Source organism: Phoenix dactylifera, unplaced genomic scaffold, assembly GCF_009389715.1.
Source record: "Phoenix dactylifera cultivar Barhee BC4 unplaced genomic scaffold, palm_55x_up_171113_PBpolish2nd_filt_p 000829F, whole genome shotgun sequence".
In the NCBI taxonomy this organism is placed as follows: domain Eukaryota; kingdom Viridiplantae; phylum Streptophyta; class Magnoliopsida; order Arecales; family Arecaceae; genus Phoenix; species Phoenix dactylifera.
The window spans coordinates 20,376-92,464 of record NW_024068196.1 but is presented as its reverse complement, the minus strand read 5'-3'; the positions used below and the strand labels follow the sequence as shown (position 1 = coordinate 92,464).

General features: G+C 39.2%; 1 protein-coding gene across 1 annotated transcript; it reads right to left on the bottom strand.

Annotated features, from left to right (window-relative positions):
- Positions 1–34,701: 34,701 nt before the first annotated feature.
- On the bottom strand, positions 34,702–38,405 carry LOC120107335. The gene is made up of 4 exons (XM_039120573.1): positions 37,784–38,405; positions 37,240–37,662; positions 35,926–37,141; positions 34,702–35,131 (listed from the first exon to the last, which is right to left on the bottom strand). The coding sequence occupies exons 1-4, from the start codon at positions 38,403–38,405 to the stop codon at positions 34,702–34,704; spliced, it is 2,691 nt and encodes an 896-aa protein (XP_038976501.1).
- Positions 38,406–72,089: the final 33,684 nt, after the last annotated feature.

The window sequence follows — 72,089 nt, the reverse complement described above, 5'->3', positions numbered from 1 at the left end:
GAGTAGGCACTCCAATGAATCCTACTAGTAAGCTAGACAAAGATGAAAAAGGGAAGAGTATTGATATTAAGCTTTATAGAGGACTAATTGGATCCTTGCTCTACCTTACTACTAGTAGACCAGACATCGTATTTAGTGTAGGAATATGTGCTAGATACCAATCAGATCCTAAGGAGTCACATTTAAGTGCTGTTAAAAGAATCCTTAGATATTTAAGAGGAACTACAAATATTGGATTATGGTACTCTAGAGACTCTTGTCTAGATTTGCTTGCATACTCAGATGCTGATTTTGCTGGATGCAAATTAGATAGGAAAAGCACAAGTGGCACATGTCAATTCTTAGGAAACAACTTAGTATCATGGTTTAGCAAAAAGCAGAATTCAGTGGCACTGCCAACAGCTGAAGCTGAATATATAGCTGCCGGTAGTTGTTGTGCTCAAGTACTATGGCTTAAGCAACAACTAGAGGACTATGGAGTTAAGCTAGATAATATTCCTATTAAGTGTGATAATACTAGTGCCATCAATCTTACTAAAAATTCGGTTCAGCACTCTAAAGCCAAACACATAGAAATACGATATCATTTTATTAGGGATCATGTGCAAAATGGAAACATATGTATTGAGCATATATGCACTGAAAAACAATTAGCCGACATATTCACAAAACCATTGAGTGAAGATAGATTCTGCACGCTAAGGAGGGAATTAGGCATATGTGATCCTTTTTATTAAAGAAATATAAAAGGGAGCAATTAGTCTCATGATACATTCCTCCAATTTCTAAAAACCCATGAAACATGAGTCAAACTTGTTATCTATAGATTCCTTACTCATGTATCATTGTCCCAGAAAGAATTTATAAGGATTGGAAGCAAAGAAAATTTTTAGAAGCAAAAAGAAAGAGAAAAGAAAAATTCTGCACTTGGGTCGACCCAACCCAGAATAGGGTCGACCCAACGTTGAGTCGACCCAAGAAATTTCTTGAGTCGACCCAATGTCGGGACCCAACTGTTAAAGGGGACCCGAGAGCACTATTAGGGCACTGTTTGCCCTTGTCCTCTTCTGAATACTCTAATCCCCACTCTCCAAACTCCTCCAAACAGTAGATTACCTTAAGATCTTGGAGAAATGGGACCCAAAAGAGCCGTAGCCAAGAGATCCGGAAGAGTCTCACAGATCCAACGTGAGGAAAGGCAACCTACGGAGCCATCTACCGTGTCTCCACAACGTGAGGCACGTGCGGAGCCACCTCCTCCTCCTTCCCCCTCAGTTATACTTGCAAGATTTGCGGGGAGACCGGTTACAACGGGGAGAAGGATCCATTCCGAGTTCTTTGATCAAGAAGGGTTTAGGTTGAGGGAATGGATCCAAAGGCAAGGTTGGGAGTATCTTTGCTCCCTAGATGTGATGATCTACCCCGGATTAGTTCGGAAGTTCTATGCCTTCCTTAAAACTGGAATGGGAGGGCTTGTTTCGGAAGTTCGAGGAGTTAGGGTTCGAGTTTCCGAGGAAAGTTTGAGTGAGCTACTTCATCTACCCTGCGAAGGAGCCACTCCGGAAAAACCAGAAAACAAGATGAGAGCTCTGCAGTTGATTATGGAAAATGACGGCTTTGACTTCTCAGAAAAGGTAATAGCAAGCTCTTTATCTGCTGAAATGAGATTATTGCTTAGTATCATAAATAGAATTTTATTTCCAAAGAGCGGGAGATTCGATCGCATCACAGAGCGAGATTTAGTAGTGATGGAGTATATTATTCAGGGTATTCCCCTGAATCTCCCGGCCATGATACTGAAGCAGATGAGGAAAGTGATCTGCAACTCCAGAGTATCCCTACCTTATGGTATGATACTCACTTTGGTTTTTCGACAGCACGGCATATCTGTCGAGGGGAGGTATCCAGGCATCTGCTTCATACTGACACATACACTGCACGGACACTTATACGTATGGGTTATGAGAAAGTGAACGGGCAGTGGATTCATACTGGAGCAGGGATTCAGGGTGAGGCACCAGAGGGTGAGGCAGAGGATGATGCACCAGATATTGGAGACTCTATCCCTGAGGATGAGGAGCATATGGATCATCCTACTGTACCTTCCGAGGCTGGACCATCGTCATCTGCTCCTCCGAGAGATACAGATGAGTTCTGGAGTAGGATGACTGAGATTATGACAGCTCAGGCCAGAACCATCACTGACGGGCTGACGAGCAGATTGGATATTATGTCAGCTCAGGCGAGGACTGTCACTGATGGGCTGACGAGCCGACTGGACATCATGACTGCGGAGATCAGTGATCTGAAGCAGCAGGTAGGAGCACTCCGGAGAGAGAGAGACCCATGGACCTTCTGTGCCACAGGCTGCTGAGTCAGAGATATCGGCACAGAGTCATCCAGCTCGTCGTGCTCCACGCCAGACACAGTCTCACCAGGCTCGACCTCCCCTCGCCACGTACACTAGGAGGATGAGGACTAGATCCCAGCCATTAGATACTCCCTAGGCAGATATTAGCATTTCTGGTTAGAGCCTAGGCTAGATATCTAGTTCTCATATGTATTTTGCTTTTATCATGTATCTTTAAACTTTGATTAAGGAACATTGTATTTGTTTTTGTTTTTGGGCATGAATGTACTAAAATGTTCCTATTTTGATCAATGAAGTTTGAATGTTTGTTATTATTGTGTCTTTTCCCATGCATCTATTTGATGATAACAAAAAGGGGGAGAAGTAAAGAAAGAGTAATGTAATAGGGGGAGAAGTAAAGACAGAGTGATAAGAGAAGTAAAGAAAGAAGGAGAAATAATGAAATAACTTGTAAAACAACTTGAAAATCATATAGGAAAGCATATGCATCCAAGGGGGAGCAATTTGCAACAATGAAAATGATCAAGTCAAAAATTTCTATCAAATTTCAGAATTTGGCACATAGAATTTCAGAATTTGGCACGCACCTTTCACACCTCGATACATAACCTGAAACTCACGTTTTATCTCAAATTTTTGGAGTTTCATCTTTAATGAATTATAAATGAAAGGGGGAGCAATTCAAAAAGTCAAATTGGCAACACTTGAATGATATAGGGGGAGACTTCACTCTTATATATGAAAAGCTGAAATTCAGCAAGTTAAGCCCTTTCAAAAATTGATTTTAAAATAAGTATCAAAAGGTTCATACTCTTTATTTTGTAATCATTAAAAAGGGGGAGATTGAGGATGATAGTGTTATTTTGATGATTAACAAGCAATTATCTAGAGTATGTTATAAGTTAAATCGATACTTCATTTATAAGTCTATTACTCTCAGTATATTTGGATAAATTGATATAGATACATTTCATTGTTTATTTGAATGAATCTAACCTTGAGATGCAGCAAAGTGTGAATTGAGTCGACCCAAAGGATGATTGGGTCGACTCCGGCACATCAAGAAAGCATTTGGCACACTTCTGCAAAAATGGCACAAATGAACAGTGAGTTGGGTCGACCCAAGGAAAGCATGAGTCGACCCAAACATCAAGATTCTCAAACAGAAGACAGAAAATGGTTCTCTGGATTTACTGAGAGGGTCGACCCAAGATATAGTTGAGTCGACCCAAGCTTGAGTCGACCCAAACCCTGAGAGGGTCGACCCAAAGGCAAGACAGAATAGAAGACAGAAAAGGTTCTCTGGAAACCCTGTTAGGGTCGACCCAAGAAGAAGTTGAGTCGACCCAACTGAACCTTGAGTCGACCCAAAGAAAAGTTGGGTCGACCCAAGTGAAGGAAGGCTGAATTTCAAGTTTCTGTGGATTCTGAGAGGGTCGACCCAAGGAATGTTTGAGTCGACCCAAGTGAAAGTTGGGTCGACCCAAGGACAGGTTGAGCCGACCCAAACACGGGCAGAAGCATAACGGCTAGTTCTGCAGATGTACTTTTTGTCCTTCCAACAGTGAGTAACGGCTAGTTTTTGAATTCTAACCATTGGGGCTTGTCCAATGGAGGTAGGAAACTATTTAAAGGGGCACTATTCATCAGATAGAACATCATTTCTAAAGAATATCAAAGAGTACACAAGAAAGAGAAAGTGCCCTAATCTTCTTCATCCAAGTGCTTCATTCAAGAATCAAAGAAAGGGGTTGAGCAGATTCAAAGAGTCATCAAGAGCTCCATCCTCCCTTGAAGAGTGAAGCATCCTTGACAAAGAAGAGAGAAGTCACTACAAGCGATAAATACTTTCTAAACTCTTCTTTGTAGATTATATTGTTTTATTTGCTCATTTAGGAGTTTAAATCTTCCTTCTTTATTTGTTAAACTACTTGTAAAGGTTGGTTGGTTAGCCCGCAAAACCAACGGAATAGGTTGATTGGTGAACCCGGAAAACCAATTGTAAAGGTTCGTTGGTGAGCCCGTAAAACCAACAAAGGTTCGTTGGTGAGCCCGTAAAACCAACATAGGTTTTTGGTGAACCCGAAAAACCAAAGTGTAAAGGTTTTTGGATTGTGAGCCCGGAAAACAATCCAACTGTAATCCGGGGGATTATAGTGAATTCCCAAGGGGTCGCTTGGGGAGTGGATGTAGGTGCTAAGGAGAGCACCGAACCACTATACTTCTTGTTGTTTGCATTGTGATTTGTTTAAGTTCACTAACACATCATTTAACACAAGTAAGATAGTTAAAATTAAAAGAAACCAATTCACCCCCCCCTCTTGGCTTGTCATCTTGGGCAACAGCGTCAAACCCAAATATAATATTAATCCAGTGAATTTATCATTATCAGTTAGCAACAACACTAATTTTAGTGATATGTAGGTCGCACTTTTATGCTCTCATCATACCCCCAACTAGTTTATTGCTAGTCTCTAGCAATCAACAAGCAAACGATAAAATGAGGGCACAAAAAGATGTAGTCTAACTTATAACTCTATTTTTTTTAAAAAAAAAACTAAATACACAAAACTAAGATATGTACCCATTTTCGTAGGGAATCACGATTGCACTTAGCACGTGCAACAAGCCTTTAAACCCCTAGGTTACCCTAGTGGACGAGTGTTGTCTCGTGAGGGTTTTCAGTGAAGTTACCCACAAACTTCATCAGTCAGGAATTTCCAATTTTTAACTCGAAATTTGGACAGGTATTACTGTATGAAACTAGAATTGCAAGGACAGTAGAGACTTGTTGCTATCATATTTAAACAGACTCTAACTCAAGTTTCATTACACCCCATCTATCTGCTAATAAGTCAAGAATGTAGTGAGGTGCAAGATAGTATCATATAAATGAGTGGCTTTCACTTACTTCCAACATGATCACTCCAATTTTCAAAACTTTCTAGAGTTAAATGGTAATAAACACCCCAGATTTATTTATTTATTTATATTTTTTTATCAGACTGAATGCTAAGAAGAATGACTTGTGCAATATCTAGCCTTATTAAGCTTTCTAGTTGACCCATGAGCGAGTGTTGGGCCAATGACTCCCGATCGAGATGGCTCAGGGCACTAGGTGTAGAGACACCCTAACAGGCTTAATAACTCAAGTTAACTAAGCTTCAAGGCCAAATTAGTCACTCAGAGTTTAATCTCAATCATCCTCATCTTTTTACGCGAACACTCGCTGCTTGCCAGGCAAGAGGCCCAGTTACTCAGTGAGAAGACTTAAATTAAACTATTATTTTATTTTATTTTATCTCTTTTTTTTTCTTTTTTTTGATTAAGGTGTTCATCACACATATAACTTTAAATTATTCCGAAGATTAAAAGTATTCATATTAGTTGCAAGTTTGCATACCCCACTATTCATGTGCTTACGTGTAGGTGCTAAATCATCTTATATCATGTTAGCAGAAGATAGGTGGGACGAAAACTCAAGCTAGAACTGTTATCATATTTCTTAACTCAAAGCTATTGTCAAAGCAATTCCTAGTTTGTACAGCCAAAAAGATTAGAGTTTGAGTTAAAAATTTGAAATCCTTTTTTTTTAATTTTTTTTTAATTGCATAAAAAAATTAAGAATATTCTCACCCCCATACCTAAATCTAACATTGTCCTCAATGTTAAAGAAGATTTAAAGCAGTAATAGGACATAGGAAAAGTTACCTGATATGGGTGGATAAAGTGACAATTGGGGCCAAAAATCCCCAAACTTGCATGTTAGTAATGTATTGAATTTTTTTTTTTTTGAAAATTACATGTTGGGTTGCCTCCCAAGAGCGCTAAGTTTTATGTCTTCAGCCAGACAAAATGTAAATCCCCCTTTTTTTTTCAACCATTATCTAAGAATGGTTTTGGAAGAGTCCGATGAAGAACAGTCGGCTGATGACAATCTATGCTCATAAGGAGAATAGACATAAGGGGCGCATGCTTGACCCCTTCCTCGAAATGAGCAAGGTAAGCTTCTAAAGGATCCTTATTATAAGTTTGTAAGAAAGTCTCCTGAACCAGACTTTCAATCATGTCAACTTCATTGATTTCTTTGTCGTCTGGTGGTTGTTTACTTATGTTGAAGACATTAAGCTCGACTTTCATGTTGCCAAAAGATAACTTCAGCTTTCCATTTCGACAGTTAATCACAGCATTTGCTGTGGCTAAGAAAGGTCTACCTAAAATTATAGGTGTGTGACTGTCTGGATGTATTGCAGGTTCAGTCTTAAGGATAACGAAGTCCACAGGATAGTAAAACTCGTTTATTTTCACTATTACATCCTCTACAATCCCCTTGGGGTACTTCACTGTCCTATCTGCTAAGGAAAGGATAATATTTGTAGGCTTTAATTCCCCCAAACCTAACTTTTGGTACACATAGTAGGGAAGTAGGTTCACATTGGCTCCTAAATCTAATAGAGCTCTCTGCATGATCGTCTCTCCTATTTTTATTTCAATGGTTGGGCAACCAGAATCTTTGAATTTCGGGGCAATCTGTTGTTGAATGAGAGATAAAGCTTGTGCAGCCATAACAGCTTGCCTAGGAATACTGGTTTTTCTTTTGACTGTGGTGAGGTCTTTCAAGAATTTTGTATAGGAGGGAATTTGTCTTATGGCATCAAGAAAAGGTATATTTATCCAAACAGTTTTAAGGACTTCCATGATTTCATCAAAGTTAGATTGTTTCTTGGAGTCCTGAAGTCTACTGGGAAAGGGAACCTTAGGTTTGTATGTTTCTATGGGTTCTTCCTTTTTGGCTGATTTATCCTGTTCTTGACCCCTCTTCTGAATAGGGTTCTTATCGGATTCAGTTTTATTTTCTTTTTCATGTTCAGAAAGTTGGACTTTATTGTCCACTTGCTTGCCAGACCTTAAAGTGGTAACTGCCTGGACTTCATAGGTCGGATTTTCATTAGAATTGATTTGATACTGACCTATCTGACCTTGATTTTGTTGTCTACTAGGGTTAGGCACTGGTTGACTAGGTAGTTCACCTTTCTTCCTATCCCCTAGAGAGTTAGCTATTTGGCTCAAACTAACCTCAAGTTTTGCAATTGCTTGCGCATGGAATTGGTTAGTCTGGGCTTGGGCTGTATTGGTCTTTTGTTGTTGCTTGATAAAATCTTGTTGTTGTTTCATCATATTAGCCATCATGGTTTCTAATTGTGAAGGTTGCTGTGGGATAGGGGCATTATAAGGAGGCACAGATGGAACCAATGGTTGGTTCATTTTTGATTGACCTATCCTGGGGAAGTTGTTATGAAAACCTGGTGGACCACTTTGATGCTTAATATGTTCATTTTGCTTGTATGAGAAATTTGGGTGGAACCTATTATCAGGGAGGTAAACTGGGCTGAACGAGTTGGGAGTGGGCTTCTTAAAGGCACTATATGAATTTAGAGCATTTGCTTGCTCGGCCTTTATGGTTGGCAGATTAGGGCAGCACTCCACTAGATGCTCCGGACTGTTACACAAGACACACAAACTATATGACTCGTGATCCACTTTCATGATGGAATTTGACTCTTTGTATGAACTCGAACTAGTGGAAACAGCGAAAGCATCAAACTTTTTACTTAAGTTGTTCATTCCAGTCACCAGATTGGACATAACATTTTTGAGTTCTGGATCTGTTTTCATTTCATAATTACCTAGTTTTCTAGATCCGAACTCATCTCTATTTACTTCCTGATCACCATAGCTACTCCAATTTTGGGCATTTTCAGCTAAGTCAATAAGAAATTCATAGGCTTGATCTGAGATTTGGTTCATGAACCTACCCTTGTGCATGGACTCAATCATGTTCCTATGTGCTGGAGGTAATCCTTTGTAAAAGAAATGTACTAGATCAGCCTTGTCAAGCCCATGATGCGGACACTTGACCAAAAGATCATGGAATTTTTTCTAAAGTTGGGAAAATTCCTCCTCAAATTTTTCTCTAAAAGTTCTTATGGCATCCTTAATTTTTTCAGTTTTTACTATGGGATAGAACTTAGCCATGAACTTCCTAGATAGTTGTTCCCATGATGTGATGGAATTTGAAGCAAGGGAATACAGCCATGCAGCAGCACAATCCTCTAAAGTCATGGGAAACAACCTTAATTTAATACCCTCTTCATCTAAGTTTTGATTTCTAAATGTTTGACATATTGTCAAAAATTTGTTTAGATGAATGTAGGGTTGTTCCCTCTCGAACCCATGAAACTTGGGTAACATGTTTATTGTTGCAGCCCGAATCTCGAATTGGGCTGCATTATTAATTGGTAATACTATGCAAGTAGGGGTACTAGCGGATGCGGGTGCAAACAACTCATTCAAAGTTCTGATATGTTCACCCATTGTAGAGATTGACGGTTGGTTTACAGTTCACAGGTTGTGATGAAAAGTTTTGTCAATCTCAGGATCAAATGGGGTTAACTTATCCCTTAATGACCTTCTACCATGCATACATTATCAACAATTCATTAGATTTGACTCCTAAAATAAACGAAATCCTAAGAGAAGAGAAGGGCTAGACACAGATGACCACAACCAACACCACACAACAATTTGACCCTATTAGTCTTAGAATTAAGTGAGGTTTAGTAGCTTCTTAAATCTAGTTGCACAGAGATTTATCAGGTTAAAAAGTTTCTGAAATTCTCTCTAGATTAGACAGCTCCTAATCTTCCTTGCACATTAAGCTTGAGCTTACTAGTTAAGCGATCCAGTAACCAGTGACAGGAAAGTTCCGGGGTGTGTGGTGGTGCCAGAAGGGATACACCGATTCCACAATACCCGTAACAGTTCTCACTGTTGTAAAACTTTTCTAGACATCACCAATTACTAAATCCTCACTGGAGTGGCTTTCAGCCGCTTCTTTCCAAGAGCCTAATCGAGCTCGAAAATCCTAAGACCAACGTCTAATTGATTTTAATTTAATTTGGCTTAGGATATCTATGCAAGGTGGTGATTTTTGGGCTAAGGACAGGTAATGACTTCCCGACCTTATCTTTTTAATGGATTTTGCCCTTAAATTATTTTATACAAATGCTTAATACTAAATGCAGCAAATAATCAATAATTTTTTTAAAGTTTATGCAATGTCATTAGGTTGTACTGATTAAATGAGCAAACAAACTTATTTTTTTATATATATTTTTTAATTTTTTTATATAGCAATAACTTGAATGTAAACTAAACACAATCCTTATGCGTCAGTCAATCTCCGAATCTCCGTTGAATAAGCTCTGAAGATTACTCCGTGAGGAGTCCCAATAGAGGTATGATAACCTCGGAGGATTGCACCCTATCAATTACTAGCAAAAATAATAATTTTTTTTAAATTTTTTTTGATTTAATTAATTAATTTTTTTAACTTTTTTTATTTAAATTTCAAATTTTGAATCTCAGAATTCAACTTTTGAATTTAAATTTGAATTTTTGAATTTTGGAATTTTTTTCATTTTTTTTTTAATTTTTTTGAATTTTATTTTTTTAAAAAAAATTTAAATTTTGAATTTCAAATTTCAGAATTTAATAACTACTAAATTATTAACTAGAAATTATCAAAATAAGAAAAATTAATAAAAATAAAAATAAAAACTTACTACCAGAGTGCGTTCACTCCGGGCATCCAAAATCCGATTTGATCTTCGTGATCGTTCTTGCTTCTCGATTTGCCTCCCCGGCAACGGCGCCAAAATTCTGTTCGTCCGATTCCTGTTTAACTAAAAATATGCTAAACAGATCGTTGTTAGAACCGACAAACAAAGTTTAATTTAATTCTACTCTTACCTTTCCTACTCGAAGAATAGCGGTTGCAAGAGGTCAATCCACAGGGAGCCGATTGGAGTTGCATAAAAGTTAGAACGTTCACTCGGATTTGAAATCAATTTTTATATGATAAAAGAAAAACATTATATCGGGGATATTGACTGATTTTCTGGTCTACCAGAGAATTACTTTTAATTAAAATTAACTAGAAGACATATACTTAGATTTAAAGAGCATTTATATATTTAATGGAAAAGAAAGGCTTTGGCATAAATTAAAATGGATGAAAGCTAAGAAGATTGAAGCCTGGGACATAAATTGCATGAAAGAAATTTAAATATATTGCATTAAAAGAAAAGTTACAGAATGTGAAAAACATAAATTAAGATTGCAAATCTAAAGTTCTTAAAATAAAACTCTCCAATAAAAGTGCAACAGAAAGAGCTACAAATAAGACCATTAATTAAAATTAAAAACAACACTACTCTTAATTAAACTAAAACTAAAAAAATAATAATAATAATAAAATAAAAAGAAGAAGGAGAACAAGCATGCTCTGTTTGAAAACAAAGCACGACTTCTCCTCTCCCGTTTTCCTTCCTCCAAACCGGTGGCCTCCACCCTCCTTCTCTTTTCTTTGGACCCGCCGACCACCACCACCACCACTCTCCTCTCCTCCTCCTCCTCTTATAGATCGCCAGACCTGGAAGCTAGCCATGGATAGGAGGAGGAACGGGCACCTGGGATCGCGTGCAGGATCTTTCTTCAGAACGGATGCGGGATCTCGGGAGGCAGGAGAGGGTGGACGTTGGGGGGTCGCTGAGACGGACGGGTTGACGCTGGGCATCCGGAAGAGGGGCTGGACACGGTGCGGGATCGCCAGATCACGGAAGAGGGGAACGCATGCGGAAGAGGCGGAGGGAGCTGACGGTGATCCGTGGCTGGGGCACTGCGGAATGAAGAAATGGAAGGGAGCAGAGGCGGAGGAGCTGCATTATCGGTTGCTGGGAGGAGCCTTCTCGAATGGCTGGGACGTTGATCACGGACTCGAGGCAGCGGGATCGCAAGGCTTGGGAAGATGCCGGTGATGAAGCAGGAGATGAAGACGGATGCGTGATGCTGGGATGCTTGAATTGCTCGGAAGGAGTGGATCACGGGATGGTGGGGACCGTTGCTCTCCCTGTTTTCGCACGGGATGGACGTGGATTCGACTTGGGAAGGAAGCTGGGATCCGCTGCTTGGATCATGGCTGGAGCTGGGACCACGAACTTGGATGCTTGGGGGAGAATCACAGGCCACTGAAGCGGGTGTTGCTGGTTTCCTCCTTCACGGGTGGCTGAAGAAGAAACGGAAGGCTGGCCGCGGGATCGACGGGAGGACGCCGTGGAAGATGGACGGATGTAGGATCACTTGGAGGAGGCAGTCACGGCTTGGATCCTTGGATGGCGCCATGGGACCGCTGGGAGGTTGGCTGGCCGTGGGATCTCTTGAAGAAGCTGGGAGGCGGACGAACGGCTGGACTGCATTCGAGCGGGCGCCTGGGAGGAGGCCTGGATCACGGACGCGACGTCGGAGGCTGGAGATGTGGACGGCTTGGTGCTGGGATCATGGATTAAAATCGTGAATCGAAGATTGGCTGCGGTTCCTTGACGATGCATCGCGGGATCACTGGAGGAGACGGTCGTCCGGGTCCACACGGAAGAGGGAGGAGCTGCAGACGCGTGATTTTTGGGAGGAATGAATGCACGGAAAGGCTAGGAGCGTGGAGATGGATGCGGACTGCTTATGGGTCATGTGCCAGTTTCTGCAATGGAATTGGATTTTCGAGGAAGGTTTGGGATTTTATTTGCCTCCTGAGAGGGGAGCTGGGAGACACCAAGTTCCGTCCAATTAGTCATATAGATAAAAAATAGTGTGATATGAAATTTGGCTTGTAGATGGATGAACTTGGTTCGTCACGGGTCATCTGTTCTGACTGGAGATCAATTGCAAGTCTTTCAAGTCATGGGTCACCCAGCACCTCATAGTTATGATATGGCCAAATTAGATTTGTCCAAAATTCTTTCCCAAAAAAAACACAAACAAAATAGATCCGATTCGGACCCGAACCCGACTCGGACCCGACCCGATCTTCAACCAGGTCGGATCTAGGAAGGGATCCTTCTGAAGTCAAATTTGTACTCAATGTGCATTTTATCTCTAATTTATGATAATCTGTGTCAAATCCAAATATAATATTAATCCAGTGAATTTATCATTATCGGTTAGCAACAACACTAATTTTAGTGACATGTAGGTCGCACTTTTGTGCTCTCATCACTCACCAATGAAGACCCATATAAACACTTAGATGAATTCCTTGAGATTTGCACCACTATTAAGATTCAGAACTTCACTGATGATGCTCTGAAACTTAGATTATTTTCCTTCTCCCTTAAAGATAGAGCCAAACAATGGCTGAATTCTTTAGAAGCTAACTCGATTCATTCTTGGGATCAAATGCAACAAGAATTCCTTAAAAAATACTTTCCCATAGGAAGAACGAACCAGTTTAGACGTGCCATTACAAGCTTCTCCCAAACCGAGGGAGAAGAATTTCATGAAACTTGGAAGAAATTTCGGGACCTAATCCGTAAATGCCTTCATCATCAAATACTGTTGACCCCCTAATAGATTTTGATGAATACAAAATACTAGAGTAAAATTCCATTATATCTTAACAATTTAATTGAGGAATTCATGTGTTTTATTAAGAATATTGTTGAGAAATGTCTAGGCAAGTTCCCATAATTTTTATGAATTTATTGAAGAATATTTTGAGTTAAAGAAAACAGATCAGGGACAGCCGAGACGTCTCCGGATAGTTTCAGAGACGTCTCTGGCACAAACAGGAAGAATCGGCACACTTGGAGACGTCCCCGACACCTGCCGAGTCGTCCCCGCGTTAGCGGAGTCGACTCTCTCAGTAGCAGAGTCGACTCTCTCAGTGGCGGCAGAAAGGCAGTTTTCAAGAGATATGCGCGAGACGTCCCCACAGTAAGCCGAGTCGTCCCCGCAAGTAAAAAGGAGACTTCCCGAGTCGTCCCCAAGATAGCGGAGACGGCTCTCTCAGGGTTTTCCAGAGAATAGTTTTTTGGAGATAAAGAAGCGGAGTCATCCCCAGATCAGCGGAGTCGTCCCCATGCATAAAGTGCAGACAACCCGAGACGTCCCCTGAAGGAGCGGAGTCGACTCTCTCAGGAAATTCCAGAGGACATGTTCTTCGGAGATAAAGAAGCGGAGTCGTCCCCAGATCAGCGGAGTCGTCCCCATTCAAAAAGTGCAAACAAGCCGAGACGTCCCCTGAAAGTGCCGAGTCGACCCCAGACAATGGAAAAAGTAAAATCTTGTAGCCGAGACGTCTCCCGTTGAAGCGGAGACGTCCCCGGAGCGACTGGAACGCGACTGACAGCTTTTCAGGTTTGGTTTGAATTTCAAATCCTTCTTTCTTTGTCTCTAACGGCTATATTTGCTTTTTGGGCTATAAAAGGGACCTCTTATGTGCTTCTCAACAACTCTTCACCAACCCAAAGCTAGATCATTCAAGAGAGAAGTAAGAAAGAAAAGTTCAAGGGAGTGAGTGCATTCAAGTGAAGAAATCAAGTGTTTTCAAGCTTCCCAAGTGATTTCAAGCTCAACCACTCTCGTGCACTTGGGATTCAAAGCTCACACTCAATCCTACGTGCTCCACATCGGAAGAATCAATATCTCCCACGCTTCCAACGGCAAAACGATTCTTCCGGGTTTAATTGTTCATAATTGTTATATTTGCTTTTTAGAGCTTTTATTTTCTTTTGTAAACTCCTTCATTGTGGTGCTTGTTCCAGTCAAGGGACTTGGAACAAGGGAAAGGCGTCCCAAGCCTAAGTGAAATTGGGGATTTTGGGTTTGTTGTGAGCCCGGTGTAAAACAACGAGTTGGGTAGTGAACTCGCAAAACTACCGTACTGTAATCGTGGATTATAGTGGAAATTTCCAAAGGTGATTTGGGGAGTGGATGTAGGAGCAGTGGAAGCTCCGAACCACTATAAAACCTTGTGTTTGCGATTGACCTTTCTCATTCTTCCTTCTTTACGTTAGTGCATATATTCGTGTGTTTTATTTTAATTAGTCAAAAGTTTTTAAAACACCCAATTCACCCCCCTATTGGGTGACCATCTCTGGGCAACAAGTGGTATCAGAGCGGGTGCTCTGTGTATTTCTTGAAAGACCTAACCGTCTTAGCCAAAGATCTAGATGGCAACACCCTTTAACAATGTTCCTGCCGAGGGGCAAGCAACCAATAGACCTCCACTCTTCAATGGGACAAATTATACCTATTGGAAGACTAGAATGAGAATCTTCATTTAAGCACAAGACTATGCCTTGTGGAGGGTTATAGTCAAGGGACCACAAGAACCATCACATGTGGTTAATGGCATTCGAGTTCCCAAACCTGAGGAGGATTGGGATGAGAATGATGATAGGATGGCTCAACTCAATTCTAGAGCCATGAACTCACTATTTTGTTCTTTAGATGTAAATGAGTTCAATAGAGTCTCTACATGTAGTTCCGCTAAGGAAATATGGGATAGGCTTGAAGTTACCCACGAGGGTACAAATCAAGTCAAAGAGTCCAAAGTGAACATTCTAGTTCACAAATATGAATTGTTTAAGATGGAACCTAATGAAACCATCACATGCATGTTTACACGTTTTACCGAAATTATTAATGGCCTAAAAAGCTTGGGCAAATCTTACACTAACCCCGAACTTGTGAGTAAAATTCTCAGGTCACTGCCAAAAGCATGGGAAGCAAAGGTCACGGCGATTGTAGAAGCCAAAGACCTCAACACTTTGGGGCTAGAACAACTCTTGGGCTCATTGATGACGCATGAGCTCACGATGAAGCAGCATGAAGAAGAGTTGCCAAAGAAAAAGACAATCGCACTCAAGGCTACCTCAAGTGTATGTGAAGAAGAGAGCAGTGAGAGTGAAGAAGAAAGTCAAGATGAGGACTTGGGTTTAATAGTAAGGAAGTTTAAAAAATTCATGAGAAGAAAGAAACCCTTCCCAAGAAAGAAATTTGGAGGGAGAAATGATTGGAAAAAAGAAAAGGAAAAAGAAAGAGACCCAATCGTATGCTATGATTGCAAGAGACCGGGACATATTCGTTCCGAATGCCCTCAACAAAAGAAGTATTTTGTAAAGAAGAAGAAGAAGGCATTGAAGGCAATATGGGATGATAGTGACACATCATCCTCCGAGGAAGAGAAGGAAGAGACCGCCAATCTATGCTTCATGGCGTTCGAAGACGACGAGGTATGTCAAAACCCAACCATAAATTTTACTTTAGAAGAATTATATGAGGCTTTTCAAGAACTTATGGGTGATTGTAGTATGTTAGGAGCAAAGAATAAAGAATTAAAAGCCTCCAATCAAAAACTAAAGAAAAATATTGAGAACTTATTAATTGAAAAGGAGAGCATTAAAAATATTGACACTACTAACCTAGAAATCAAAAATTCAAAACTGAGCATTGAAAATGAAAAGGCAAAAACACTAATTAAGGAATTAAATCTAAAAGTAAAATCCCTACTCGATAATAATACCTCACTTGCACAAAATGTTGAATCTCTTAAAAAGGATAAGGAAGAACTAGTCAAAGAAAATTTGAATCTTAAGAATGAGGTACATAAATACAAACCAATTGTTGAAAAATTTACACAAAGCTCTGAAAAATTAAATCTTATTCTTTCAAATCAAAGAGCTGTTTTTAATAAAGTCGGATTAGGATATAAAACTAATGAGCAACAAAAGTATCTAAAGAATTTCTTTGTAAAAGCAAAAGACGTAAAAACTGAAAAACCAACATGCTTTCTTTGTGGAAAGAATGGACATAAAGCCTACTCTTGTATTCAAAGAAAAATCCAAACTAACAAGAATACATTTGTAAAAGCTAAAAGCATAACTAAAGTATGGGTGCCTAAGGGAACCAACTACACTAACCACGAAGGACCCAAGAAAACTTGGGTACCTAAGAGCTTCACATGATCATTTTGCAGGTATGCCTTGCAGCCGGGAATAAAAAGAGAATGTGGTATCTTGATAGTGGTTGCTCAAGGCATATGACCGGTGACAAGAGTCTCTTCGTCACCTTGGAATCAAAAGAAGGATGAGTAGTCACATTTGGAGACAATGCTAAAGGCCGAATTATTGGTGTTGGTAAAATCTCCATATCACCTTCCTCATTTATTGATAATGTATTGTTAGTTAATGGACTAAAACATAATTTGTTAAGTATAAGTCAATTTTGTGACAAGGGCTTTAAAGTATCATTTGAATCATCACTATGCATAATTAGTAGTCCATTTGACAATGAGATCATACTCACAGGACATAGGCATGGAAATGTTTACATGGTAGATCTTGATGATCTCACCATGAAGGATGGCCAATGTCTTGTAGCCATGAATCCCAAAGTCAATGAGACTAGTTGGTTATGGCATCGTAGGTTAGGGCATGCTAGCATGGATTTAATCTCAAAATTAATTACAAAGGATCTAGTCAAAGGTCTACCAAAAATAGACTTTGAAAAGAATAAAATCTGTGCTGCATGTCAATTAGGGAAACAAACAAGAAGTTCTTTCAAGTCTAAGAACATAGTTTCAACATCAAAACCCTTAGAACTAATTCACATGGATTTGTTTGGACCCACTAGAACTGCTAGTCTAGGGGGTAAGAAATTTGGTCTTGTAATTGTTGATGATTTTTCACGTTTTACATGGGTTTCATTTCTTGCACACAAAGATGAGTCCTTTCCCGCTTTTATCAAGTTTCATAATAGGGTTTCAAATGAACTCAATCTTAAACTAAAAGAAATTAGGAGTGATCATGGTACCGAGTTTGAAAATCAGTATTTTGAAAAATTTTGTGAAGAAAATGGTATCAATCACAACTTCTCGGCACCTAGGACACCCCAACAAAATGGGGTGGTAGAAAGGAAGAATCGCACACTAGCAGATATGGCTCGTACCATGTTGTGCGAATCAGATCTACCAAAGTATTTTTGGGCTGAAGCAATAAATACTTCATGTTATATCTTAAATCGTGCTTTAGTTAGATCCATCTTAAAGAAAACACCGTATGAGTTGATAAAAGGTAAGAAACCAAATATAAGTTATTTTCATGTTTTCGGTTGTCGATGCTTTATTTTGAACAATGGAAAGGACAATCTCAGTAAATTTAGTGCTAAATCAGATGAGGGGATCTTCTTAGGTTACTCCTCATCTAGTAGAGCATACAGGGTCTTCAACAAGAGAACTCTCGTTGTTGAAGAATCCATTCATGTTGTTTTTGATGAAACTAATGGAGATTCTTCTAGAAAAGAAGAAGATGGTGATGTAGGTATACTTGAAGACCAAATGAAGGAACTCTCCACTCAAGACAAACAACATGAGGATGAGATCAAAGAAGATACAAATCAGCGAGATGAAGAAGATCAACCTCCATCAAGAAATCAAGATCTTCCTAAAGAATGGAGGTATGCACATGGTCATCCAAAGGATCTAATCCTTGGTGATCCGTCACAAGGTATAAGAACTAGATCCTCTTTAAGAAACACTAGTAATTATCTTGCTTTCGTTTCACAAATAGAGCCTAAATCACTAGAAGAAGCTGAAAAAGATGATAATTGGATGAATGCTATGCAAGAGGAATTAAACCAATTCGAAAGAAATGAAGTTTGGACTCTAATAAAAAGACCCCCTAATGTTTCAATTATAGGCACCAAATGGGTATATAGAAATAAACTAGATGAAGATGGGATAGTAATAAGAAACAAAGCTAGGCTAGTGGCCAAAGGATATAATCAGGAGGAAGGAATAGATTTTGATGAAACTTTTGCTCCTGTTGCTAGGTTAGAGGCTATTAGACTGCTTTTGGCATATGCATGCTTCATGGATTTTAAACTCTATCAAATGGATGTAAAAAGTGCATTCTTAAATGGCTATATAATGGAGGAAGTTTATGTAGGACAACCTCCAGGTTTTGAAAATCACTTACATCCAGATTATGTGTATAAATTGCATAAAGCATTGTATGGACTTAAGCAAGCTCCTAGGGCATGGTATGAAAGATTAAGTAATTTCCTAATTGAGAACAAATTTAAGAGAGGAAATGTAGACAAAACCCTCTTTATTAAAAGAAAAGGAAGTGACTTATTGCTTGTACAAATTTATGTGGATGATATAATTTTTGGTGCTACTAATGATAGTCTTTGTCAAGAGTTTGCCAAGCTTATGCAGGGAGAATTTGAAATGAGCATGATGGGTGAGCTCAATTTCTTCCTTGGGCTGCAAATAAAACAATCAGAGGAAGGCATCTTCATCAGTCAGACCAAGTATATCAAAGAAATGTTGGAGAAATTCAAGATGAAGGATGCAAAAGAAATCAGCACACCCATGGGCTCAAGTTGCAAACTTGACAAAGATGAAAAAGGTAAAAGTATAGACTGCAAATTATACAGAGGTATGATAGGCTCTTTACTTTACCTTACTGCTAGTAGACCAGATATATTATTTAGTGTTTGTATGTGTGCTAGATACCAAGCATTCCTAAGGAATCACACTTGCAAGCTGTTAAGAGAATTTTTAGATATCTAGTAGGGACATCTAATGTAGGCTTATGGTATTCTAAACAATCTGACATAAATTTAATTGCTTATTCCGATGCTGATTTTGCCGGGTGCAAACTCGACAGAAAAAGCACAAGTGGCACATGTCAATTCTTGGGTGCTAATCTGGTTTCTTGGTTTAGCAAGAAACAAAATTCAGTTGCCTTGTCCACAGCTGAGGCTGAGTACGTTGCAGCTGGAAGCTGTTGTGCCCAAGTTCTTTGGATTAAGCAACAACTTGAAGACTTCGGTATCAAAATGGATAATATACCAATTAAGTGTGATAATACAAGTGCAATTAACTTAACAAAAAATCCTGTCCAACACTCTAAGTCAAAGCATATAGAGATTAGGCATCATTTTATTAGGGATCATGTGCTGAAAAATGATGTGATGATTGAATATGTATGTACTGAAAATCAATTAGCTGATATCTTTACAAAGCCCCTTTGTAAAGAAAGATTCAATTTCTTAAGGAATGCTTTGAGCTTGTATGATCCTAGCAAATGAATTGAACTTGTATTGCATTGTTTGCTGCGCAAACTAGTAATCAACCTCAACGTAAACATAAGTGAAAACATGAATTCATGGAAGCTAAATGATGAACTGTTTGACTTTCCGGAGGATGGTTACCCTCCCTTGGACTCTTCATGGAGATATTTTCAGAGCCTATTTCATAGGTATTCGAAATTTGGTCAAACACTCCTCATTTCAATATTAATAATTCAAAAATCATTATCAAATTATTATAGGATGTATCATTAAGGGGGAGGATCACAAACAAATTCACTCTAAGTTTATCAAAAGAGATCATGTTGATTAGGATGATTTAACAGAAATTGGGAGAAGATAGAATACAGTCTGAAATTTTTCAGTGCCGGAGACGTCTCTGGCAAATCGCAGAGACGTCCCCCCAGGGGAGGCGTCTCGCCTTAGTCACGGAGACGTCTCGGGGACCGAATGAGGGCTTTTTAAATAGGTCGAAATCGCTCGAGCCGACTCGAGCTTTCTCCTTCATTCCCGACCAAAACGAAAAACCCTAGCCTCCATTTGCTCTCCACCTCAAATCCTAGCCTCCATTTGCTCTACATCACAAACCCTAGCATCCATGGCACCAAAGAAGGCTAGGACGACCCGTGGAAGGCGACCTAGGGTAGCGGTCGACGGTGAGGAACGACGGGAAGAACCCTCCGCGCCGTCTCCTCCGGTTGCTCCGCCAACCACGACTATTTCCTGTGCAAATCGCACAGTCATGACAGGAAGGTACATAGATTTCTCCTTTTTAGATCATGAGGGGTTCTCTATTGGAGAGAGACTCCGAGCCCAAGGGTGGGAGCACCTTTGTACCCTAAATACCTTGACCTACCCCGGCCTAGTTAGAGAACTTTTTAGCAATATGGCCTTAGGGGACTTAGGGTACACTGGATATGTCCAAGGGACATTAGTAGAAGTCAATGAAGATGTCCTATCCACTGTCCTACAAATTTCTAGGGACGGTGAGGCTCCAACCTCACATCCCCAAAGGGAGTCAGCCCTAAATTTACTTTTAGGAAGAGAGGACTGCGGCCCTCTTGATGTTGTCAATTCCCAGGACCTAAATGCAGAGATGAGACTTCTCTTAAGTATTGTCAACCGGGTCCTATTTCCTAAAACCGGTCGCTTCGATTTTGTTTCGGAGCGAGACTTAGTTATAATGCACCACATCCTACTAGGGATCCCTCTAAACCTCCCTAGACTCATGCTAAATTACATTGCCCTATGTCATAGGTATTCTAGGTTTAGTATACCCTATGGCATGATCTTTACCTTAATCTTTAAACATTTCAAGGTTCCCATTCCAACAAATGAACCTACAAAGCCCTTGAGAAACACCGACTATTACAATGAGGGCACAATGAGAAGAATGGAATTTCATAAGATAGATGGATCGTGGGTCAAGGTACCAAAGAGAAAAACCCAAATCCTAGAGCCTGAGATCCCACATCATGAGTCTGACCATTACTCTCCTCCACCTAGCCACATGGATATCCCTGATATTCCTTCCAGCTCAGCTGGACCTTCCACATCCATGCCACCACCTCCTCCAGTTAGTGGGCCCTCCTTTCTGTCAGAGGATCAGATGCGCACCTTAGCATCTGCCATTTGCCAGCAGATGAGGGAGGAGATGAGATCCATGATCTCCATAGAGTTGGCCCCCATCAGAGCTTCACATGAAGGGCTTCTACAAGAGATGAAGGATATTAGAAGTCAAATTGAAGCTACAATACAAGAAATAATTGGTGTGGGTGCCACCCAAACCATCAGATCATTAGAGCTCAAGGACAGCTTGAAGAGCATTTCCAAGAGTCTTAAAGAGCTAACAAACCCAGATGGCAATGTGAGCACCTTAGTTGCCCAACTCAGAGGAAGAATTGAAATGGCAACTATAGAGTTTGAGACACTTGTGGCAGGTTTCCACAAGTCACAGAGAGATCAATTTAAGACCCTCATGGATTCCATCAACACATTCATAGATGCAGCTTGTAAAGTTTATGAACAAAATACAGCTGGTAGGGGCCATGAGCAACGTCGCCGATGATGGATATCTTGTAGGATCTTCTTTTTGTAAATCCTAGGCTATTTTGAAACACTTTTGTATTAGAAATCAATACTTGTAATGATTTCTTCTTTTTGACTATGTACTGACTTCAAAGGTTCACAATGATACATGAATACAATCCCTTTTGAAAACTGTGTACATTGCCAACTCTATGTATGTGTTTCTATGAATGTGAATGTGCCTCTTGATGTGTCATAAGAATCTCATAACATACATTAAGTATTCAGATTTGGCACAACGTATCAAAGCATCTGAAACAGGGGGAGCACAACCTGAATATCAAAGGGGGAGTAAAATGAACACTGAATATATTGAATATAGAGATAATTTGTCCCCTTCATTGTTGATGACAAAAAGGGGGAGTAGATATTGAATGTAGAGATATTGAAAGGGGGGAGCAGTTATATATATGGATATTGAATATGGAATGCAAAATTTATAATCATACTCCAAAGTTGATTTAGAAAAGATAAAATTGAAGAATATTGACCTTAAGATAATTGCCCTTCTGGAAAAGAAAAGGGGAGTCAAAAAGAATCTAGCTTTCAATTATCCTCAGCATCAATACTTCATTTTAACTTGATTCAAATTCAGTTGATATGCTAAAATCATTTAAGAACTATAAAGATCAATCTTATGCACAAGGAAAGAACTGAAAATTGAATACTTTGAGTGATGCACATTGTATCTAGTTCTAATCAAAATATTATACTTGTACATCTGATCAAATACTGTGTATATGTTTAAATCTCAAATTTTGCATATACTCAGTGTTTTGTCATCATCAAAAAGGGGGAGATTGTTGACCCCCTAATAGATTTTGATGAATACAAAACACTAGAGTAAAATTCCATTATATCTTAACAATTTAATTGAGGAATTCATGTGTTTTATTAAGAATATTGTTGAAAAATATCTAGGCAAGTTTCCATAATTTTTATGAATTTATTGAAGAATATTTTGAGTTAAAGAAAACAGATCAGGGACAGCCGAGACGTCTCCGGATAGTTTCAGAGACGTCTCTGGCACAAACAGGAAGAACCGGCACACTTGGAGACGTCCCCGACACCTGCCGAGTCGTCCCCGCGTTAGCGGAGTCGACTCTCTCAGTAGCGGAGTCGACTCTCTCAGTGGCGGCAGAAAGGCAGTTTTCAATAGATATGCGCGAGACGTCCCCACAGTAAGCCGAGTCGTCCCCGCAAGTAAAAAGGAGACTTCCCGAGTCGTCCCCAAGATAGCGGAGACGGCTCTCTCAGGGTTTTCCAGAGAATAGTTTTTTGGAGATAAAGAAGCGGAGTCGTCCCCAGATCAGCGGAGTCGTCCCCATGCATAAAGTGCAGACAACCCGAGACGTCCCCTGAAGGAGCGGAGTCGACTCTCTCAGGAAATTCCAGAGGACATGTTCTTCGGAGATAAAGAAGCGGAGTCGTCCCCAGATCAGCGGAGTCGTCCCCATTCAAAAAGTGCAAACAAGCCGAGACGTCCCCTGAAAGTGCCGAGTCGACCCCAGACAATGGAAAAAGTAAAATCTTGTAGCCGAGACGTCTCCCGTTGAAGCGGAGACGTCCCCGGAGCGACTGGAACGCGACTGACAGCTTTTCAGGTTTGGTTTGAATTTCAAATCCTTCTTTCTTTGTCTCTAACGGCTATATTTGCTTTTTTTGCTATAAAAGGAACCTCTTAAGTGCTTCTCAACAACTCTTCACCAACCCAAAGCTAGATCATTCAAGAGAGAAGTAAGAAAGAAAAGTTCAAGGAAGTGAGTGCATTCAAGTGAAGAAATCAAGTGTTTTCAAGCTTCCCAAGTGATTTCAAGCTCAACCACTCTCGTGCACTTGGGATTCAAAGCTCACACTCAATCCTACACGCTCCACATCGGAAGAATCAATATCTCCCACGCTTCCAACGGCAAAACGATTCTTCCGGGTTCAATTGTTCATAATTGTTATATTTGCTTTTTAGAGCTTTTATTTTCTTTTGTAAACTCCTTCATTGTGGTGCTTGTTCCAGTCAAGGGACTTGGAACAAGGGAAAGGCGTCCCAAGCCTAAGTGAAATTGGGGGTTTTGGGGTTGTTGTGAGCCCGGTGTAAAACAACGAGTTGGGTAGTGAACTCGCAAAACTACCGTACTGTAATCGTGGATTATAGTGGAAATTCCCAAAGGTGATTTGGGGAGTGGATGTAGGAGCAGTGGAAGCTCCGAACCACTATAAAACCTTGTGTTTGCGATTGACCTTTCTCATTCTTCCTTCTTTACGTTAGTGCATATATTCGTGTGTTTTATTTTAATTAGTCAAAAGTTTTTAAAACACCCAATTCACCCCCCTCTTGAGTGACCATCTCTGGGCAACAAATACCTAAGTGGCAGCTAGTGCAATGTTTCTATGATGGATTGACTGAACGAAACTGTCAGATGATCGATGCTGCATGCTGAGGGACTTTCATGCTTCGAAATGAGCATGAAGCATGGCAATTATTTGAAAATCTTAATGAAAACTCCCTCCACCATGCTTCCTGTTCTCGTCAAGCACCCCCGAATTCTCAAAGAAAAGGGACCATTTGTGAAATAAGTCATTCTATGGACCTGTTTAGCAAGGTAGATGCATTGTCCCATAAGATTGACCAACTGATGATAGGTGGGCATTCATGAACTCTTCTCAAGCACAAGTGTGTACTATCTATTCTAGCCCATCCCATCCTATTCATGAGTGCCCCTCAGCGCCCCAATTCTTTAAACTCGTGCAAGAACACATCAATGCTGCTCAAACACAGCCCAGACCGAATAATGATCCATTTTCCAATACATATAACTCAGGATGGCGGAATCATCCAAATTTCTCTTGGAGACAACAAGCTTCGAATACTGCCCAACCCCACTCTCAAAATTTTCAAAACCCTCAGAATTTTCATCTCTACCATCCCTCAACTCAATTTCAACACTCTCCTCCTCCAACCCAAAGAAATACAGCCTTTGAGGAGAAAGTGTTGACTGCTCTTCAAGATTTGGAGGCAAACACACAACTATTGCACTCTCACATGCAATCAATTGCTAAGCTAGAATCCCAAATGGGTCAACTAACCAATGCATTAAACAAGCGAGAGGAAGGTAAGCTTCCAAGTCAACCAATGAGTAATCCTAGGGGACAATACGTGGCTCAAGAAACTCGACTAAATCATGAGCAAGCCAATGCTTTGACTACCCTAAGGAGTGGACGTATAATAGATAATAAGGTTGGGGAGGGTAACAATAAGGAAAGTGAAGAAGAGGAGAGGAATGTATCACATGAAAATCCAAAACCTTCTTCAGCTAGTCCACCATCTGCCACAACCCCCATTCCAAAGGCTCCATTCCCTGAAGCACTTAATGCACCCTCTCCCTTTGGCAAGAAGGGAACTTCATTAGAAGAGATGATGGAGATCTTTAAACAAGTTAAAATCAACCTCCCACTCCTTGATGCCATCAAACAAGTTCCCTCCTGTGCCAAATTTCTCAAAGATCTTTGCACCCAAAAGCGGAAATCTAAGACACATGTGCCTAAAAAGGTCCTCCTAACTGAGCAGGTAAGTTCCATTCTCCAACACAACACCCCTCCAAAGTTCAAAGATCCTGGTGCTCCCACTATTTCCTGTGTCATAGGAAATAACTCCATCGACCGAGCACTCTTAGATCTAGGGGCAAGTGTGAATCTTCTACCCTATTCAGTCTATGAAAAATTTGGGTTAGGTGAATTAAAACCTACCTCGGTGTCCTTACAATTGGCTAATCGATCTATGAATATACCACGGGGGATGATTGAAGATGTTCTTGTCAAGGTAGACAAATTCTATTTTCCAGTAGATTTTATCGTCCTTGACATGGAACATGTGCCCAACCTAAAAAAACAAATCCCTGTGATTCTTGGTCGTCCCTTTTTAGCGACAACCAATGCATGTATCAACTATAGAACTGGGGCAATGGATATATCATTTGGGAATATGAAAATTAAGTTGAATGTGTTTCATGCCGCTGACCAGCATGTGAGGGAAGACAAGTGTTGCCTAATTGACGAAATGGATGATCTTGTAGAGGAAGCCCTTCCCTATATCTTAGCAGATGACCCCTTAGAGGCATGTTTGGCCCATTTTGACATTGACAACTTTGATATAGACAAGGCCGTAGAAGAAGTTAACATCTTACTCGACAATCAATCTCCTATGAGTTCCCTTCCTTGGAAGATCCGACCTGAACCCCTTCCCCCCATTATTAGCACACCACTTTGTCCTTCCATTGATTCTCCACCTAAACTTGAGTTGAAGCCACTTCCGACAAATCTTAAGTATGCCTTTTTAGGATCAGAAGATAGCCTCCCTGTAATCATCGCAGCCAACTTATCTACTAAACAGGAGGGTAAACTTTTAAGGATGCTAGAAGAGAATAAACATGCCATAGGATGGTCTGTAGCCGATTTGAAAGGGGTTGACCCCTCTGTTTGCATGCATCGAATCCACCTCGAAGATGATGCAAAGCCCACCCGAGAAATGCAAAGAAGACTCAATCCTAACATGAAGGAGGTAGTCAAGAAAGAAGTTGTGAAGTTATTAGATGCCGGAATCATTTACCCAATTTTTGATAGTAAGTGGGTGAGTCCAATACAAGTAGTACCCAAGAAGTCAGGTATCACTGTGGTTGAAAATACAGAAGGAGAATTGATACAAACACGCACAACCATGGGTTGGCGCGTGTGCATTGACTACAGAAAACTTAATTCAATGACTAGGAAAGACCATTTCCCTCTACCTTTCATAGATCAAATTTTGGAACGGTTGGCTGGTCAAGGTTTCTACTGCTTCTTAGATGGTTATTTTGGATATAATCAAGTACCTGTTTACTCGGACGATCAAGAGAAAATCACCTTTACTTGCCCATTTGGGACATTTGCATATAGGAGGATGCCTTTTGGACTATGCAATGCACCCGCAACTTTTCAACGATGCATGATGGCCATTTTTTCAGATATGGTAGAAAACTTTCTAGAAGTGTTCATTGATGATTTCTCAGTTTTTGGCCTATCTTTTGACGATTGTCTGGATAATTTAACTCTAGTTCTGAAAAGATGTAAGGAAACCAACCTAGTGTTAAGTTGAGAAAAGAGCCATTTCATGGTTCAAGAAGGCATAGTCTTGGAACACGTCGTATCCAAGAGGGGCATTGAAGTAGATAAAGCCAAAGTCGATCTTATTTCCAATCTTCCTTCACCCAAAACTGTGAAACAAATCCGATCATTCCTTGGCCATGCTGGTTTCTACCGTCGCTTCATTCAGGATTTCAGTAAGATTTCCAAACCCTTGTGCAATCTTCTTGCCAAGGACACTCCCTTTGTCTTTGATAAAGCATGCGAGGAGGCATTTGAAAATCTTCGCTCGAAATTAACCACTACACCTATCATACGGCCTCCTAATTGGACCCTTCCATTTGAATTAATGTGTGCCGCATCCGACTATGCAATTGGGGCAGTTTTAGGGCAACGGCTAGATAAAGTACTTCATGTCATCTACTACGCTAGTAAAGCACTCTCAGATGCACAATTGAACTACACCACCACTGAGAAAGAATTGCTAGCTGTAGTATTCACGCTAGACAAGTTTTGATCTTACCTATTAGGATCCAAGGTTACCGTATTCACTGATCATGCTGCCCTTCGACACCTTCTTGCAAAGAAGGACACCAAACCCCGTCTGATTCGATGGATTCTTTTACTACAAGAATTTGACCTAAAAATTCGTGACAAGAAAGGAACTGCAAATGTCGTAGCAGACCACTTATCTAGCATTCTTCTGGAGCCCTCTAAGAATACCTCATCCTTACATGATGCTTTCCCAGATGAACAATTATTTGAGGTACAAGGAATGAAAATGCCATGGTTTGCAAATATAGTAAATTACCTTGCCATAGGACGAATTCCTGATGATTGGTCAACTCAAGACAAGAACCGATTCTTTTCACAAGTAAAGTTCTATTATTGGGATGATCCCGATCTATTTAAGTATTGTCCCGATCAAGTAATCCGTCGATGAGTCCCCGAATGCGAATTTCAAAGTATTCTTTCATTCTGCCATTCACAAGCTTGCGGGAGACATTTTGAGGGTAGAAAAACTGCAGCAAAAATTTTACAGAGTGGATTTTATTGGCCCACACTTTTCAAAGATGCCCATAACTTTTGCCAAACTTGTGAACGGTGCCAACGGATGGTACCATCTCCCATAGAGATATGATGCCTCTCAATCCTATTTTAATTGTAGAAATCTTTGACGTCTGGGGTATTGACTTTATGGGCCCTTTCCCACCATCTTTTGGTTTCGAATACATTCTAGTAGGGGTTGATTATGTCTCAAAATGGGTAGAAGCTGTCGCCACTAAAACTAATGACCATAAGGTTGTGGTTAAATTTTTACATGAAAATATTTTTTTGTCATTTTGGCACACCCAGAGCCATCATCAGTGATGGGGGATCTCATTTTTGCAACCGGTCTTTCGAGGCTTTGGTTCGCAAATATAACATCACCCACAAAGTTGCTACCCCATACCATCCCCAAACGAGTGGACAAGTCGAGGTGTCCAATAGGGAGTTAAAACACATCTTAGAAAAAACGGTATGTCCCGATAGAAAAGATTGGCCTCAATGGATAAATGATGCACTCTGGGCCTACCGTACTGCCTACAAAACTCCTATTGGCATGTCCCCCTACCGATTAGTTTTTGGAAAAGCTTGTCACTTACCGGTAGAACTTGAACATAGATCTTTCTGGGCTATCAAAAAGTTTAACATGGCAGCAGCTGGTCCTAACCGAAAACTCTAACTAAGTGAACTTGAAGAGTTGCGCAATGAGGCCTATGAAAATGCAAAAATTTATAAAGCAAGGACTAAGGCTTTTCATGATAAAAACATTAACCGTAAGTCCTTCGAACCTGGTCAAAAGGTTTGGCTATTCAATTTCAAGTTGCGACTCTTCCCGGGTAAACTTCGCTCTAGGTGGGATGGACCATTCGTAGTGAAAAAGGTTTCTCCTTATGGTGCAGTAGAAATCCAACACTTCAATGGTGGACATGTTTTAAAAGTCAATGGCCAAAGGTTAAAACTTTATGTGGACTGTGTTGCCGACGGACAATTGATCAAATCCCTTAATTTGACGAACCCTATTTATCAAAATAATTAAGGATGCACTATGTCTGGCTGAAGACAATAAACTTAGCACTTGTTGGGAGGCAACCCAATTCTCTTAGATTTCTTTAACATTGAGGACAATGTTAGGTTTAGGTTTGGAGGTATTGTTAAGTATTTTTAATTATTTTTGTTTTGTTTGTATCTCTTGCATTCGTTTTCACTTCATAATATCAGGTTTATCGAAAAAAATAAAAAAATAAAAAAATAAAAATATCTTTAAAAAAAATTGTGTTCATTTTCATTTTTATAAATTGAAAAAAATAAAAAAATAATAAATAATAATAATAATAATAATAATTTTAAAAAAATATTTTTTTACCAAATTTCTATACATGAATGCGAGAATGATAAACACACAGGGTATATAAAATCTAAAAAGCCCAATGACTAGTTGGAAGTAATACAAATTTAAGTTATTTTTATTAAGTCTCTCTTAGGAATAATTAATACTTTGAAATTTCACTACACACTGGCCGACCCTTCTAAGGTCTAGGCTCGACATTATGTTGATAGTATAGTAGCAACCTTGGACCCTGATGAATCATACTTATCTAATCCAAAAAAAAAAATAACCAATAAAAATGGATTTAGTCAGGAACATCAAAAAGGGCTACCTATTGTCAAAGCTCAAGTGGGCTTGTGATGAAGACTCTGAGTATAAGTCCGTAGAGGAGTCTTGATGCCCAACACCTTATGCCAACTGGTGTGAGAGTTGTCAACTGACTGCTCGTTACACAGAGAAATCACCACAAGAGTAAAAGTGCACAATTTATATATCTTTTATATAAAAAAAAACTCTGTATTGACCTTGAAAAAGACAATAGTATGAAAGTCGTCGTTGTAAAAATTCGAGTAAACTGAAATATTACAGATAAAGCCCGTGAGGTACTAAAGTAAACATCCACAACTCTCGAAATCCTGCAGATAAGATGATTTTGAATCAGTGAGCAGGTCCTTTCAACCAATCCTTGGAAACTACTAGTATTAGCAATATTTTGGAGATCCGAACTCTTAGCTTGTGTACGGTCCAGATTTCACCGAGCACTACAGTATAAATGAGTCTTACAACTTCCTAAACGAAAACTTAATGACTTTAACTTAGATTGCATACTAACCTAGAATTTGGGCTGATTTAGTAAATAAAACCGTGTGTGCTTTGAAATTCTTATCATTTATGTATATTAAATTAGATTTTAATTAAAAAAAGAGTTTTTGAAATTTTTAGCTAGTATGCATTTGGAATTTGATTTTCACTTTATAGATCAATCGATTTAAAAAAAAATTAATCATAACAATAAATGATTTATTTTAATATTGAAGTTTGTGGGTATCTTCACTGGAAATCCTCACGAGACTATAACTCGTCCACTAGGGTAACCTAGTTTTTGAAATTAAAGCCTTGTTGCATATGGTAAATGCAATCGCGATGCCTGCAAAAGTGAGTTAGAGTTTTTTTTTTCTAATTTTATTTTGCTCGAGGACTAGCAAAATGTAGGTTTGGGGGTGTGATAAGTGCTTAATAATCTATAATTTAGTCATCTTTCCATAGCACTTATCAATATTCTTAAACTGATAAATACATATTTTACCATAAAATTGAATAATCATTGAAATAAATTTAAAATATGGTAAGAAGTAAATAATTCTTTTCTTAAAACAGACTCTAAACTTGTCTCTCTCTTGGTGACGATCTTTCATGAAAACTACAGAAAAACATATAAGGAGGAGATTGTTGATCCGATTTATTAACCTGATGGAGTTGTAACCATGCTAAGGTTATAATTAAATAGGTTTTGGTCCTGATTAGATAATTATTTTTGTATGAGGAAAAAGGTTTGATTAACCCTTTTTATTAAGTCACGGTCCTGTTTTTAGTCTTGTCGAGTCCGGTCTGAAGCAGTTCAGCAAGAATTAAATTTAAATGACATTGGGCTCGAGAACAAGTTCAAGCAAATCAACGATCATGACCCACCTCAAATCCAAAGCTAATTCCCAACCAATTCCTTACCTGCCTTCATATAAAATTTATAATTTTAAAACAATAATAATAATAATAATAATAATTAAATATCCATGATTCACTATTCATATGAACAGTGTCCCATGAAAACACTGTTCATATGAACAGTGTTACAAAATATATATATATATATAATAAAACAAATGAAAACTCCACTGCCCATCTTCTTCCCCCCCTCCCCCATAGTGCATCACGGCCGAGATTCCCGTCGATTCTCCCGTTCCAGCCACGAGATGGCGTCGCCTAAGAGATCCTCCATGCAATCCTCCACGCGGTGCAGCCAGCCTCCCGTTCCTCCGCCTCTTCATCTGCCTGCGCCAGCACCTCCGCACAGAGACCATTCCCAGCATCGCGTCCCAGCGTATCACGCCATGAATCCGGCCACCTTCTTCTTCCGCTCCTCCCAGCATCGCATCCCAGCCGCTCTCAGAGTCAGCCATCCTTCCGCATCAGGCATCCGACGATACCGCATCCATTCCTTCCACGGTCCAAAGAAAGAAGTCGTCCGGAGCGGTCCTCCCAGCCATCCCGCAACCAAATCTCCTCCATGATCAATGCTTCCAGCATCCCATGAGATCAGGCATGAGCCCAAGCATCTAGCCGTCCCCCTCTTCCGGATTTGAGCCATCCGTCCGCGATCGGTCCTCCGCTTCTTCTTCCACGATGCATCCAGAGCCAGCTATCACGTTGATCTCACGGCTCCTCCCATCGAGTATCCCGAATTCGCATCCCCACCAGCACGCTCCCAAGGGATCCATCACCGGGTGAGAGGGTCTATATGAAGAAGCCATCGACAGGGAAGAGGGGGGGCTCGGTTGAGAAAAACAGGGGAGACCCCTTGTTTCGGTGAAAAGAAGAAGAAAGCCGTGAGGGAAGAACAGAAAAAGAAATAAAAAAAAAGAGAGAAAGGAGAGGAAAAGAGAATAGTTTTGGATATTTTGGGAATAATGGAATGTGATCAATTTCATTTGAAGATGGGAGGTTGTCCGGAAGCCATGCTCGGCTAAACATCTAGTCTAGGGCTGGATGAAGCCCTAGCAATGTATCAGGGCATTGTAGTTCTTATTTTCTTTATTATTTTGGAGCTTGTTTAAATTCTTATCTTCAATGAGATATTTTTTTTCTGATATTTAAACCTTGAGCATGCCATTTACTATTCATGTTTGCTAAAGTAGTCTAAGATGATCCATGCCTAGGAAGAAGAGATGTACTACACCCTAGGTTAGGATAATTAGGTAGACACTTCTTGCTATACCTAAGATGGATTTTCTTAAAACTCTTTATGCTTTTACTTTAAAGGGTTTGTAGCCAATATTGCATGCCTCTCCAAAAGATAAAAAAATTAAAGAACACAGACCCTGATGCAATGCTATGTGGTGGACTCCAAACCCTAGATCCACTTATTCTGATAAATTCTAATTCGTACTTATAGTTTAATTTAGTTAATTCTAGTTAGCAAATTCTTCTTCTTGATTTATTTTTTTAAAAGAAAATTAACTTGTCTCCAATCCCTGTGGACCGACACCCGTAATCACTATCCTACAGGATACGTGCTATTGCGTGGTTTATTTTCGAAATTGAAAGGACCGATCAATATCTCCTCCAAACCACAGGTGTTGGATTCGATGAAATAGATCAATCTATTAAAATATTTTCTGCAAGATAAATGATTCACATAAATTGGATAAATCATAAGATCAATTGATAAATTCTTCATCATGCAACAATCTTACAATACAAACTCAAGTCAATAAAAGTGAAACGAATACTCCTCTATGGCTTCATCGAACCCCTTAACCGAGGTTTAGCCGCTCATGGTGCTCGTCATCTCCATTGGTTGGCTGAAGGACTCCTTTGCCATCCGCCTCAAACCCTCTCTATTTTTTATTCTTTTTTTTTAGTTTTCTATCTCTTCAAACAAAGCAAGCTCCATTTTTCCTCCTTGGAATAGAGCTCTCTCTCCCCCCTTTTTTTCATCTTCTCGTCTTCCTCTTATAGATAGCCGAAGACCTAGCAATGGATTCCCAGAGAGGAGGAGGGCCTGGTCTGCGGTCTTTGATCTCGCGGAGGCTTGATTCCTGTTGCACGCGAGGGCGTGATGCTGGGAGAATGGCTGGATCTCGGGCAAAGATGATGAAGGGCGTCAATCCGTGGGAGAATGGCTGGATCTCGAGCTTGATTGCAGAGGCTGGTGAATGAGGAAGGGAGAAGAGGCAGAGGTAGGGTCATCCGGGATTTGGGGATCTTGAATCCGGAGGAGATGCGGACGGTGATGGCGAAAAACAGGATGCTGGTCGCGAGCTGTGGATCTGTGGAAGGAATCGTGCTTCATGGCTTTCCTTCTTTGGACCATGGGAGGATGGGAGCGTCGGCTGTGACGCGTGGCTGCTGGGAGTGGATCCGGATGAAGACGGAGGAGCTGGTCGCTGGCTGCACTCGTTGGATGCGGCTGGAACGGGATGATAGCGGACATGAATCTCGGCTGCTGGGAAGAGGGCTGGCCGCGGGATCGACTGTAGGATGCGAATCTCGACTACTGGAAAGATAGGCTGGCCGTGGGATTGACGGGAAGACATCGTGGAAGATGGACGGCCATGTAGCACTGCGGGAGGAAGAAGAAGAACGGCAAAATTTCGTAACACTATTCATATGAGCAGTAATTTCACGGAACACTGTTCATATGAACAGTGTCATTTCGGAACACTGTTCATCTGAACAGTGATTTCAGTATTTTCGGGAAAAGTTCTTTTTCTTGCTCTATTTTGACGTGAAAATGGGCATATGTGGATTTAAAATAAAGGTCTCCCCTATTTTACTTAGTTTGGAAACGTGATGCGGAGATGGAAATTTCTGAACCGTTGGAATGCTTGGGGGAGCCACAGACAGTGGTCGTGGAAAAGGAATGAAATTAGTTGGGAATTGGCTTTGGATTTGAGGTGGGTCATGATCGTTGATTTGCTTGAACTTGTTCTCGAGCCCAATATTATTTAAATTTAATTCTTGCTAAACTGCTTCAGACCGAACTCGACCAGATAAAATAAACAAGACTAAAAACAAGACTGTGACTTAATAAAAAGGGTTACTCAAATATTTTTCCCATATAAAAATAATTAATTATAACTTTCAATCTAATCAGGACCAAAATCCATTTAATTATAACCTTAGCTTGATTACAACTCCATCAGGTTACCGAATCGGGTCAACACAATCTCCTCCTTATATGTTTTCCTATAGTTTTCATGAAAGATCGCAACCAAGAGAGAGACAAGTTCAGAGTCTGGTTTAAGAAAAGACTTATTTACTTCTTACTATATTTTAAATTTATTTTAATGATTATTCAATTTCATGGTATAATATGTATTTATCAGTTTAAGAGCATAGATAAGTGCTATAAAAAGATAATTAAATTATAAATTATTCAGCACTTATCACCAACTCACGCCGCCGCCCCCCTGTAACCCCTCTTCCACGATCGTGCCTAGGGCACGATCGTAATAGATGGATGGGCCCGGTCTTTTTGGGCCGGTGCGTCCATTCTTTTTTTTTCCTGGGTTCTCACATTCTCCCCTCCTAAAAAAAAATTTCGTCCATGAAATTAATGTACCTGGAATACGAAAGAGTTGAAGGTGTTTGGCTATTATTTTTTCCTCGAGCTCCCAAGTGGCCTCTCTTTCTGAGTGATTGCTCCATTGCACCTTTATATAAGGAGTGGTCCGACGTCACAACGCTTGATCCTTTCTATCCACAATCCGTATCGGGTACTCTTCATAAGTCAGGTCCTCATGCAGACTTATAGGCTCAAAATCTACCACATGGTTCGGATCCGGAATATATTTTCTCAGCATTGCAACATGGAATACATTAGTACGCCTGATAAAGCTGGTGGTAGAGCCAAACGGTATGCTACTTCTCCAACTCTATCCAGGATCTCGAACGGACCAACATACCTAAGGCTCAATTTGCCCCGAACCCCGAGCCTCATCACACCTTTAGTAGGAGATACTTTCAAGAAAACATGATCACCAACCTAAAACTCCAGTTCTCTTCTCCTATTGTCAGCATAACTCTTTTGTCTACTCTGAGCTATAAGGAGCCATTCTCTAATCACCAGTATCATATCCACAGTTTGCTGTACTATCTCTGGACCCAATAATTTTCTTTCTCCCACATCATCCCAACAAATTGGAGATCGGCATTTTCTGCCATTCGATGCCTCAAAAGGAGCCATCTGAATACTGGCCTGATAACTATTATTGTAGGCAAACTCAACCAGCGACAAATAACTATCCCAAGCACCACCCAAATCCATGACACAAGCCCTTAACATATCCTCCAAGATCTGAATAGTGCGCTCCGACTGTCCATCAATTTGTAGATGAAAAGCTGTACTGAAGTCCAGTTTTGTACCAAGGGCTTTATGAAGGCTCTTCCAAAATTGTGACACAAATCTAGTATCTCTGTTAGACACAATTGAAACTAGAATTCCGTGCAGCCTCACAATTTGCTCTATGTACAAACTTGCCAATTTTTTAGAGGAAAGCGAGCTCTAAAAGGCAAGAAATGTGCTGACTTGGTCAATCGGTCAACAATTACCCACACTGCATCATTACCCCTAGGGATCTTAGGCAAGGCAGTCACAAAATCCATAGTGATATGCTCCCACTTCTACTGAGGAATGAGAAGAGACTGTAATGGTCCAGCAGGCCTTTGATGCTCAGCTTTCACTTGCTGACACACTAAGCACTGTGCAACATACTGAGCTATATCTCGCTTCATGCCACTCCACCAAAAATTTTCCTTCAAGTCCCGGTACATTTTAGTACCTCCTGGATGCACTGTATAAGCTGAGTTATGGGCCTCATAAAGAATCTCTTTCTTCATTTCTGGTACTTTTGGCACACATACCCTATTTTCGAATCTTAAAGAGCCATCTTCATGCACTCAGAATTCTGACTGCACACCTGACTCTACCGTTTTTCTGATCTTCTGTAACTCTGGATCCTCTCTCTGAGACATCTTGATCTTTTCAATCAGAGTAGGTTGCACTGTGAGGGTAGCCAATTGTACCTTAAGATCATGTAGTCGTATCTCAATCCCTGATCTCTCCAAATCTAATAAAATCTATTTCTGCGTAGTGATCAATGCTGCCGGCCCATTTGAGGATTTTCTGCTCAAAGCATCAGCCACTACATTTGCTTTCCCTGGATGGTAACTGATAGTTAGGTCATAGTCCTTCAGTAGCTCTAGCTACCTTCTTTGCTTCAAATTCAACTCCTTTTGTGTGAAGATATATTTCAAACTCTTATGGTCTGTGAAAACGTCACAGTGTTCTCCATACAAGTAATGCCTCCATATCTTCAAAGCAAAAACCACCGCTGCCAACTCCAAATCATGTGTAGGGTAATTCTGTTCATATGACTTTAACTGTCTAGAGGCATAAGCTATCACCTTTCCATTCTGCATCAGAACACACCCAAGTCCTTTACGAGATGCATCACTGTAGATGGTGAAGCCTTCTGTTCCAGATGGAATAGCTAGCACTGGGGCTGTCACCAGACGCTTTTTCAGCTCTTGGAAACTCTGTTCACAGTCATCTGTCCATTCAAACTTTACTTGCTTCTGAGTCAAGCGACTTAGAGGCATGGCAATACGGAAGAATTCCTCAACAAATCTTCTGTAATATCCAACCAATTCTAAAAAGCTACGCACTTCAATTACATTGGTAGGTCTACTCCATCCAACTACTGCCTCCACTTTCATTAGATCAACAGAGACACCTTCCTTGGAGATTACATGCCCGAGAAAGAAAATACTATCCAACCAGAACTCACACTTTGATAGCTTAGCATAAAGCTTCTTTTCTCTAAGAGTTTGCAATACTATCCTTAGATGTTCTTCATGTTCCTGTGAGCTCTTTGAATGCGCCAAAATATCATCAATGAACACTACTACAAACTGATCCAGATAAGGTTTAAATATCCGATTCATGAGATCCATGAAGGCAGCCGGTGCATTTGTCAAACCAAAAGGCATGACCAAAAATTCATAATGCCCATATCTGGTCCTGAAAGCTGTCTTGGGCACATCCTCTGCCTTTATTTTCAATTGGTGATAGCCAAAACGAAGATCAATCTTCGAGAAAACCTGAGCCCCTTGTAGCTGATCAAACAAGTCATCAATCCTTGGTAGTGGGTATTTATTCCGTATTGTCACCCTATTTAATTCTCGGTAGTCTATACAGAGTCGGAGGCTACCATCTTTACTTTTCACAAATAATACAAGAACGCCCCAAGGAGAAACACTAGGTCTGAAAAAACCCTTATCCAGTAACTCCTGTAGTTGTTCCTTCAGCTCTTTCAATTCAGCTGGAGCCATTCGATATGGAGCTTTTGAAATTGGACCAGTGCCAGTAATCAAGTCGATGGAGAATTCAATCTTCCTATCAGGGGGTAATTCTGGCAATTCATCTGGAAACACATCTGAAAATTCGTTCACCACAGGGATATCCTCTAACTGGGCTCCTCTTTCTGGGTGTCTAACGCAGCAGCTAAGAATCCTTCACAACCTTTTGCGAGAAGCTTCTTAGCCTGTAGAGAGGAGATTAACTTTATTCGATGAGGTGACTTGCTACCCACCAAACCAAACACTGGCTGACCAGAAATTTGAAACTTGATCGCTTTCTCAAAACAATCAACAGTAGCATGGTATGCTACCAACCAGTCCATTCCAAGGATCAAATCAAAATCATTCATCTCTAGGACCGGCAAGTCTGCATTCATTTTCCTATCCTTAATGTCCAAAATACAGTTCTTGCAAACTGAATTAACTAATATAACATCTCCACTTGACATTGAGACACAGAGATCAAATTCTAATAGCACAGGTGATATTTCATTATTCTTTCTAACAAAATTGGCCGATATGAAGGAGTGGGTAGCACCAGAGTCAAATAAAATATTCACATCATAAGACAATAATCTAATCATTCCTGTGAACATAGTCGCAAGGCACCTAATCATAATCTTTAACCATACATGCATAAACATATATAACCTAACAAAATTTATGACATGCGAAACAAGAGAGAGTATTAGGAATGGATTTATTACCTGTCACCACTGAATTAGAAGTCTTGGCATCCTGCTCCGTGAGTGCATAGACCCGCCCTTGGGTCCTAGGCCTCTGCTGCCCTCCCTCTTGCTGCTGTCCTTCCTGAGGTGCTCGGTTTATAGGGGCTCTCTGAGAGGACTGTGATGCCTGTCGCCTCTGCGGTTCTTTTCCATTAGGACAAACAATAGCCTTATGCCCTTCTTGTCCACAAGAAAAACATGTCCCTCCAACCCAAGTGCAATCTCGCTTGAGATGAGGTCCTCCACATTTGTAGCATCTAATGGCACCTCGGGCTTGACCTTTATCTCTGGTGACAACTTGATTCCATCTCTGATCCTTCGACTTGAAGGATCTACTATTTTGGCTCGGAGAATCAGTGGGTCGAAACTTTTTCTTCATATTCTTTTCTCTGGCAGCTTGGGCATTGTCAAGCCCTTTTTCTATCACCAGGGCTTTGTTAACCACATCTTTATAACTAGACAATTCAAAAGCAGTGACTTGTTGAATCCGTCCCCTGAGTCCATTTTCAAATTTTCTTGCTCGGTCACTATCCTCTGATATCAAAGTCGGAGCATATCGGGACATCTCTTCAAACTTTGTTGCATACTGGGCAACTGTCATATCACCTTGCTCCAGTCGGTCAAACTTCCTATATTTCTGGAATCGGATATCCTAGGGAAAATACTTCTCATAGAAAATCTTTTTAAATCCTTCCCAAATGAAGGGGGCCTCATTCGGACCAAGCTTCCCTTTCTCCATCTCCCACCAGTCAGCTGTCTCACCCTATAACATGAAGGTGGCAAAAAGGACTTTCTCCTCATCAGGGCACCTCAAGGCTTGAAAGACTTTCTCTATCTATTTCAGCCAGCTCTCAGCCTCCATCGGGTCAGCTGTACCTTTAGATGCTGGGGGTACATATTTCTGGAAATCCAACAGATTGACTCGGTGCTCCGGCTGAACTATAGTGCCTTGAAACTGTTAATGTTGCTGCTGTTGTTGATACATTGCTTGCTGCTGCTGCAACTATTGCTGCAAGAACTGCTGTTGTACCTCTACCATCCTCATCATGTCTGCCCTAGCAGCAGCTTGCTGTTGCACCATCATTTGCATCAATTGTGAAGCACTTATCGTCTCCTCAAGCTAAATACTTGGTCCTTCGGATGTCCCAATCTCCGGAGCTCCCATCTCTGGAGTACTGCCAGTAGGGTCAATAGTGTGCTCCTGCTGTGGCACACCCCAAGTCGACGTGGATGAGGTACCTTCCTGCTGTCCAGAGGGTGCCCAAGCCGTGGAGCCGTCCGCAAATCGGATCGGCCTTCTGGCATGCCCCCGACCACGCCCTCGCGCCATATCAACCTACACAATTTTTCCAGCATCAAGATTATGAGATTGAGACAATTTTGCATCCTTAATATGCTAATCACACCATTTTAATATCTTACGTGTTTAGTGATTTTTCCCACTCAGGCTTACTCGAGCCTAAACCCTATGATTCCTAAACCTTAAGCTCTAATACCAAATCTGTCACGCCCCAAACCCATCACTCAGGTCGACCACGTGACACAGCCACATAATCTCTGAAGTAGAACCCTAGAGATCATGTAAGACGTAAAAGGTACAATATTCACATAAATGCCAAAATTAATGATTAATGTAATTAGATCAAATCCAACTAAAATGTACTGATTAATTACATAATTTCAAATATCCATAAGCAAAAGATAAATTAACTTCTATCTATCTATCTATCTAGCAGTCAGACTCCATGCTGATCTCATTTCTCGTCCCACCCAATAGTTTCTACAAATCCAGTGCCTCTGAAAAAGAAAGTAAGTGTAGTATGAGTTTTTCCAGCCCAGTAAGAATCCCAACAACCACACACAGTAATAATAATAAAATAATCAAAGTAACAAATAAATGTCATTTCATCATTTCAAAAGCTCAACAAACAACAAGTATACATAACCAGTACATATACATAAATCTTCTTTACACATTATGTGATCTAGTTTCGTATTACTCTGATCTCCAAGTTTTAAGACTTTTCACTTCTGGCTTTGGACTAACTAAGTTTATGACCCAGTCCAAGACTGCATAAATCCCACGCATAAGCTTGTGGCAGCTATCCCACGCGTAAGCCCGTAGAGGCTATCCTATGCATAAGCTCGTAGAGGCTATCCCACGCATCAGCTCGTGGCAACTATCCTACGCATAAGCTCGTAGAGGCTATCTCCTGACAAAGCTAGTCCAACCCAATTTACATGTCTAGTTTTACATGTTTAGTCCAAGTCCCATCACATCACATATTTTCATAAATCCTTAAAAATATGAATATTCTTCCCAATTGAATTATTTTAATATTTCCATAGCAATCAACATGCACACCTCATATGTGTCGTATTAGCCTATAAAACAAATAAACACATAATTATAAAATAAACCCAACGGTAAATCAAATATCTGCATAGGGGTGCTCAAATGTAGGAATTCTTACAGAAAATGTAGACTGACTCAAGCACGGATCCGAATCATAACCTATGCGCTGGGGTGCTGAGTCCCCTGATCAAAATCTCCTGGCACCGCTGACTCTTCCCCTACAACATTAATTATAAATCCCAAACTAAATTATTTAATATTTAAATATTCTAAACCATAATTCACATCCACTATGGGGTCCATCATCAGGTCCCCAAACATCTCTATCCTTCCAGATCTAGGGCAGTAGGGGTGGCCCGACTTTCACCTTGTACCATCGACCTATGTCGTCGCTAGCCGGGCCGCAACCACGCCGGCGACGATGGCCGGTCCCGGTGAAGAGACCAAGAGAAAGGGATGATTCCTCTCTCTTCATGGTTGGGAATACATTTCCCTCCCTCAAATCTTTTTGATCCAAGGGTAACAGCCATGGTGGCTGTGCCCTCTCCTTCCCCAACCCGACAACACTACTGGCCGAACCATCGCCGGCCGCCACTATTGCATTCGCCGGCGATGGTGGCCGGCCAAGGAAAAGAGAGAAGAAGAGATCTACTCTTCTTCTCACTACAAGAAATGTAATTTTTGCCGACCGTCTTTTCCCGACGCTGGGGGAAAGCATCGGTAAAGTTTGGCTCGGCGCCAACCTTTGCCGACGCTTTTTCCTAGCATCGGTTAATCTCCAGAAACAACGACGCTCTAAAGCGTCGTTAAAACTTTCAGAAACGACGACGCTAAAAAGCGTCGTTAGAAAACATAAAACCCCCCAACCGCTCGCCCGGCCCCCTCTCCTCATTTTCTATCGCTCGATGCCCTAGCTCCATCGCCCGGCCGACTTCTCACCTCCATCGCCGACTTCCCCACTGCCGTAGATGTTGCCCTCGTCTGAGGTAAGCCTCCTTCTTCTCCTCGTCCTCGTCCTCCTGCTCCTCCTCCTCCTCCTCTAGCTGATCTCACCTCCATCCCTAGCCCCGATCGGCAATCGAAGATTCCGCTTCTCTGCCGCCGTCAACCTCGCCGTCATCTGAGGTAAGCCTCCTACTCCTCCTCCTCTTCCTCCTCCTCCTCCTCCTCCTCCAACTCTTTTTTTGTTTCTTGTCTTTAACGCTCGCCCGGCCCCGTCTCCTCATCCTTTGTCGGTCGATGCCCTAGCTGCGCGCCGACATCTCACCTCCATCCCGCGCGAGCCCTAGCTACTCCGCCGCCGTCGACATCGCCGTCGTCTGAGGTAAGTGATCCTCATACTCTCCGTTAAGCTGCATAACTGCTTGCTGTGAACATATCTAATGACTTTCCTAGATTATGCATTTAGAATCCTGTAGGAAAATTTGTTCACCAGTTGAGGGTGTATAATTATGTTGTTTTAGTTTTTTTTTTTAATCTACTGTTTTATCCCTGAAAACAAAAAAAAGAGCCCCATAATAATTATGATGCCTCATGATCTCGTGCACCATTATTACCAGACTATTCAAGAACAGAATATGGGGCCTCTTTGGGATCAGAAGGAGGAGAATCAATTCCATCATGGATGATGTAATTGTGAGAGCCAAACTATGCTGAACAAAGCTGCTCCATTTCTACTCTCAGTCCTCTCTATAATTAATGGTTTGCTTTCCAGATTAGATATGTATTTATCAAATTACATAAACAAAAAAACATATTCAGTTTGGGAGTATCTTTGCTCCCTAGATGTTATGATCTACCCAGGGTTGGTTCGTGAGTTCTATGCCTTCCTGAAAGTTGGAATGGGAGGGCTTATATCTGAAGTCCTCGAGTAAGGGTTAGGATTTCAGAAGAAAGTTTGAGTGAGTTGCTTCATCTTCCCTGCGAAGGAGCTACACCGAAAAAATCAGAAAGTAAGTTGAGAGCTCTACAGCTGATTTTTGAGAGAGAGGATTTTGATTATTTAGAAAATTTAGTAGCTAGCTCTCTATTAGCTAAGATGAGGTTATTGCATAACTTTAAAGGTCGGATACTGTTTCCAAAGAGTGGAAGATTTGATCTCATATCTGAGCGAGATCTGGTTGTTATGGAGCACGTTATTCAGGGCATTCCCCTGAACCTCCCAACTATGATGATCAGACAGATGAGAAAGGCTATATGCAATTCGAGAGTCTCCTTGCCCTATGGTATGATACTCACCCTGGTCTTCCGACAGCATGACATATCAGTAGAGGGAGAGATCTCCAGGCATCTATTATTTACTGACACTTACACTGTACGATCCCTAATTCGCATGGGTTATGAAAAGGTGAATGGGCAGTGGGTGCGTGCAGGAGCAGGGATACATGCACCAAAGGGTGATGCACCAGAGATTGGAGACCCCATCCCTGAGGATGAGGTGCCTGCGGATCATCCTGCAGCACCTTCAGAGGCTGGACCTTCGTCATCCACACCTACGGGATGTATAGAGGAGTTTTGGAGTAGGATGACTGAGCTTGTATCAGCTCAGGTGAGGACTCTCTCTGATGGGATGTGGAGCAGGATGGATAGCATGACTGCTGAGATTAACGATCTTAGAGAGCAGGTAGGAGCTTTACGGAGAGAGAGAGGCTCATGGTCCATCTGTGCCCCGAGCAGTTGAGTCAGAGGTATCGGCACAGAGTCATCCAGCTCAGCGAGTTCCATGCCAGACTCAGTCCCATCAGGCTCGACCTTCCCTCGCCACTTATGCTAGGAGGATGAGGACCAGATCACAGCTATTAGATACCCCCTAGGCTGATGTTAGCACTATGATTAGTGCCTAGGATTTATCTAGTTCTCATATGTATTTTATGTTGATCATGTACTTTGCACTTTGATTGAAGAACATTGTATTTTTGGTGTTAATGTACTACAATGTTCCATATTTGATCAGTAAAATCTGAATGTTTATTATTTACTGCGTCTACTTATCTATTGTCATGCACCAATTTGATGATAACAAATAGGGGAAGAAGTAAGGAAAGAAAGAAGTTGCAATAGGTTATCAAACAAGGTTGAAAATTAATAAAAGGGGATAATATACACTTAAAGGGGAGCGATATGTAACAATGAAAATGTTAAAGTCTAAACTTTTAATTATATTTCAGAATTTGGCACATACCTTTTACACCTCGATACATAATCTGAAACTCTTGCTTTATCTCAAATTTTTGAAGTTTCATCTTTAACCAAATATAAAAGAAAGGGGGAGTAAATCAAAAAGTTCAATTTGGCAATATTTGGATGAAAAAGGGGAAGAATTCACTCTCAAATTTGAAAAGCTGAAATTCACCAACTTGAGCTCTTCTAAAACTGATTTTAAGTTAAGTAACAATCTGCTCATACTCAATATTTTGTAATCATCAAAAAGGAGGAGATTGAGAATGATAGTGGTATTTTGATGATTAACACAACCATTAAGGAAATATCTAATTAGATATTATAAGGTAATATGATACATCATTACTAAGTTCGTCACCCACGATACATTAGAAGAATGATATCAAGATGTACTTCAATGATTACCAATGAGATAAAATTTGCGATAGAAAAGGGATAGTGAATTCTAAATTCCAATATGGCAAAGTTTCAAGTGAAACGTACTCTTAAGTGGACGGTAGTAATTTTCATTGATTAGAGTATGTAACACCACCATGACATATATTCAAAATTGCTTGAAGTATATTTCATTGATTATATGGATGAATCTAACCTTAAGTTGCAGGAAAATGTGGAATGAGTCGACCCCAAGATTGGTGGAGTCGACCCCGGCACATCAAGGAACCATCGGGCACACTTCTGCAAAAATGGCACAGATGAACAGTACTTGGGTCGACCCCAATGGAACTTGAGTCGACCCCACCCTGAGTCGACCCAAACTGAACATGAGTCGACCCAAAGGCTGTGTCATTCAAAAACTGATTCTCTGGAATCCCTGAGAGGGTCGACCCCAATGGAAATTGAGTCGACTCACCTGAACCTTGAGTCGACCCAAAAAGAGTTGAGTCGACCCAAGTGAAAGACGGCTGAAATGTAAGGTTCTGTGTTTTCTGAGAGGGCTGACCCCAATGTAGCATGAGTCGACCCCAGTGAAAGTTGGGTCGACCCCAGTGAAAGTTGAGTCGACCCCAAGTCTGATGAACAGTGGTTTGAGTCGACCCCAAAAAAGTTTGGATCGACCCAAGCACGGGCAGAAGCATAACAGCTAGTTCTGCAGAAGTACTTTTTGTCCTCCCAACAGCAAGTAACGACTAGTTTTTGAAATCTAACCAATGGGGGGTGTCCAATGGATGAGGAAAACTATTTAAAGGGACACTATTCATCAGAGAAAAGAGACTTTTGAAAAATATCAAAGCTTACACAAGAAAGACAAGAGCCCTAACTCTCTTCATCCAAGTACTTTATTCAAAGAGTTAAAAGGAAGTAGTTGAGCAAATTCCAAGAGACATTAAGAGCTCCATCCATCCTTGAAGAGTGAAGCATTCTTGACAAAGAAAAGAGAGGTCTCATCAAGCGATAACTATATTCTAAAGTCTTCTTTGTAGCTTATAATTGTTATACTTGCTCATCTAGGAGTTTCAACTTTCTTCTTCTCTTTAATCACCTTGTAAAGGTTTGTTGGTGAGCCCGTAAAACCAACGGTGAAGGTTTGTTGGTGAGCCCGTAAAACCAACGGTGAAGGTTTGTTGGTGAGCCCGTAAAACCAACGGTGTAGGTTTGTTGGTGAGCCCGTAAAACTAATTGTGAAGGTTCGTTGGTGAGCCCGTAAAACCAACATAGGTTCTTGGTGATCCCGGAAAACCAAAGTGTAAAGGTTTTTGGATTGTGAGCCCGGAAAACAATCCAACTGTAATCTGCGGAATTATAGTAAATTTCCAAGGGGTCGCTTGGGGAGTGGACGTAGGTGCTTAGGAGAGCACCGAACCACTATACTTTTTGTGTGTTTGCATTGTGTATTGTTTTAAACTTCACTCACTCATCGATTGATTAAATTAAGATAGTAAAAATTTAGAGAAATCAATTCACCCTCCCTCTTGGCTTGTCACCTTGGGAAACAAGTGGTATCAGAGCGAGGTGCTCACATAGTATTTGTTGATCTCACAATCAAGAGACAAAGATCATGACAACCCAAGTAGGATGTTCTATGAGTGAGGGGCAATCCACAAATAGACCTCCTCTGTTTAATGGCTCAAATTACACATACTGGAAAGCTAGGATGAGGATATTCATTCAAGCTTTAGACTATGAATTGTGAAATATCATAACTAGAGGACCACACACACCCACAATTAGTATAGAGGGAACAATCATTCCAAAACCAGAAATGGATTGGAATGAGTGTGATAGAAGACTAGCACAACTAAATGCAAAAGCAATAAATGTACTTTACTGTTCACTAGATGTAAGTGAATTCAATAGAATATCTACATGCATCTCCGCAAAAGAAATTTGGGATAAACTAGAGGTCACACATGAAAGAACTAATCAGGTCTAGGAGTCAAAAATAAATATATTAGTTCATAAGTATGAGCTGTTTAAAATGGAGTCCACTGAGTCCATAACTGAAATATTTACTCGATTCACAGAAATCATAAATGGGCTAAAACATTTAGGAAAGTCTTATACTAACTCTGATTTAGTGCGAAAAATTCTCAGGTCTCTACCAAGAGTTTGGAAAACCAAAGTAACAGCAATTCAAGAAGCAAAGGACCTCAATACATTGCAATTGGAAGAACTTCTAGGATCACTCATGACCCATGAGTTGACCATGAGGCAAAATTCAGAAGATGAGGTTAAGAAAAGAAAGACCATTAACTTGAAGTCCACTACTCCAAAATAGAAAACTGAATCAGAAGAATCTGATGAGAAGGAGGAATATGATGAAGAAGGAATGGCTATGCTTGGAAAAAAATTCAGAAAATTCATGAGAGAAAAGAAGAAATTTCATAAAATGAAATCCTTCTTCAAAGGTAGCTCAAACAAAAAAAAGGGTAAGGACAAAGAAAAGGAAAAGAAAATGCCAATTTGCTATGAGTGTAACAAGCCCGGGTATTTCAAGATAGATTGTCCGGAATTGAAGTGGATGGCAAGAAAACTTAAGAAGAAGAACTTCATGATTGAATGGAGTGAAAGTGAGGAGTCAAGTTCGGAAGAGAAAGATCAACAAGAGACAGCTCAAATCTATCATATGGCCAATGACGATGAGGTAGATTCTAAACTTGAATGTGATTTTACAGTAGAAGAGTTACATGATGCATTTTTAGAACTCATGGAAGAACACAAGAAATTAATCAATAAACATAAAGTTCTAAAAGATGAAAATCAATCTCTTATCAAAAAAAAGCAAAAACTATCTAATGACTATGAAACATTAAGTAGGAGATTCACCAATGAAACCAAAATTCAAATTGCTGAAAATGTCAAGTTAAAGGAAGATGCTGAAAAATACAAATCCTTAGTAGACAAGTTTACACTTAGCTTAACTAAATTAAATATGATTCTTGATAGTCAAAAAGCTGTATATGATAAAGCTGGATTAGGATATAAAACAAATAGGAAACAAAAATATTTAAAGAACATATTTGTGAAAGCCAAAAATGAAAATATAACTTGTCATAGCTGCAATGAATTAGGACATAAAGCATATGAGTGTAACTATAGAAAGTCTAGCTACAACAAATTGAGTAATAATCATAAGCTAAAATCCAAGAAAGTTTGGGTTCCAAAAGGAACATCAATCACTAACCCTAAAGGACCCAACATAGTTTGGGTACCTAAAGCTTATTCTTGATCTTGATTGCAGGAGTGTCTTGCAGCTAATAAGGTGGATAAACGATGGTATCTAAATAGTGGCTGTTCAAGACACATGACAGGTGACGTAGAACAATTTGTCATCTTGGAATCTAAGAAGGGTGGAGTAGTAACCTATGAAGACAATGGAAAAGGATTTATCATTGGAAAGGGTAAAATTTTTATTACTCTATCTACCTTTATAGAAAATATTTTATTAGTTAATGGTCTGAAACATAACCTACTTAGCATTAGTCAATTTTGTGATAATGATTTTAAAGTCACATTTGAAGCCTCAGTATGCATAATAACAAATCCTAAAGATAATAGTATTGTACTTGTAGGACAAAGGCAAAGAAATATTTACATGGTAGATCTTCATGAATTAGACAAGAAAAATGGATTATGTTTAATTACTAATGAAGAAAGGAAAAGTGAAACAAGTTGGCTTTGGCATCGTAGACTATGACATGCTAGTATGGACTTAATATCAAAACTAGTCAAGAAGGATTTGATAAAAGATGTGCCAAAATTGATCTTTGAAAAGGACAAAATCTGTGGTTCATGCTCATTAGGAAAGCAAACAAAATCATCATTCAAATCAAAGAATATAGTATCAACCACTAGGCCTTCTGAACTCATATACATGGATCTATTTGGACCCACTAGAACCGCAAGTCTAGGAGGGAAGAAGTATGAACTAGTTATAGTAGATGATTTCTCAAGATATACATGGGTTTCATTTCTTGCACAAAAGAATGAAGCATTTTCAGCATTCGTGAAATATTATAAAAATATAATAACTGAAAAAAAGCTTAGCTTAATAGCAATTCGAAGTGATCATGGAACTGAATTTGAAAATCAACACTTTGAAGAATTTTGTAATGAAAATGGTATCTCACATCAATTTTCAGCACCTAGAACACCTCAACAAAATGGAGTTGTTGAAAGAAAATATAGGACCTTGGTAGAAATGGCACGCACAATGTTGTGCGAGTCAAATCTTCCAAGTACTTTTGGGCTGAAGCTATTAGCACTGCTTGCCATATTCTAAATCGTGTTCTAATACGACCTATAACCAAGAAAACTCCTTATGAACTTTGGAAGAATAAGAAACCAACTGCAAAATATCTTAAAGTATTTGGATGTAGATGTTTCATTTTAAACAATGGCAAGGAGGATCTAAGTAAATTTGATGCCAAGTCAGATGAAGGTATCTTCTTAGAATACTCTACATCTAGCAGGGTATACAGAATATTCAACAAAAGAACTCTTGTAGTTGAAGAGTCAGTTAATGTCATTTTTGATGAGTCTGATAGTGAGTCTCCTAGGAGAGAAAATATTCTTTATGATGATGCAGGAATTATTGACTTTGAAAAATTGAATCTTGATGACGTGCCAAATCAAGAAATGAAAAATGATCTCGTGCCACCACAATCTCAAGACTTGCCAAAGGAATGGAGGTATGCACATGGACACCCTAAAGACTTAATCATTGGTGATCCATCTCAAGGGGTAAGAACTCGATCCTCTCTTAGAAATTTAAATGATTATCTTGCTTTTGTTTCACAATTAGAACCTAAGATTTATGAAGAAGCTAAAAAATACACAAATTGGATAAATGCTATGCAAGAAGAATTAAATCAATTCAAAAGAAGTAATGTATGGACATTAACTGAGAGACCAAAGCATAACTCTGTAATTGGAACAAAATAAATCTTTAGAAATAAATTAGATGAAAATGGGGTAGTCATAAGAAATAAAGCTAGACTTGTGGCTAAGGGATACAATCAAGAAGAAGGGATATATTTTGAGGAAATATTTGCTCCTGTGGCTAGATTAGAAGCTATTAGATTACTTCTATCTTTTGTATGTTTCATGGATTTCAAATTGTATCAAATGGATGTAAAAAGTGTCTTCTTAAACGGTTTTATAGAGGAAGAAGTATATGTAGAGCAACCTCCTGGTTTTGAGAATCATGAATTGCCAAATCATGTGTTTAGATTACATAAGGCATTATATGGATTGAAACAAGCACCTAGGGCTTGGTATGATCGACTAAGCAAATTTCTACTGAATAATGAATTCAGTAGGGAAAATATAGATAAAACACTTTTTCTCAAAAGAAAAGACAAAAATCTGCTAGTAGTTCAAATATATGTAGATGACATAATTTTTGGTGCCACTAATGATGATCTTTGCAAAGAGTTTGCTAAATTAATGCAAGGAGAATTCGAGATGAGTATGATGGGAGAACTAAACTTCTTTCTCGGATTACAAATCAAGCAAACTAAGGAAGGTATCTTCATTCATCAAACTAAATACACAAAGAAAATATTAAAGAAGTTTGGGAATGAAAATCATAAGGAAATAGGCACCCCAATGAATCCCACTAATAAGCTAGACAAAGAAGAAAAAGGAAAAAGTATAAATATGAAGCTTTATAGAGGCTTAATTGGATCCTTGCTTTACCTTACTGCTAGTAGGCCAGACATAGTGTTTAGTATGAGAATATGTGCTAGATACCAATCAGATCCTAAGGAGTCACATCTAAGTGCTGTTAAAAGAATTCTTAGATATTTGAGAGGAACTACAAACATAGGATTATGGTCCTCGAGAGACTCCTATTTAGATTTGCTTGCATACTCTGATGCAGATTTTGCTGGTTGCAAATTAGATAGGAAGAGCACTAGTGGAACATGTCAATTTTTAGGAAAAACTTAGTATCTTGGATTTAGCAAAAAGCAGAATTCAGTACTATTGTCAACGACTGAAGCCGAATATATAGCTGCCGGCAGTTGCTGTGCTCAAGTACTTTAGCTCAAGCAACAACCAGAGGACTATGGAATTAAACTAGATAACATTTCTATAAAGTGTGATAACACTAGTGCCATTAACCTTACCAAGAATCCAGTTCAACACTCTAAAGCCAAACATATTGAAATAAGGTATCATTTTATTAGAGATCATGTTCAAAATGGAAATATATGTATTGAGCATGTGTATACCGAGAAACAATTGGCTGACATATTCACAAAACCTTTAAGTGAAGACAGATTTTGCATGCTTATGAGGAAATTAGGTATATGTGATCCTTTTGATTGAGGAGATATAAGAAGGAACAAGTTATCTCATGATACTCTCGTCCCATTTCGAAAAACCCATGAAACATTAGTCAAACTAGTAATCTATAGATTCCTTGCTCATGTATCATTGTCCCATAAAGAATTTGTAAAGATTGGAGGAAAGGAAGATTTTTTTTTTTAAAGGAAGAGAAACAAAATTTTCTGAACTAGGGTTGACCCAAGTTAGATTGGGGTCGACCCAATGTTGAGTCGACCCAAGAAAAATCTGGGGTCGACCCAACGGCGGGATCCTATTTTTTAAAGAGGGACCTGTGAGTGACATTAGGGCATTGTTTCATCTTGTCCTCTTCCTAAAACCCTATTTCCAACTCTCCAATCTCTTCCAATCATCTCCAAACAGTAGAAGGAAGCTTCCCTAAGCCGTTAGATCAAGATCTTGGAAGGAATGGGACCCAAACGAGCCGTTGCTAAGAGATCCAGAAGAGTTTCACAGACAACCCGTGTTGATAGACATGCTGGAGAGTCTTCTACAGTGCCTCCACAAGGTGAGACACGTGTAGAGCCTCCTCCTCCTCCCTCTCCCTCCGTACAACTTGCAAAATATGCGGAGAGATCGGTGACCATGGGGAGAAGGATCCACTCCGAATTTTTGGATCAAGAAGGGTTCCGGTTAGGGGATTGGATCCGAAGGCAAGAATGGGAGTATCCTTGCTCCCTAGATGTTGTGATCTACCCAGGGTTGGTTCGTGAGTTCTATGCCTTCCTGAAAGTTGGAATGGGAAGACTTATATCTGAAGTCCGAGGAGTAAGGGTTAGGGTTTCAGAAGAAAGTTTGAGTGAGTTGCTTCATCTCCCCTGCGAAGGAGCTACACCGGAAAAACCAGAAAGTAAGTTGAGAGCTCTACAGCTGATTTTTGAGAGAGAGGATTTTGATTATTTAGAAAATTTAGTAGCTAGCTCTCTATCAGTTGAGATGAGGTTATTGCATAACTTCATAGGTCGGATACTGTTTCCGAAGAGTGGGAGATTTGATCTCATATCTGAGCGAGATCTGGTTGTTATGGAGCACGTTATTCAGGGCATTCCCCTGAACCTCCCAGCTATGATGATCAGACAGATGAGAAGGCCATATGCAATTCGAGAGTCTCCTTGCCCTATGGTATGATACTCATCCTGATCTTCCGACAGCATGACATATCAGTAGAGGGAGAGATCTCCAGGCATCTATTATTTACTGACACTTACACTGCACGATCCCTAATTCGCATTGGTTATGAAAAGGTGAACGGGCAGTGGGTGCGTGCAGGAGCAGGGATACATGCACCAGAGGGTGATGCACCAGAGATTGGAGACCCCATCCCTGAGGATGAGGTGCCTGTGGATCATCCTACAGCATCTTCAGAGGCTGGACCTTCGTCATCCACACCTACGGGATGTATAGAGGAGTTTTGGAGTAGGATGACTGAGCTTGTACCAGCTCAGGTGAGGACTCTCTCTGATGGGATGTGGAGCAGGATGGATAGCATGACTGCTGAGATTAGCGATCTCAGAGAGCAGGTAGGAGCTTTACGGAGAGAGAGAGGCTCATAGTCCATCTATGCCCCGAGCAACTGAGTCAGAGGTATCGGCACAAAGTCATCCAGCTCAGCGAGGTCCACGTCGGACTCAGTCCCATCAGGCTCGACCTCCCCTCGCCACTTATGCTAGGAGGATGAGGACCAGATCACAGCCATTAGATACCCCCTAGGCTGATATTAGCACTATGATTAGTGCTTAAGATTTATCTAGTTCTCATATGTATTTCGTGTTGATCATGTACTGATGAGAGTACAAAAGTGCGATTTAAGTGCCAATTAACTTAGCCTAATGCTAGCAAAATAATGATAAATAATAGTTGTTAACATTTACATGATCAAATATTTTATCCTTAGCACTTATTATAATTTTTATCATCTCTTTCCAGCTACAGGACAGAGCCTAGATTCAGCCGTTCATAAGCACCTCAGCATCCTTGCCACGTCCGTGAACCACATCAACCTTCTTAGATCCAACCATGGTCCCAGGACCCGTGAAGCGTTGCAGCTAATAAGTCCGTGCTAAACCCATTTCTCATGATTCTTTCTTCCTCACTTCTTCGTCACATAGACTATCCTGCCCCAACCTCGAATCGGTCAAACTCCAACCATGGGATCTAGCCTTCGCCGACAAGATCCGACCATGTCAGTCATAAAGAAATCCAATCCGGCCAAGACCAGATGCCATCGACATCGGGTCCGCACCAACCCTGATTGTCAAATCGGGAGCTGGCCAACCAGGAATCAAGAGGTCATAATCCAATGAAAAAGAAGAAGTTCTGTAGTTGGACCATCTGCTCTATCCGTTCGATTTGAGCTTCTCCAGAGAATGATATTGAATAGAAAAAAAAATTCATGATCATCAATCAGTCTGCAAGTATTTTCAGCTGAGCCCGTCGCACGCGTCCACCCAACATCCCGCATCTTCCTCCTTCCCCGTTTCAAAGGCTTCTAGAGTTCATGATTCATTCATCCCAGCATCCCGTATCTCAACATCCAATGCGTCTCAGCCTTCCGAGCCCACATCTTGATCTTTCGGATCAGCTCCCACGCCTTCCAACCGATCCCAAGTGTTCAAGCCCCAAGCTTCCACGTTCACAGAGGATCTCAGCTGCCTCCTGCGATCAGCCTTCCTCCCTTACCGAAGATCCCGCATCCAAGCATCCGTTGGCGATCGAGAGAGCCCAAGTTTCCGATCCATTTGCTCTTCACGCATCCCAGCCATTTGTGAGCGTCTCTGCACCCAACGTCTGCATCCTAGCTCCTATCAGATCCCCTTCCTTTCCGTCTTCTCCGCGTGCAATCTTCCAGCTCTCCCGAGATCCCGGCTTCTGGGATCAGCTCCCAGCGTCCGCGTGCAGCTCATCATCCCGCGAAGATCCCGCAATCACAGCCTCATCCAGCCGTCTGTGTCCATCATCTTCGCCCAGGGATTCATCTCAGCCGACGGATCTCCACTGCGTGCGAGGGGGGGTCAAAGGCAAAAAGATATCCTCTCTCGGCTGGGAAGAAAATGATCCATTTTTATTGGGGAGAAAACAGAGCCTTAGCCGGCTATTCAAAGAAGGAAAAAAAAAGGGAAAAGAAAAGAGGGGAGTTTTCTTTTATGTTAATGGAGGGCTGATTTCTTAGGTGAAGGGTGATGGAGGAACCTTTGATGTAATGCTCTTTGAAGTAAACTCTAAACTTTTGCCTTGAATGAATTATATTTACTGATATGTTTTTGATCCATGCAAAGTTATTTCGTAGATAGCTCTTTAATAGATTATGATTATTGATATATGGATTGCTTTAGTATTTGATTCGTCGTAGACGTAGAAAGCACGACGAATGCTTAGAAATTGAGTTCATATGTTCATGAAACATATACCATGATTAGATCTATCCTACCATTCATTTTTAATCAAGAATTATAGAGTTTATTTCTTAGATTGATGACCCAAAGATTGATTCAAAGATTGATTTTGATGATCACAAAACCTTGAAGTATAGATACTAATGTTTATGTTGCAAGGAGAAAGATATTTATTTTGCAAGGAACATAGCAAGTTGGAAGAACACAAGAAGGCCTCCAAAGCTCTCAAGAAAAGTTGGAAGAAAGCTACAATTTATTGGCCCAAGTTTAAAGTTCAAAGGATTCAAATTGGAGGAGCAAATTCGAAGGAAAATTCAAAAGAATAGTCTTCGAGTCGACTCCAGAGTAGAACGAGTCGACTCCAGGGAGTAACAGACAGAAAGACAGAGAAGCTATTTTGGACCCTGAGAGGCGAGTCGACTCCTGAAGAACTCGAGTCGACTCCAATAGCTGGCAAGTCAACACCTAAGGAAAACAAGGCAAAAGTCAGAGAGCGATTTTCGACCCTGAGATTCGAGTCGACTCCTGTGGAACGCGAGTCGACTCCAATGGTTGGCAGGTCGACTCCAAAGAAAGCGAGAGTCGACTCTCAGTGGAACACAAGGAAAAAGTCAGAGAGCAGTTTTCGGACTCTGAGATCCGAGTCGACTCCCAGACAACTCGAGTCGACTCCAAGGCAGCGCTATACCAAAATGGCAGAAGGCTGTGTTTCGGAAACTGAGAGCCGAGTCGACTCCGGAACAGTTTGAGTCGACTCCAAGACCAGACAAGCCAAAAATGCAGAGGATCAGTTTTCGGGCTCTGAGAGCCGAGTCGACTCCAAGAGAATCCGAGTCGACTCGAGGAAGAAAATCAGAAAGAATGTCCTCTGAATTCATGGGATGAGCCGACTCTGAAAATGCCAAGTCAGCTCCAGATGTTGGCGAGTCGACTCCGGGTTAAGTCGAGTCGACTCCCAGTCGAGGATGCACAATAATTCAAATTTGGAACAGTGGCTGAGTCGTCTCCAGTAAAGCACGAGTCGACTCCTGCAACAGACGAGTCGACTCCTGATCGCGTGAGTCGACTCCGATCCCAACGGTAATATTGTCAAGAAGTGCAGACTGTGTCCAACGGCTCTATTTTTGTCTCTAACGGCTATATTCTTGTTTCCACGCCATCAAAAGCTATAAAAATAAGAGGAGAGCTAGGGGAGAAGTTATGGAAGTGGGAGAAAACATTTAGGAAAGAGATTACAAGGGAAATCTCCCATAAGCACAAAAAGGGCCATTCAAAGTGAAATAGAGAGAAGAAGAGCATCCAAGTGAATCCCAAAGCTTCCTCTTCATCCGTGTGCTACCTCGGAAATCCTCTACTTCGTGCCAAATCAGAAGAGGGTCAAGTAAAGAAGAAGCCGAGCTCCTTCATCTTCAAAACTCGGTTGAGGGCTTCTCTTTACACTATTTTGTTTATATTGTTATATTTGCTTGTGTAAGAAGCTTTGATTTGTTTTAAACTTTGTTTTTAATATCTTGTAACTTGATTCAATCAAGGGATTGAATCAAGGGGTTAAGGTTTGTTGGTGAGCCAAAGGAAAAACCAACGGTAATAGGTTTGTTGGTAAGCCTAGGTTGAAACCAACGGTGTAAGGGTTCGATTGTGATCCCGGAAAAACAATCGGGGTGGTTCTAGTCGGTGAGCCTGGGAAAACCGACCGAGTTTGTTGTGACCTCGTAAAACAACAAGTTGGGTTGTGAGCTTGTAAAACAACCGGCTGTAATATGTAGGATTATAGTGAAATTCCCAAGAGGTCTTGGGGAGTGGATGTAGGTGCTGGGGTGCACCGAACCACTATATGTTTGTTGTGTTTGTAATGCTTCTTGTTATTGTCTAACGTACACACTTACTCACTTAGATAAATAGCATGCTTAACTATTATCCGCAAATTCTTTAGTAGCAAGCATATTCAATCAAGTCACATTCTACACATCAAACTGTTGCTAAGTTTAACTTTCACTGTGCATCTATACAACTTAGCATAATTAATCAAAAACTTATAGAAGTAGGTTAAAAGTATTAAAAGACCCAATTCACCCCCCCTCTTGGGTTGTATCTACTGGGCAACAAGTGGTATCAGAGCAGGTGCTCAAATATTGTTTGTAGTCTTAACCGACTAGAGCCAAAGATCATGACAACTCAAATAGATAGTTTTCTAGGAGAGGGACAATTAATTGATAGACCTCCACTATTTAATGGCATAAACTATACACATTGGAAAGCACGCATGAGCATTTTTATACAATCACTTGATTATAATTTATGGAGCATTATAGTCAATGGAACACACACAAACACTAGTCATAATGAGAAAATGGTTCAACAAAATTCAAAAGCCATGAACCTATTATATTGTGCATTAGATAGGAATGAGTTTAATTGCATATCTTCTTGCATGACTGCTAAAGAAATATGGAATATGCTTGAAGACAAATATGAATGCACTAACAAATCTAAAACATGATGTGTAGAAGAAGAGCAGTATCATATTGCAAATTCATGTTTCATGGCACATGAGGTACATGCTGAAACTGAAAGCAATTTTACATTTGATGAACTTCACGATGCCTTTTCTGATTTGTATTTAGAATATAAGAAACTTGTTTGTAAGAACAAGAACTTGAAGAATGAAAACCAAATTCTAATAGATGAAAAACTGAAACTAACTAGTAAAACTGAAATCTTAATTAAAGAAAATCAAGAACTAAATCAGAAAAACCAACTTCTCACTGAAAGCCATGATAAACTTAAGAAAAATAATGAATTGCTTTCAGAAGATAACAAAAGATTAACTAAAGAAGTTGACAAATTAAAACCTGTTGTTGAAAGATTTACTTTGAGCTCTGAAAAGTTGAATCTAATGATAAATAATCAAAGAGCTGAATTTGATAATATTGGATTGGGATGTCAACCTTGGTACACCCAAAAATCTTTCAAGAATATGTTTGTTAAAACAGTTTCTAATCATTTTAAAATAGATTCTTATAATGCTGATAAACAGGAACAAAGGTTATGCAAAATCTCTTCTGTTCCTAAATCTGTACATTACAAATCTGATAAACCTAAAAGGCAAAAACCAGAAAACTGAAGGATTATCTACCACTCATGTTAAATCCATGTTTGTTAAATTTAATAAGAAGATGCAGAAATACACTTCCTGTAGTCCTAAAATCTGCAAGCCTATGGACAAAATAGCTATTAAGAAAATATGGGTTCCAAAAGGAAACAATAATAGCTAACCTGCAAGGACCCAAAAGAGCTTGGGTTCCTAAGTTGAAAATCTAAATATTTTCTGCAGGTGTGTCTAGCACTCAAGGCTCCAACAAAAGATGTTAAATTGGACATTGGGTGCTCTAGACATATATTAAAGAATGAAACTTAAATGTAATCAAGAAAAATAATTAAAATAGAAGAAATAACTTCAAATTTTTCCATCTTTCTATATTATACTTTACTTATTGTTGGATAAGTTGCTAGATGATTAATCAATTTATTAAGAATAACTCTATGAATTCTCTATATGCTTGATTGAGAGCTTTTATCCATGGCATTATTGTTTATTGATCATAGATATGAAAATGTGTACTTGGTATGCCTTTGAATATTGCACTATAAATACCAAGATTAAAGAAACCACCTTTGGCATATAATATCAACTCATGCGAGTATGGATTTAATTTCAAAAGACTTTGGCATTGGCTTACTTAGAGTATCTTCTGAAAGGTCAAAGTTTGCTATGCATGTTAACTAAGGAAACAAACAAGAATCAATTTCTAAATCTAAAGATGTTGTTTCCATCACTGAGTTTTCAAAAGCTTACATTGGATTTGTTCTTGGCAAATAAAACTGAAGTATTTTCTGTATTTGCTAAATCCTGTAAAAGTGTTTCAAATGAAAAAGGTTTCCAAACTGTGAAGAGTATCATGACACAGTGTTGAAAACCAAAATCCTGATAAAGTTTATACAGAAATTAATTATTTCAGCACCAAGGACACCTTAAGTAAAATAGGGTTAATAGAATTCTTGAAGAAATGAAAAAGACAATTGTGTATGATAGTCATCTACTTAAATGATTTTTAAAAGCTATCATCACTGCTTGTCATACATATGATTTCTATTAGATCAATTTTTGATGAAAACTCCTTTTGATCTTCTGAAAAATTGAAAATGAACCATTGCATATCTTTCATATCTTTCAGTCATACACATTATGCTTGATATGCTCTTATGAAAATAATGCCAAATCTGATAAAGATATTTCTATCCTTGGATATCATTCATCAAGCAATGCATATAGAATATTCAATGAAAAGTTTTTAGTTGCAAAAATATCAAGTCATTTTATTCTCTATGAGACTAATGATTTATTATCAAGATACTAAAATTAGATTATATATGTATATGGTTAATCTTTTACATATAACAATCTGAAAACTTGTTAATAATTAGAACCAAATTGAGTTTTTCAGAAATGCACTCAATAAAGAAAAAATTGATAACTACTAAAAGACTAAATCAAGAAAAGATGAAATAGATCTTGATGAAATTCTTGCATGATTAGAAGTAAAGATCACTATTATCATCTGCTTGCTTTATGAGCTTTATATTCTGTCAAATGAATGTGTAGAATGCATTCCTATGTGGTTATTTCATTAAAAAGGAGATCTATGTTAAATAACCACCATATTTGAAAACACTCATTACAAATATGTTAAAGCAATATATAATTTGGAACAAGCATCAACAGCATGATACAAAAGCTTAAGCAACCTTTTTGATAGAAAGTAATAGTGATAAATCTTTGCATCAAAAAGAAGAATTTGTGATATCTTACTTGCTCAAAGTTTACATTGATGACATCATTTTTGGTTCTACTAATGAAGAGTTATATGAAGACTTTACTTAGCTCATGCAAGGAGAGTTTGAAATACGTATGATGAATGAATTAACATCTTCTCTCAAACTCCAAATTAAGACAAACAGGAAAGGGGATCTTCATTGACCAACGTTAGTCCACAAGAAAACCCTTATAGAAGATTGGCATGAAGAAGGTATATCTATGACCCCATCTTGTAGAATTTGAAAAGGATGAGCAAAGTAGATCTATTGTTTAAAGCTGTATTGAAGCATGATAGAATAATTATTTTATCATACAGCTAGTAGACCTGAATGTATGCTTATTATGTGACCTTATGCAAGACTTCAATCCAACTTTAATGAATCATATTTTGAAAGAAACAACCGTTTAAGATAAGTTGATTAGAACCTAGCTAACATATCCTTTTGATAATTATCTTAAGCAAATAGAATCTAAACTAAATTGATTTTGGAAATAAGAAATTGATTTGACCTTGATAAATCTTTCCATTGCCTCACATGCTTGTCCTTGAACTATCTTGGTTAATGAAACTATTTCTTTAGTTCAAGTGATATGTGCTTGCTTATATTTAGGCAATCTCTTGAGTAAAGTGACTCAATATTCAACTATTATCTTATCTTAAATTGAGTCATCTAGTTAGAAATATGTTGGATGAATGGGTTGTATCTTAAAGAAACTAAAGACTTTCTTTCAAGAAAGAAAAGGAGTTTGGTAATAATGCAGAATCCTTGAGCAAGAAAATGAGTGATTTCAGCTTGAAGGACACCTCCACATAAGATACAATAAACATTCACATGCAAACAAGAGAGAGGATCTTCTTCAGCCAAAAGTTCACACATAAGAAATCTAGTTTGGCTTGAAGAACATATAATGAACAAGTAATTCTAGATATCTCTCTCATAAATTAGCTGAGCAAAGTCAATAACTTTAAATCTTATTATGACATGATTAAAATCATTAATTGTTAATCTTTTGATATCATGTCCATATATGTATTAATTGACTTATGCTTTTGGAAATTGTTTCATGGTTTGCTCAAACTAAAATATTTCTATGGATGTATCATAACCATGAAATACACAAGTATATGATTAAAACTTTGATTTAGAATGACTTGTGAGAAGCTACGAATTCTTGGGCATAATGAAAATGTTGTTTGCATGATATACCTCTATATGATACATTTGATTATTTCTTTATTCTGCTCTTTAATGTAAATTACTTGAGAATAACAAAATGAAAGAGAGATAAAGAAAAGAAAATGAACATTATTCAAGAGAAGTAAAGATCTAAGTAAAGGCAAATACTCCAATCTTAAGAAAAAGCAAAACAAGCATAATATATTCAGCACTTGTGTGAGCATTCTTTTGGAAGGATAAAATCCGTAATGAATTACACTTAAATAGAGGGAGAGTTTAAAGTAAATAGTTTAACCTTTCTATATTGCTCATCATAGGGATGGTGCCAATGGGGAGGCTAGTGGTAGTATCCGGCACTATTTGACCCAATTATTCAGTGTAGGGCATATTAGGGACGGCACAAGAGGGAGGCTAGTGGTAGTACCTCGTGCCCCTTCCCAACTCCACCGGATAGGGAGCAAATAGAGTATAGAACATAAGAAAGTTAAAAATGAAAGACAAAGTAAATGAAAGTATATAAGAAGAATCAAGTCAAATTTTTAATCACTTGAAAACACACTTTAAGGATGAAATCAGTGCAAAATTATATTTAAATAGGGAGAGTTTATTTGAAAAGAATTGATTTTGATCCTTGACATTTTTTTTCTTAATATTTTAATGCATGACTTAACACATGATATATTTTGCATATGGCATGATGTTCTGAATTATGGATTCTCAATATTTTGTAATGTTCCATGATTGGATAATCTGATTGAATGTTTGAAATACTATATGAAGTTATTTTATTTTATTATTGAAAAGAAATTTCAGATTTGTCGTTCACAATCATCTCTAAAATCTGAAAGTTGAATAAATTTGTAAAAAGGAGAAGAGAAGGATATCTCTATTTAGGGAAAATAAATTGATTTTGTTCTATCCTTCAACTTGCCTAAATTTGGTATATAATGTTCTAATTCGTACCAAAACTCAACATTAAATACGAAGATTCTGAAAGTGCTCTAATGTTATTGAAATATGTGTCTTCAATCATAATGATTTAAGATGAGCTACAAAGTAGAAGATACATATCTCAAATTTTGAGAGCCTTCTTGGAAATTCTTATGAAAATTCAGAATCTGATTTTGTATAAAAGCTTAAACTCAATATGATTTCTAAATAAAATCTTAATGTAAGAAAAACAGAATTAATTTTGGTATTGCTCCGATACGCATCCGAAACATATCATTTCTTATCTTTAAAGTGTACTAATATTGGTCCAAATGATGTGTTTTTTCGATGATCTTGATTGCAAACAAAAATTTCTAAAATATATGATCTTATTTTGATTTTAAAAAGATTTATTGTGCTTCATGTATACATTGATGAAAAACTATGATTAAGAAATTGAGTTCTATAAATGATCATCTATATGTTTTTTTTTTTTTTCTCTCCTACATTTTTAAAGACTTCCATCAGAATATATATAGAGTGAATGATCTTAAAGCTAGAAATATTTCAGCTCACTCGAATGATTCTAAAAGAAAGAAAATGTAAATGCCTTTGAAAGAAACTGAGCTTTAAATGAATCATTTTCTGATTAATATTTCTATACGTTTTTCTCTAAGATTAGGAGAAAGCGTAACTTGTTCTTAAAGGATTAGAAAGAGTGATTACTATAAATTTTGAATAATTCTAGATCACTCTACATTCTTGATATCATAAAGTTTCAGGTTTATTCACGTTTAACATTAAAATCTGAAATTCAACAAAAGAAAAGAATGATTAAAGAAGTATGCATCTTTTGAGGGGGAGCTTTAGATATATTATCCTAAAGTTACTTCAATTTGAAGCATACCTTGATTTTTATGGATTGATTTTGATGAACCTCCTTATATTGCCAAACTTGCTTTAATTATATAATAAGTTTATACCTTGAGATGAGTTCTATAAAGGTTGTCTTATCTCAAACCTTAAGTCTTATGAAAATAAGCTGAAACTTATAGAAAATATATTTTTGAGATTGACAATTTTATTGAACATTATCTTCAAATTCTAAACTCTTAAATGGAATGATCAATTAAGGGGGAGAAAGAAAATTTCAGAAGGAAAGATCATCTGAAGCTAAATCGCATAAATCCATAACTAAAGGAGAGAGAAAGAATACTAAATGAAAAGTGATCCTAATGCTCTTCAATATTTATCATCTGAAATTTAAATCTGAAAATTTTTACGATACACCTTGAAGCTTGTTATTTGGTTAGTATATCTTATGCATCAATCATGAACCAAATTGCAATTCAAATAGTTGATCTTAAGAGCCTCTAATTTAATGAAAAAGGGGGAGAATAACGTGTTGAATTTGCTTGAGTATCTTTTAGAAAATCTATTTTGAAATTCACTAATGAGTCCTAATTGGCTTGCTCTTTAGAACTTAAATTGTGTGCCAATTCATATTTTTTATGTATCAAATTGTGCTTATTTTCTAAAAGAACAAAAGAAAGTCTTTAAAGGAGCTCTGAGATGAATCATAAATTGCATGAATTCATATTTTGGCATTTGTGCCCCAATACTCTTATTATCATAAAAGAACCTTGAAGTCATTAAGAATTAATGATCCAACATGATGATATGTCTTTCAAATATATAAGTTTTGATCTTTTACTCTGAAAATCAATTAAATTGCTCTCATGTTGATAAAATACTTAATAGATTGGGCAAAAGGTCTTAAATGAACAAGCTTTCATACTTATTAAAGAGAGGTTAGATTTCCACTCATGTGTTTCCTTGAATATCATTTGTGGTACTTCTTGTATTAACCTAAGGAAGATTCCACCTATACTTGATTAGAAAACTATCTGTGGTATCAAATTAGAAAACTTCTTGAAATCACATTCGATGTGTTCTGCTCTGAAATTATCTTAATTGGCTCTGATCTATGCTCATTAATCTGATTCTAATATTATTGCCTTGAGTTTTATGATTCATATCCTTGCAATAATTTGACATGCAAATCAGAGTACAATAAGGAAAAGAAATATTTGAGTATTCTTATCTTTGTGCTTAATGTTTTACTACCTTTTTGATGTTGTCAAAAAGGGGGAGAAATAGCAACTTAGCTATGCATTACTCCTAGAAAACAATATCTTTTATATTGCATATACTCCAAGTTTTGTCATCATCAAAAAGGGGGAGACTGATGACCCAAAGATTGATTCAAAGATTAATTTTGATGATCACAAAACCTTGAAGTATAGATACTAATGTTTATGTTGCAAGGAGAAAGATATTTATTTTGCAAGGAACATAGCAAGTTGGAAGAACACAAGAAGGCCTCCAAAGCTCTCAAGAAAAGTTGGAAGAAAGCTACAATTTATTGGCCCAAGTTTAAAGTTCAAAGGATTCAAATTGGAGGAGCAAATTCAAAGAAAAATTCAAAAGAATAGTCTTCGAGTCGACTCCAGAGTAGAACGAGTCGACTCCAGGGAGTAACAGACAGAAAGACAGAGAAGCTATTTTGGACCCTGAGAGGCGAGTCGACTCCTAAAGAACTCGAGTCGACTCCAATAGCTGGCAAGTCAACACCTAAGGAAAACAAGGCAAAAGTCAGAGAGCGATTTTCGACCCTGAGATTCGAGTCGACTCCTGTGGAACGCGAGTCGACTCCAATGGTTGGCAGGTCGACTCCAAAGAAAGCGAGAGTCGACTCTCAGTGGAACACAAGGAAAAAGTCAGAGAGCAGTTTTCGGACTCTGAGATCCGAGTCGACTCCCAGACAACTCGAGTCGACTCCAAGGCAGCGCTACACCAAAATGGCAGAAGGCTGTGTTTCGGAAACTGAGAGCCGAGTCGACTCCGGAACAGTTTGAGTCGACTCCAAGACCAGACAAGCCAAAAATGCAGAGGATCAGTTTTCGGGCTCTGAGAGCCGAGTCGACTCCAAGAGAATCCGAGTCGACTCGAGGAAGAAAATCAGAAAGAATGTCCTCTGAATTCATGGGATGAGCCGACTCTGAAAATGCCAAGTCAGCTCCAGATGTTGGCGAGTCGACTCCGGGTTAAGTCGAGTCGACTCCCAGTCGAGGATGCACAATAATTCAAATTTGGAACAGTGGCCGAGTCGTCTCCAGTAAAGCACGAGTCGACTCCTGCAACAGACGAGTCGACTCCTGATCGCGCGAGTCGACTCCGATCCCAACGGTAATATTGTCAGGAAGTGCAGACTGTGTCCAACGGCTCTATTTTTGTCTCTAACGGCTATATTCTTGTTTCCACGCCATCAAAAGCTATAAAAACAAGAGGAGAGCTAGGGGAGAAGTTATGGAAGTGGGAGAAAACATTTAGGAAAGAGATTACAAGGGAAATCTTCCATAAGTACAAAAAGGGCCATTCAAAGTGAAATAGAGAGAAGAAGAGCATCCAAGTGAATCCCAAAGCTTCCTCTTCATCCGTGTGCTGCCTCGGAAATCCTCTACTTCGTGCCAAATCAGAAGAGGGTCAAGTAAAGAAGAAGCCGAGCTCCTTCATCTTCAAAACTCGGTTGAGGGCTTCTCTTTACACTATTTTGTTTATATTGTTATATTTGCTTGTGTAAGAAGCTTTGATTTGTTTTAAACTTTGTTTTTAATATCTTGTAACTTGATTCAATCAAGGGATTGAATCAAGGGGTTAAGGTTTGTTGGTGAGCCAAAGGAAAAACCAACGGTAATAGGTTTGTTGGTAAGCCTAGGTTGAAACCAACGGTGTAAGGGTTCGATTGTGATCCCGGGAAAACAATCGGGGTGGTTCTAGTCGGTGAGCCTGGGAAAACCGACCGAGTTCGTTGTGACCTCGTAAAACAACAAGTTGGGTTGTGAGCTTGTAAAACAACCGGCTGTAATCTGTAGGATTATAGTGAAATTCCCAAGAGGTCTTAGGGAGTGGATGTAGGTGCTGGGGTGCACCGAACCACTATATGTTTGTTGTGTTTGTAATGCTTCTTGTTATTGTCTAACGTACACACTTACTCACTTAGATAAATAGCATGCTTAACTATTATCCGCAAATTCTTTAGTAGCAAGCATATTCAATCAAGTCACATTCTACACATCAAACTATTGCTAAGTTTAACTTTCACTGTGCATCTATACAACTTAGCATAATTAATCAAAAACTTATAGAAGTAGGTTAAAAGTATTAAAAGACCCAATTCACCCCCCCTCTTGGGTTGTATCTACTGGGCAACATAGATGCAATATCATCAAGGGGGATTCCAGATCCCTACCATCTTTATTTCATTGAACTTTGTTTATTGCTATATTGTTCTCCGATTTTAATTTCTGAAAATCAAAACATCATCTTAATCCACAAATTTATTGAATTAAGTAATCTAAAATTATATTAAATAATCTTATATATATTTCGTTCCCTGAGGATTCGATCTCGGACTTCCGAGATTTTACTACTTGTGCGATTCTCCTATACTTGGGAGATTAGTTTCGTGAAAGCATTTTTGCGAACGCGTCATGTTCTTTGCACTTTGATTAAAGAACATTGTATTTTTGGTGTTAATGTACTACAATGTTCCATGTTTGATCAGTAAAATCTGAATGTTTATTATTTACTGCGTCTACTTATCTATTGTCATGCACCTATTTGATGATAACAAAAAGGGGAAGAAGTGTAGCAGCTAACTAATAGACATGCTGCCGGAAGAAGCAGCAAGAGGATGAAAAGCAAGGAGCGAAAGAGGGCCGAAAAGGATCCTTAATTCAAAATGAAGGCACAAGTAAGGAAAGAAAAAAGTTGCAATAGGTTATCAAACAAGGTTGAAAATTAATAAAAGGGATAATATACACTTAAGAGGGAGCAATATGTAACAATAAAAATGTTAAAGTCTAAACTTTTAATAACATTTCAGAATTTGGCACATACCTTTTACACCTCGATACATAATCTGAAACTCTTGCTTTATCTCAAATTTTTGAAGTTTCATCTTTAACCAAATATAAAAGAAAGGGGGAGTAAATCAAAAAGTTCAATTTGGCAATATTTAGATGAAAAAGGGGGAGAATTCATTCTCAAATTTGAAAAGCTGAAATTCAGCAACTTGAGCTCTTCTAAAACTGATTTTAAGTTAAGTAACAATCTGCTCATACTCAATATTTTGTAATCATCAAAAAGGGGGAGATTGAGAATGATAGTGGTATTTTGATGATTAACACAACCATTAAGGAAATATCTAATTAGATATTATAAGGTAATATGATACATCATTACTAAGTTCGTCACCCACGGTACATTAGAAGAATGATATCAAGATGTACTTCAATGATTACCAATGAGATAAAATTTGTGATAGAAAAGGGATAGTGAATTCTAAATTCCAATACGGCAAAGTTTCAAGTGAAACGTACTCTTAAGTGGACGGTAGAAATTTTCATTGATTAGAGTATGTAGCACTACCATGACATATATTCAAAATTGCTTGAAGTATATTTCATTGATTATATGGATGAATCTAACCTTAAGTTGCAGCAAAATGTGGAATGAGTCGACCCCAAGATTGGTGGAGTTGACCCCGGCACATCAAGGAACCATCGGGCACACTTTTGTAAAAATGGCACGGATGAACAATACTTGGGTCGACCCCAATGGAACTTGAGTCGACCCCACCCTGAGTCGACCCAAACTGAACATGAGTCGACCCAAAGGCTGTGTCATTCAAAAACTGGTTCTCTGGAATCCCTGAGAGGGTCGACCCCAATGGAAATTGAGTCGACCCACCTGAACTTTGAGTCGACCCAAGTGAAATACGGCTGAAATGTAAAGTTCTGTGTTTCCTGAGAGGGCCGACCCCAATGTAGCATGAGTCGACCCCAGTAAAAGTTGGGTCGACCCCAGTGAAAGTTGAGTCGACCCCAAGTCTGATGAACAGTGGTTTGAGTCGACCCAAGCACGGGCAGAAGCATAACGGCTAGTTCTGCAGAAGTACTTTTTGTCCTCCCAATAGCAAGTAACGGCTAGTTTTTGAAATCTAACCAATGAGGGGTGTCCAATGGATGAGGAAAACTATTTAAAGGGATACTATTCATCAGAGAAAAGGGACTTTTGAAAAATATCAAAGCTTACACAAGAAAGACAAGAGCCGTAACTCTCTTCATCTAAGTGCTTCATTCAAAGAGTTAAAAGGAAGTGGTTGAGCAAATTCCAAGAGACATTAAGAGCTCCATCCATCCTTGAAGAGTGAAGCATTCTTGACAAAGAAGAGAGAAGTCTCATCAAGCGATAACTATATTCTAAACTCTTCTTTGTAGCTTATAATTGTTATACTTGCTCATCTAGGAGTTTCAACTTTCTTTTTCTCTTTAATCACCTTGTAAAGGTTTGCTGGTGAGCCCGTAAAACCAACGGTGAAGGTTTGTTGGTGAGCCCGTAAAACCAATTGTGAAGGTTCGTTGGTGAGCCCGTAAAACCAACATAGGTTCTTGGTGATCCCGAAAAACCAAAGTGTAAAGGTTTTTGGATTGTGAGCCCGGAAAACAATCCAACTGTAATTCGCGGGATTATAGTGAATTCCCATGGGGTCGCTTGGGGAGTGGACGTAGGTGCTTAGGAGAGCACCGAACCACTATACTTTTTGTGTGTTTGCATTGTGTATTGTTTTAAACTTCACTCACTCATCGATTGATTAAATTAAGATAATAAAAATTTAGAGAAACCAATTCACCCCCCCTCTTGGCTTATCACCTTGGGCAACAAGCCTCTTTCCCCCAATATAAGCGGATGTTCTTGTAGTTCTCTTGTTGTTTGATTAAATTTCTTAAATCTGGTCATCTTTTGCTAATTTTTGACTAAAACATCACTTCAGACTAAGGGTTCAAAAATTGAGGTACCAGCCTATCCCAATCTTCTGGCTCGTATAGTATGTACCATGGTACAAACTTGCGCGGAAACAAGGTACAGGCTAACTCTATTGGTACACTATGTTGATGCGAGACAATATGGGTAGTATTATACAGGCCATATTTATTGGTTCTTCGTTTAGTACTTCGAACCTGTTGACCAAACCATATAAACCCAGGTCCTGACTCCTACCATCTTCCCCCACCCATAAAACCCTGAAGCAGCTATATTTGACCCTCTATTTACCTGCAATATTAAAATTCCATGCGATCCTCTTCACATATTTTCGAGAAGAATGACTAATTTAATTAGAAGCATTGTTCAATCAATTTCCTAGGTGCACTTCCTAAAAGCAGACCATCAGAGAGGTTCCATAAACAAAAGGAGAAGTTTGATCAACAAAATGTGAACTTCAAACAACTATATTTTATCACCAAATGACATACAATAATTGAAAGCCAAAAAAAAGGCATGCATGGCTGCAATATTTGGTCAGCTTGAAGATGTGATGGCAATCTTGAATAATCTGACCGTAAAATATATAGTCCATTGAATCCATTAATGGAGCTTCCGCATCACATAATGCATGTGCAAAACAGAATATATATTTACCAAAATAGCATCATTATTGTAAGGATGAGACTGGATCAGACAATATAAATAAACATCTATTTTTATATCAGATGCTATATAGATATGGACACAAATGTCCAAATTTTAGCATCAGACAGATATCCGTACTCATATTTGAATCCATCAAAAGAATGTGGACATTGATATGGATATATTCCCAGATACATTATTTGTGAGATACAGCCCAACGCCCCTTTCTATCCCAATCCTTTTCGGACTTATTTGGTCTCATATAGAAATTCGGAATAAGTGATAGTATCTAATACCACAGCACCTTAACACCTTACTTACAGTGAATGGTATATGTAGGCTGAGATATATAATAGAATGTTAATGTGTATGCATGTAATCACTTGGAATATATTGTTTCTGCAGGTTTTTTTGGAAATGTATAGCTTATGGACTAAAAGCCAAATAAGAAAAGCTCGATGTTGCAACTACCAAAGAATTAGGACACCACATGCGTGCCAAACATTTAAAATCATCAGGACAATTTTACCCAACGAAACTCAACTTCTGTGTCCTATACTAGTAAAGGAGCCTGATGTCATGGAACTAGAGTTCGGCTTGGACAACTTCACTGAAATAATCATAATTATTGGAGCTGCAACTTACCAAAATGTATTGCAATGAACCGTGATTCTCCCACTTGTTATTTTCACCTTGGGATGTTTAGTTATGATAAGTCGAAGGCTTGAACCATGGTTCTGATCTAGAGTGTGAACTTCCACATGTTTGCTCCAAAGAAAGTATGCCGAAGTTTGAAACTAAGTTTCAACTCCACGCCCACCTCCTGTGTAAAAAAAAAAGCCGTAGGGGCTAAAGTCAAGCTATGTGAAAATAGCAGGCACATTCAGTGCAATCTAATACTCACTAGTCTATCACCATTAAATTTTTTATTTTACTCACATGAATGCCATTAAAACAAATATGAGAGGTTGAGCAACGTAGAGTTTAGCTCAAAATTGAGTTTAGCATTAGTGACTTCCAAACACATGCGAAACTCAACCTAAAGAGATTGGTTAGCTCGCTAGCTCTTTGGCACGAGGGCTGGTATGAGATGGAGAAGTTGCCTCGTTGGGCCATTAAATGGCTCATTCGACTTATGCACCAAGGCCATCCCAAATTAGAGAAATCAGTTACCTTCTAGGTTTTCAGCATAAGGGTTGGTACAAGAAGAAAATATTTTCTCCTTCGGACTGTTCGATAACTCACCTAACCTGTGCACCCAGGCCCTTCTAATCTAGAGAGATTGATTAGCTTGCTAGATTTTTGGCATGAGGGCTAGTACATTGCGGAGGTGTTGCCCAAGTAGAAATATTTATGCATGCATGCTTGTTGAGGGCTGGGTGGTCGGTGGTCCTTGGAAGATGCATCCAACCTTCCTTGATTCGCTTGAGAATGAGTAACCCCATCTGAAACACCTTGACAATTTTGGAAAAAAAAGATGTTTCATTTATTGAGGTTAGGTTTACACAACAATAAGATTTGTCTTACTGATAATACACTCGGAGATTGGCTAAATTTTATGTCTGAGTTACAGGTGTCTAAGATGCTCCAAACAGTAGGTTCGAGGGTGAACAATCTTCGACGCTTAGTATTGTCTTTCCTTGTTTGATGCATGCTTGGCTTGCTACTGAGTTGCAACTCCTCGGTCTTTTAGAACACCAAATCTTTAGGTCGGAAAAACTTGACTTTCACTTGAGAATTATAATGTTGAGCTACTCATCGCAGATAAGTTGCCATCAGGATTAGGGCTTGCTTCTTCACTTCTTCCAGTAGGTCGAGGTTGGCTCAGAGGTCCTCCGAATTTTGCTACTCCTTGAATGGGTCCACCTTGTGAGACGGTAAGCCAACCTCCAATAGCATTACAACTTTCAAGGTGAATGGGAGGCTAAAGGGTATTTCTCTAGTTGGGGTTCGATATGTGGTCCGATATGCGCAAAGGATGTTGTATAGCTCATCTATCCACAGTTCCTTTGCTTGATCCAGCCTCATCTTCAAGCCCTATGGGATCGTTCTGTTGGTCACTTCAGCTTCTCTTCTGGTCTGAGGATGTCCGATCGAAATTAGCTGATGGTCAATTTGAAACTCTACACATAACTCCTTAAAGGAAGTAGTCAAACTCTCTATCGTTGTCACTAATGATTATCTAAGGAAGACTGCATTGGCAAATAATAGCCTTCCAGATGAAATTTGGGCGTTGTTTTTGGTGATTCGGGCTAATGGCTTGAATTCAACCCACATGGTGAAGTAGTCGATGGCTACTATGAGAAACTTTCTCTGCTTGAGGATATCTATCTTCCATTATGAGAAAGGCTAGGAGGTGTTGATTGGTGTGAGTGGTGCTGTCGGTTGCCATTGGATGTTCTCATATTGTTGGTTAGTAGCATCCTTTCAAAATTGTATCATAGGCTGAAGTGAAAGAGGATCCATACTAAGCTGAGAATGATAAAATATGGTTATTAGCCTAAGAGTTGATATAGGATAACCATGCTTTTGAAGATGCATAATAAAAGATAACTGGCGTTAGAAGAACAACTAGGAGTAGGGGCCAAATGTCGATGGCAACTATGATAGTGGGTATTTATTCTATTTTAGTATAAATATTGGATTGTACTTTGTATTGAGAGACCATTCTAGTAATTAATCTAATGAATCAATTTTATCTTAATTTAATCTACTTTTTATCTTAGGAATAGGTGTAACTTAGCTTTCTATCGTAGCTTAGCGCTATACTCTTATCTTCAAATGAAAATGTGATGGTGGTAAAAATTTTTGAAGGTCAAGGCACATGGACACATGCTACTCTCTATCCTTTCTTCAATCCCCATCGCTATCATTTCAGATAATCAAAGGCCGATGCTATGCACACAACATCCTCATTGCTATAGAAGACTTGGCATCTTTCTTCACTAGCCAACCTAATACCCTGGGAGTCTGAGTTCTCTGGCACTTGCCTAGATGGGATGGAAGAAACGTCAACATTGTTGTAGTCAGGTGCCTTTCATCCTCATAATGATGAGCAAATAGAAATGGTTAATCGCAGTTTAGGAAACCTAAAGTGGATTCTTGTCGTAGGTGGGACTCAGCTATTTTGGATTTGATCTTGTCCCAGGTTGACTTGCATAAACTAGCAGCATCAACCACTTGGTAGGATAATTGTTATTTGAAATCATGGTAGGGTTGACACCATGGTATCCATTGGATCTGGTACCTTTGTAAATATCAGGCAGGGCTTTTGTCGAAATAGAATATTTTTCTTGGTCCAATAGATCCATGATAAAGAGAGAAAGAATATTGCTAAAAGTAACAAGGCATACCAAGATCGTGCAAATTAGGGGTGCCAGTGGGTTCCTTTCAACTGTGAGATATGTCCTCGTTCACAATCAACCAGAATGACGTCCACCTAGATCCTTTAGCAAATTCATCTTAGGTGCCTCAGGCCATACCTAATGATTGAGCGTGTGAAGGAGAACACGTATGCACATGATTGTCTTGAAGATGTTTACTTCAGTCCCATCTTTAATGTCATTGACCTCTCATTATATATTGAAGGACAAGACAAAGTTGATGAGGTATGAGACTTGCAACTATCACTACTGTAGAAGAAGAAGAAAAATAGAAACTAAGGCTATCCTCAATGATGGAGCTGTTTTGGCTTGGAGCCCATTGTAAAGTTCTGAAGTGGGGAAAGAGAAGAAAGAAAACCCAAGTAGAATGACTTTGGAGAAGAAAACAGAGCAGCTGAAAAAGAGGCTGCTAAACTTCCTTATTTCTTCTTCTTGCTTTCTTCTTACAAACAGTAATTATATATACAAATGATCCGTAACTAAATGAATAACAGATCAAATAACTAATTCACTAACTAACTGATTAACTGACTAACAGACTAACTAACAACTGAATTCAGTTTAGCTTCAGTTAAGCTTCAACTGTTTCAACTATAACTGTAATACAAAGTAATGTGTCTAAATGTTAACACTCCCCCTCAAGATGGAGTGTGTAAATTGTG

Bases quoted from the DNA above. Each gene is read 5' to 3' on its own strand.
- LOC120107335 (XM_039120573.1), bottom strand. From the start codon at position 38,405: ATGACAGTTGCCCAGTATGCAACAAAGTTTGAAGAGATGTCCCGATAT. The intron at 37,663-37,783 runs GTAATAAATCCA...CTATGTTCACAG, and splicing joins TTCTAATTCAGTGGTGACAG to GAATGATTAGATTATTGTCT. The intron at 37,142-37,239 runs GTTGTGAAGGAT...ATGTGTTTCCAG, and splicing joins TAAGAAGCTTCTCGCAAAAG to ATGAATTGCCAGAATTACCC.